General features: G+C 40.9%; 1 protein-coding gene across 6 annotated transcripts; it reads right to left on the bottom strand.

Moving 5' to 3' along the window:
- Positions 1 to 30,219: 30,219 nt before the first annotated feature.
- On the bottom strand, positions 30,220 to 57,360 carry VEZF1 (vascular endothelial zinc finger 1). Of its 6 annotated transcripts, none has more exons than XM_087956746.1 (9): positions 57,110 to 57,360; positions 45,432 to 46,150; positions 44,780 to 44,843; positions 41,380 to 41,563; positions 39,535 to 39,576; positions 37,219 to 37,356; positions 33,927 to 33,965; positions 33,168 to 33,212; positions 30,220 to 32,578 (listed from the first exon to the last, which is right to left on the bottom strand). In XM_087956746.1, the coding sequence occupies exons 1-9, from the start codon at positions 57,140 to 57,142 to the stop codon at positions 32,151 to 32,153; spliced, it is 1,692 nt and encodes a 563-aa protein (XP_087812872.1). In that variant the 5' UTR covers positions 57,143 to 57,360; the 3' UTR covers positions 30,220 to 32,150. The 6 variants fall into 6 exon arrangements, with proteins under 6 accessions (XP_087812872.1, XP_087812877.1, XP_087812885.1 ...); XM_087956751.1 differs by having other exon boundaries at positions 45,453 to 46,150; XM_087956759.1 differs by lacking the exon at positions 33,168 to 33,212.
- Positions 57,361 to 72,089: the final 14,729 nt, after the last annotated feature.

The following is a 72,089-nucleotide window of genomic DNA, read 5'->3' as shown; positions in this document are numbered from 1 at the left end:
GGGTAGAAAGCTCACCGGGCACGCTTTCATCAAAAAGATGGTTATGCTTATGCGCCTCCGTGAGCTTTTCCAGGTAGAAAGCTCACCGGGAAGCGTTTTCATCAAAAAAGATGCCGGCGCGCTGCGCGGTGAGCTTTTCCGGGCAGAAAGCCATTTCTACCCGAAAAGCTCACCAGAAGGGCATAGATGCCGCCATTTCATTTGATGAAAAAGTGCTTCCGTGAGGTCACCGGAAGCACTTTTTCATCAAAAAAGATGGCGGCGCCCAGCTGATGCCGTACCGGGCCGCGGCGCAAAAAGTTGGGGATCACTGCCTTATGACACCAGACTTGAAATTTTAGACCTAGACAACCTAGAACTACGCTGCCTTTGGTTCAATCTAAGTATAGTACATAAAATCATACATTGCAACCACTTACCTGTCAATGAATACTTCAGCTTCAACCATAACAATACAAGAGCACACAATAGATACAAACTCAAGGTTAATCGCACCAAACTTGATTGCAGGAAATACGACTTCAGCAACAGAGTGGTCAATGTCTGGAATACGCTACCTGACTCTGTAGTCTCTTCCCCAAACCCCAAAACTTTAACCTTAAGACTGTCTACTATTGACCTCACCCCTTTCCTAAGAGGCCTGTAGGGGGCGTGCATAAGCGCACCAACGTGCCTACCGTCCCTGTCCTATTGTTTCTTTTATATTGTTTATTTTTCTTATACATATCCATGTATTCATAACTATGTTCTTACTTATACCTGTTATCTAATAATCGCTTGACAAAATAAAATAAATAAAATAAATAGTTCCTCGGGAGTCTCACATGGCTACAATTCTGCTGTGCTTCTGAGGTTTCCCAAATGCTTTGCAGGAATCCATCTTGATGTTAAGACTCCTGTGTGCTGCCGGGATTTCCCTCCAAACCTGGGATTGCATAGCCCCTTCCCCATTTCTTAAATCTCCCCTAATTTGAAAGCCCCTTGTAATTGGCCTAGTAAGACATTAGCTCTAAACTACATATATACCAGATAACAGGCTTCCATACTTTTCATTAGCTGATTTGTAGGGAGACACTTTTCAAGAACAGACCCTGTAAAGTTTAATGAAACTGACATGAAGGGAAATTAAAACATGTTTGTCATGGAGTTGTATCAGCCTTCCCTCTCTTTTATTACCGAAACACCACTCAGAGCTACCCATCATTATCACCAAGAGCAGAAAACAAAAACCACTTCTCCAAATTGCAATGCAATAAAAACAAAAGCAAATACAACAGGTAAGATAGAGCAGGGGTCCCAAACCACGGTCCGCGGACCGGTACGGTCCGCGGAACAAGTCCTACCAGGCCGCTGGTTGCTGGGCGCCGCCATCTTTTTTGATGAAAAAGTGCTTCGGTGAGCTTTTCGGGTAGAAAGCCATTTCTACCGGAAAAGCTCACCGAGCATAACGCCCGCCATCTTTTTGATGAAAAAGTGCTTCCGTGAGGTCACCGGAAGTACTTTTTCATCAAAAAGATGGCGGCGCCAGCTGATGCCGGTACTGGGCCGCAGCGCCCAGCTGATGCCGGTGCCGGGCCGCAGCGCCCAGCTGATGCCGACCGGGCGCGGCATAAAAAGGTTGGGGATCACTGAGATAGAGAACAGGATGAAACCAATTAAATCAACAGGGTGAAACAAATGCCTGACCACAAAAATGTTTGCCATGAATAAAACACCATTCAAAATTTATGTAATTCCAATTACTGCCCCCTATGCCTTCATTGCTTGCTAGTGTAAGTAACTGAGTTCCCACAATGTATTTCAGCACGACTAACAGTTTAGCATGTTATGAGAATCCAGCTATTATTGTTCGAAAATCCTGATTTATGGATTAGTACAATAGGTAAACCCAGATATTTATAGCTTATTCAACAATTCTTGCTGAGGAAAAACATATCTTAATACAAATGGAACGGCATTTTTATCTTACTCCATACACCCTCAGTGCAATATATCCCCAACATTAAAAGATTTAGTCATGCATTCAATTCTCCTACCATTACTTTTCTCTGTTCTTATATCTCTGCTGATCTTTCTACTTAAAGTGGATGTTAAATCCCCTTTGTTGAAATTTAGATTGGAGTGGGATCCTCCCTCTTTGATTTGCAGTAAAGTAGAAAGGAGGGGAGGGAGGAGCTCTCTTAAAGTCAGTCAGAGGATATTTCCTTCTATTTGCCTACTCTAGGTACAGGAATGTAGAACTATTTTATCAGTCAATTTGCAAAATGTTCCCTGTAAATCAGCGCTCCCCCAATATTTTGGGCACCAGGGACCAGTTCTGTGGAGAGAGGTTTTGTGTGCTGCCTGCATCTTGCTGAAGGGATTTTGCTTGTTTGTGTGGCCCGGTTTCTGACATGCCGTGGCCCACTACTGGCCCGTGGTTGGGGACCCCTACTATAAATAGCATTGCTGGTAAATGAACTCAGAACTTTTGTAAGGTCCCTTAAGCTGCAGAGTCTACATTTTCAAAGATCAACAAAACAGCAGAGTAGAGGTTGCACCTACAAAGCTTTAAGCAATCATCTGGAAGTAGAGTCATGGCAATTGGACTTATTTTCTTTTTTGGTTTCTTTTTTTTATTTTAGAAGCTACCTGGATAAGCACCAGAGCATTTCAAACCAAAAGACGTCCAGTTTGCACGACTCACCTTCTAGACAACTTTACTTGGATGACTGAAATCTTCGTCGACTTAAGCAACCATCAATCTTCACACAAAAAAGATTAATCAGACAGAAGAGCCAGCTCAAAAGGTGATCAGGACTGGTCTCCTTCAGCAGTATTTTTCTCAATCGTGGCAGCTTGAAGATGCACGGACTTCAATTCCCAGAGTTCCTCAACCAGCATGGCTGGAAGCTGAAGTTAATACATCTTTAAGTTGCCAAGGTAGGGAATTCTGGGAGTTGAAGTCCAGTTTGAAGAACCCTTTTGAGACAAGTGGCTGTCTAGTTTCTTTAAAAACCTCCAGTGATGAAGCACCCACAAATTCTGGTGGCCAGCTGTTCCATTGGATAATTGTCTTCATTGTTAGGAAATTTCTCCTTAATTCCGGGTTGCTTCTTTCTTTGATTAGTTTCCATCCACTGCTTCTTGTCTTGCCTTCTGGTGCTTTGGAAAATAAGTTGACCCCCTCTTCTTTGTGGCAGCCTCTCAAAGGCTGGAACACTGCTATGCTGTCACCCCTAGTCTTTCTTTTCTCTAGTCTAACCATACCCAGTTTCTGCAACCATTCATTGTTTTTTAGTCTTCAGGCCTTTCATTTAAAAGCCTAGAACTTTTCTGCAGATGAAACTATACTGGTGGAATAAGAGAGAATTTAAAAGAGCATGTTTGGTCCATCTGACATTAATAAGGTCTCCTATAATAGGAACAGGCAAATAATAACAACTGTGCGGTTTGGGGAGAATGTAACTTTTAGGAATGTGTGGAATCTTCCATTCCTCCTCTGATCTGGTTATTTCAGCTAGAATGCCATATCCATAATACGGTTCAAGGATCCATTCCCAGAAATCCACAAGGCCACCACACCAGGCTGCCAAAGTCTAAAAGGAGGAATAGAAGCGTTTGCACATTTCTGATCATTATGTTTTGATATGATAGGGGGAAAGGACGCAATGGCTCAGAGCAGTGGCCCCCAACCTTTTTCAAACCAGGGACCGGTTTCACGATTATTTATTCTTCCACGGACCGGTACCTGAGTAATGTGAGACTCCACCACAGTAATGTGAGACTCCACCACCATCGGGACGGCTCTTCGTTCGAAACCGCCCCCCCCCCCTTCGACGAAACTGAGGCGCGAGCACCCAAACGCCGCTTTCCAACTGAAAAACCGGAAGCACTTTCCAACCCAAAACCCGGAAGCAACCGAAAACCCGGAAACGCTGTCAAAACAAGATAGTGGCGCCCAAGCTTTGCGGCCCGGTAAAAAATGATCCACGGACCGGTACCAGTCCGGGGACCGGTGGTTGGGGACCCCTGGCTCAGAGGATAAAGACGCTGAGCTTGTCAACCCGGGGTGTGATGCTGCCGGTATAACAACTGGTTCGGTGATCACGCGTGTTCGCACCTAACACACGCTGCGCACGCGTCAACACAATACAAAAGTCCTTACCTACTATGTTGCTTTGGGGGAGTAACACAGCTGAGGAGCAGCAATCTGCTCTTCCGTGCTAATCAGCTGGGACAATAGAGGTCAGTACTGCACAGTGGTGGGTTGGTTGGGCCCACACGATCGTCGCAGCGAACCGGTGAAGAGACAGCTGATCTTCGAAGCAAGGGGTTCGCCCGAACTGGTCCAAACTGGCAGAACCCCATCCCTATTGTCAACTAGAAAGCTGATGGCCCAGGTTGAAGACCCAAGTGCTGCGTGACGGGATGAGCTCCTGCTCACCTAGCAGTTCGAAAGCAGCAAATGGGAACAGATAAATAGGTAACACTTTGGTGGGAAGGATAATCCACAGTGGGATCAGTGGTGGTATTCTACCGGTTCAGCCCAGTTCTGCCAAGCCAGTAGCAGCGATGAGCAGTAGAGACCTCTCTGCTGCTCTGCTGTTGGGCCCACCTGCCCTCTTATACTCACCTTTATCCTCTATTTTGGAAGCGCAGCTGCTTTGCGCGGCACATCAGAGTGTTGCGCAGTAGCTCTGAAGCGGCTGGGAGAGTGCAGGCTTGCAGGAGGTGAGTTGGAACGCCTCTGCACCTGCGCAATGTGTGTTTGGTGCACACCCGCACACAAAGTGTGTGCATACGCGCAAAGCATGCCCACCAAGCCATGCCCACCGAACCGGTGTAACACATTTTGAATCCCACCCCTGAGTGGGATGGGAAGTTGGGAACGGTTAGGGCTCTGCAGCCTTAAGAGATCTGACCCTCAAGGATTCCAAAATCAAAATCAGAAGACAAAATCAGAATTCACATTGGCCCTGTTGCAAAGGAAATTGTGTAGACAGGACTGAAAGATTTGGAAATCTTTGGGTGCCACCAATGGGATGCCAATGTGGGAAGGTGATCCTCTAGATCAGGGGTCCCCAACCTGTGAGCCACAGCCCACTAGTGGGCCGGGAGGGATTTGCAACCGGGCCGTGGAAACAGCCGGTGAGTGCACACATGCTCATCCTGACTTGCGCAACCAGCAGGCGAGCATATGTGTACATGCTCTATTTACATGAGCGGCAGGCTTGCACGCATACTGCTTGCACCAATGGAGCTGCATGTGCACGCTTGCTGGCCACTGGCATGGAACTATCCCCTCCTCCCCTCCCCCTCCCTGGTTCACAAAGCCGGAAAAGTTGAGGAACTCTGCTCTAGATGCTATGGAAGGTGTTTCATGAGTAGCCAAACCAAAGCCAGAAGGAAGTCTGGTCACTTGATGGTGCTGGCATTGAAAGAGAAGGAAGTGTGAACCAAGGAGAATTTTAAAAGTATCAAAGCCCAAATAAAGCCCATTCGATTAGGTGTTTTAGGAATAAGAGATTTTAAGCGGACTAGAATGGGCCACTAAGTCAGCAATTCTAGAATAACACAGTTGGAAGGGTCCTTGGCAGTGATGGTATTCTACCGGTTTGGCCCAGTGGCTCCGAGGATCATATGTTGAGCGAACCAGTTTGCTCCAACAATCAGCTGCTTCCCAATCAGCTTCCCACCCACCCTGGCTCTAAACCGACCTTTATTTCCTGGTTTTGAAGCTCAGCTGCTTTGCATGGCATAACAGATTGCCACTTGTCAGCTGTTGAAGACACAGGGAGAGTGCAGGATTGCAGGAGAAGGTCAGTGTCAGGATTCCGGCGGTTACACTTCCGGTTTGTCGGCTTCGCGGCGGTAGGGATTCGCGGTTGTGTGATCCCCGCCGCTAGCCGTTTTGGGGCTCCGATCCGGACGGATACGGAGCTAGGCTGCCCTGCAGGGGCAGCTGAAGGTAGGGGGATCCGGAGAGGGGTTTGGGGTGTTGCAGACCCCTCCCGGCCGGCAGAACCCCTTTTCCCAGGACGGTGCAGCGGCGGTCCGTAATGGCCGCCACAAAGAAGCTGGCAGCCGGGTAAGAATGCGCAGGAGGAAGTGGAGAAAGTGTTTGGAAGGAGAAAGTTTTCTTGGTTCCTAGGACTCTAAGACATATTTAACAAAATTCCTGAAAAGTATGACTTTCTGAATGATACCTTCTAAAAGAGGAAAAAAGCGGCAGTTTGATGGTGCTGAAAGGAAAGCTTACCCTCTTTTCCTATGGAATAAAAAGTGAATATTAAGAAACCTTTTTTTTTTTTTTTTTTAGGTGAAAACTGGCTTTAAGCGATGCGTGGGAAGAGAGGATTAAAAAAAAAATATCTGTATGCTAAGACTTTGTTGGAGGAGATGCTTTAAGGATTGAAAGACTAAAATATATTGCAATAAGATTTTAAGAAACAGATTTGGACTTTCTTTTTTTCTGATTGACACTACCCTAGGAGGTGAAAGTGAGAACTCTGCCTTGGTTTGGACTGATTGATAACTTTGGGACTGTTTTATCTTTCCTTTGGAATATTTTGGTTGCTGTAAGAAGAAAGAAGGGGAAAAGAAAAGAAAAGATTTATAATGGCTCTTTCTATTGAGGAACTGAGAAAAGATTATGAACAAGCAAAAAAAAAATGGTAAAGCTGGTTTGAAAGAAGCCTTCCTTTTTTAGAAATGGCGCTATCAGCAAACATTACAACAGATGAAGACAGCAGAAGAAGGAGAGGCAGCCATCTTTAATAAATCTCAGAACTTGACCAAGAAAGAAGGAAGAGGGGAAGGAAGAGAAATAAAGGACTTAAGATTTAAAAAAACATTGAAGAAAGGGAAAAATAAGATGCAAAATCAATATAATGATAGTAAACAAAAGGGAAAAGGAATACGACAGAGAAGGGAAGCCAGTAAGGCAGAGGCTAGAAGAAGGGGGGGTAGAAAGGTTTGTTGGGAGAAGAAAGAAAGGGAAAAGGTAGAGAAAAGCTACAAAGTTTTGAAATTAAATGGGAAAAAAGGAATCTTTTTAGGGATAAAGGATAAAATATAATTTCTTCAAAGAGATTTTGCAAGGTACATAAGATGATATTGTAGTATTGTATTAGAAATAGAAAACTTAAATGGCTTAAGAGTTGATAAGAGATTAAAATGTTGAAATGTTTAATAATGATTGGTTTTAAAATTTAATAATATGAGGGGAGGTTTAGTATTGAGTATTAATTAAAGAGTTTAATAAGATTATGGTATTGATGTTATTATAAAATTTTTATTATACTATTTGTTTTTAATATTTAGATTTATTGTTTAACTATGTATTTAATTATTTTGGATGTATTATTCAGATAGAATGTACCAAGCAAAATCGGATTGGGTATTGGTGTTATTTTAAAGATTAACTTGATTAATTTAGTGGGGAAATAGAAAGGCATCATACTCTGATTAGTGATTTTAGGAGAAATTTCTTTTTTTTTAAGGAATGAGACAAAGGTACAATAAAGAATGGACAAAGAGATACAAATATAATGACTCAAATTAAGATGATTAATTAAGATAAAATTAAGAAGAGTGAAATATGTGGAGAAGTTAATATAGAAGACTTAGAATGGTAAATAAAATAAGTAATGATATGTAAGATGAGCATGAATACAGTTGAAGTCCATGAAGAGAGAGATACCTGGGTCCAAGTTACTTTCCAAAAAGATTTTTTTAATGTTTTGTGTGTTGTGGGTATATGTTTTTTTTTTTCTGGGAGAATTAATAAAACCTTGTAGAAATATAGAATGAGAATAATGGTAACTAAGTCAGAAAGAAATAGATGAAATAATAATAATAAAATTGAATAAGAGTAAAGAGAAATAAAGAGAAATTGGATAAGAGGTTTTGTATGTTTATATGGAAATGGTTTAAAACAGAATTATAGTTTATCTGACTTGTTAAGTTTATAATGGAAAAAGGTTTAAATATGTAATGGATAATGATGACTTGTGTGTTTTGAAAATTAATAAAACTTGTTTAAAAAAAAAAAAAAAAGGATTCCGGCAGTTACCCCAATTAAATCATGAGTCTTGAGCCAAACTTCCAAAACTTCAAAAGGATTTATTGGGAATTAACATGTCCGGCACTGCCTGGGTGTAGCCGACTCTGAGACACATCGTTCATTGTTACCCTTGACCCTGGTTTTCCCCACCCCTCTGGGTGTATCACAATTCATATTCTTCAATGAGGCACATCCATAACCAAGAGTCATCAATCATGTTCTCCGGTTGGCAGAAACTTCAGTTATCTAGTTACTATCTTTGAAAACTATTTACGGTCAGCTGGATTTAAAATTATGAGTTTGGTGGTCCCCGAGGTCCAAAAAGGTTGGCGACCCCTGGACTAGATGACCTAACAAGGTCCCTTCCAATCTGTGTATCTGACTGGTCTTCTCCTGCTGCCCTTCTCCACCATGCAGAAGGGGCTCCTCCCAGTGCCTGCCTCTTTCCTTTTAGGCCCTTTCCTTTGCTTCCCCAGATTTTGGCACACATGGATGTCTTCACCCTCCCTTCCTTCCCAGTATCTCCTCTGACATTTACAAGAGCTTTTCCCTCTCCTCCCCCTTTGATCTAATGCTGTTATAATCAAAGCAAAAAAAAAAAAAAAAAAAAGGAACAGGTTGTTCTTTCACTCCTAAGTAGATGATTGCTCTGTACATCCATGGAAACTTTCATGACACTGATCATTCAGCGTCATAAAGGAGCTGCGTTTCTTCCCAAGGTCGTTTAAAGCTGTTTTTAAAAAACATAAAGGGAAGAGAAGCTGTTGGAGGGCTGTGGGAAAGCAAGGGGAGGTTGCTTTCTCTCAGCTGGGGCAGAAGCTGCATCGGGAGAGGTAAGGGTTGAATGGGGGGGTTGAGCATCTAGAGTTGAGATGGCTCGTTGGGTTTCAGCTCAAATTATCCTTTTTTTTTTGGAAGAGATTATGCAAAGATCCAGCTTTCTGGAAAAGGCTTTAATGCTGGGAAAGGTAGAACAAAGGAGAAAAGGAGAAGGACCAGCAGCAAGGAGGATGGACTCAGTTAGGGTGGCAATGGATACATAATTGGGAGACTTGAAAGAACAGGTTATGGGCAAATCATAATGGAGAACATCTATCTGTCTGTCTGTCTGCATATCTCTCTCTCCCTACCTCTCTTTATCTCTCTTCCTCTTTCTCTCTCTCCCTCTCTCTCTCCATCTCTCTCTCCATCTTTCTTTCTCTCTCTCCTTATCTCTCCCCACTCTCTATCTCTATCTCCCTCCATCGCTATCTATCTATCTATCTATCTCCATCTCTCTCTCCCTACCTCCCTCTTTCACTTTCTCTCTCCATCTTTCTCTCTTTATCTTTTCTCTCTCTCCATCTTTTTTATCTCTCTCCCTACCTCTCTTTAACTCTCTCCCTCTCTAGCTCCATCTCTCTCTCTCTCTCTCCATCTTTCTTTATCTCTATCTCTATCTCCCTCTCTTTCTCTTTCTCTATCTATCTCTCTATCTATCTATTACTATCTCTCTATCTATCTATCACTATCTCTCTGTCTAGATGCATGAGGATGTGTTGGGCATCCCTACAGATGATGAAGTCAACCCCAAATTCTCATCAAGCTGCAAATGAGCCCAGAATTATCACCATAGCTCCAATTATCTCACTTCAGACCTGTGAAGTCCTAAACCTCTGGAGAAAGCTCTGATGTTGGGAAAGAAGAAAGGAAAGAGAAGAAGAGGATGACTAAGAGGAAGGTGGGTGAATTCAATTATGATAGTGATAAGTCCTGGTTAGGAAGATATCATCCTGGAGAAAATCTGCATGGTTGCTAAGAGTCAACAACAATTTGATGACACCTAAGTCAATCAGTAGTTAGTATCAGATGTTGTTTATTTTGTTTGAGGAATTTTTGTTTGATCATTATATGTCAGCCAGTGATGCATTGCTCAAGTTGGGCAGCCATATAAATGCAAAAAATAATAAAGCACGAAACAGGTTAGATTTTAGGAAGATCATTCTACATCTACATCCTCCAGAGGCCTCGCATGGCATGTTACAGGCCAAAATGGAGCTTCTGAGGGGTGGATCCACCCTCGGACATTCCATTCGGGTCTCCGTGAGCCTCCCCCTAGGTGGGGGAAAAAGTAATTGTGGGGAGCATGAAGTATTTCAGTGGGTCATGGAGGCCTTGGGTGGTTTTAGGCAGGTAGCCAGTTCCATCTCTAGGACCCCCATGGCCTTCCCCACCCTGAAATACCTCATGTTCTTTTAACGAGCCTCAAGTTTGATTCACAAATGTGTGGGGGAAAGGAGGGAGTGATCCAGTTAAAGGTACAAGATTCACTCCCATGGATCCTCGGGTTACGAATGGAATGGGCAAGCTCCATTATATTCATAACTGAAGGACTACCTGTACCACAGACAGCCAAGGAAACAAATAAATGGCCCATCAAAGAAATCTAGGGGTTTTCCTGGATCACGACTCCTGCTCGAAGAGCAGGTGGCAGTCATGGCCAGGAGGGCCTTTGCGCAACTGCGGGTTGTGTACCAGTTATAGCCTTTCCTGGACCAATGGTCCCTACTCATAGTCATTCATGCCCTAGTCACTTCCCGTCTTGATTATTGCAATGTGCTCCACATGGGGCTACCCTTGAAAAATATCCGGAAGCTCCAGTTGGTGCAAAATGCAGCAGCCCACATAGTTTTGTGCAGACCCCGGTGTGCACATGTTTTACCTCTCCTGCAGGAACTGCATTGGTTGCCAATTTGTTTCCAGGTTCAATTCAAGGTGCTGGTTGTCACCTTTAAAGCCCTTCGTGGCTTGGGACCAGGTTATCTGAGGGAACGTCTCTTGCCGGTCATATCTACCTGACCCATTAGCACGAGGAGGCAGGGAATGCTGCAGGTCCCATCCCTGAGAGAGATATATCTGGTGGGACCCAGAAGAAGGACCTTCTCTGTGGTGGCTCCTTCTCTCTGGAACATCATTCCCCAGAGATTAGAATGGCCCCCACTCTAGCACTCTTCTGGAAGGTGTTGAAGACCTGGTTCTGCCAGCGGGCCTGGGGAACCCAGAGCAGGATGGAGCCCATGAAATGGCTAGTGTGATCTGCTATCATCGGGGCAGGGGTGGGTGGGAGTTGGTGATTTTTTATTTATTTATTTTCCAGATTTTGTTCGATTGTACTTTATTAATGTATTTGATTCTTTTTGTTAGCTTTTATTGTTTTTTATTTTAAACAAGGTTTTACATTCTGTAAGCCGCCTCGAGTCGCCACGGGTGAATAGGCGGCAATATAAATTCAATTAATCAATCAATTTAGAGTTTTCATTCAATACGCAAATGACCAAGCTCACATTATCATATTTTGGAGACATTATGCAAGGATCCGGCTGTCTATAGAAAGCTGTAATGCTGGAAAGGAAAAGAAGTAGCAGACAATCAGAATCCAGGTGGATGAATTCAATTACAGCACCAATTAAGGGCACCGTCGGTAGATCATAAGGTCCAGATTAGGGACCAATTACCCTGGAACAGGTCTGCCTACGTGGTCACAAATGGATGGCACACAATCAATCAACATGGACCAGATGGCACATAATCAATTTAAGTTTAACATAAAAAGTTTTTAAAAAAGTATAAATGCCGGAAAGATTTGACCTGAAGGACATAGTCAGAACCTATGATCTGTGAAAGGAATAGAATAGATTCAGCATATTTGCAAAAGAGAACTTGATGACTTATGGCAGGAGATAAGAGATATTGGGAAAGCAGGAAAGCAGAAAAAAAATATTATAATTTCAAAGAAAAGTTTCAAGAAGCAGTCAAAATAAGACATTATGCTAATCAGCAAGAGACAGAGGATGAAAGGCTAGTGTTTCTCAAACTCAGCAACTTTAAAATGTATGGACTTCAGCTCCCAGAATTCCCCAGACAGCCTGAAAATAAACTTTCAATATCAAATAAGAAAGGACAAGGATATATCAATCAAGAATGGCACCAAATAAAATAAAATAATTTTAAAAGCCACCTGAGAAAGGTTTTCAAGAATATCAGAGAAATCACCGGAGGGGGGGGATACAACCAAAGTAATAGTATGAATGATCATGGAGAAAATCTAATAGACCCCAAAAGAGAAAACTTAAAGGAAGAAGGAAAATCTATTCTGAAATCCTTTACACTTACAACGAGGTTGCAAAACAGCAGAAACATTTGCAGAAAAAGAATCTATTCAGGAACTGAACTGCAAACTGAACTCCTGTTACACAGTGAGGGATGAGAGGGAATAAACCACCTTGCCAAATAGAAAATCACTGGGTGAAACCCCATTGAGCTGTTTAAAGCTGCAGAAGCAGAGGCAATTTACATGCTGTGAGTTCTGGGTCCATGTTCACAAGATTAACAGCTGCTGTCCAGATCGGGAATATTTATTTCAAGCAGGATCTTCCTAGGGAGAGATGCTGGCTTTTATTTTCCAAGTATAACACACACACACCCCACATGCACACACACTTCTGGAAATTGCAGGAGGGAGAGGAGAACAATTTGCAATGGCAAGAAGCAACAGAGATGTAACTCTGATTTCAGGAAGACATGTTATCTAAGTCAGGGGTCTCCAACTCCTGGTCTGTTGACTGACATTGGACCGTGGCATGCCAGAAACTGGGCCGCGCAAACAAGCAAAGCCCCATCCGCGGGATGCAGGCAGCATGTAAAACCACGCTTCTTCCAGTCCATGGAAAAACCTCTCTCCATGGAATCGTGCCCTGGTGCCCAAAAGATTGGAGGTCATACTGGTGGAGGGATAACTTCTATTTATTTAAAGGTAAAGGTAAAGGTTCCCCTCGCACATCCGTGCTAGTCGTTTCCGGCTCTAGGGGGCGGTGCTCATCTCCGTTACAAAGCCGAAGAGCCAGCGCTGTCTGAAGAAGTCTCCGTGGTAATGTAGCCAGCATGACTAAATGCTCGAAGGTGTACAGAAAATTGTTACCATCCCACCAAAGTGGTCCCTATTTTTCTACTTGCATTTTTACTTGCTTTCGAACTGCTAGGTTGGCAGAAGCTGGGACAAGGAACGGGAGCTCACTCCATTAGGCGGCGCTAGGGATTCGAACCACCGAACTGCTGGCCTTTCTGATCGACAAGCTCAACGTCTTAGCCATTGAACCAGATTATTTGATTGTATTCCTAAATAACTCAAGGTGGCGAACATATCCAAAACACTTTCCTCCTCCTATTTTTCCCACAACATCAACCTTGTGAGGTTGAGTTGGGTTAAGAGAGAATAACTGGCCCAAAGCCATCCGTCCAGCTTTCACACCTAAGGCAGAACTAGAAGTCACAGTCTCCTGGTTTGTATCCTGCGACCAAATCTCCCTTTTTCAGGCAATGGCAAACCACTTCTAAAATCTTACCAAGAAAACTGTAGGGACTAGTCCAAGCAGTCACTAGGAGTCAAAACACTGACTCAAAAGCAGACACACAGCTTACACAGGCTATGGCTGTCCTATCTCCTTCATCTCCCTCATGAAGACCATGGAAGATAAGTGGTGGCACAAGAACTACCAAAAATGAAGGATGAGACTGGGATGTTGAATTGCCTGTCTCATCTATTGGTTTAGGATTTCCTGGATCTCCCATCCAAGAACCAACAAAGTCTGATCCTGCTTAGCTTTTTAATTAACATTCTTTTCATACTATACTGATTTCTCATCTTATATCCTGTAAGGTATGCCTGGTTTTCTAAAAAGAAAAAAAAACAACCTCCTCCAATATTCAAAATCAGATATTAGAGCAGCTGTTCCCAAACTGAACCATTTTAAGATATGTGGACTTCAACTCCCAGAATTCCTCAGTGGGTAAGGGATTCTGGGAATTGAAGTCCACACATTTTAAAATAGTTAAGATTGGGAAACCTTGGAATCTGGTACCTCCTGATGTTTTTGACTAAAATTAACAGTTTCTTGCCACTTGCTACAAGGGTTATTGCCACATACTTAAAATCTAAAACACCTGCAAAGCTCCAGGTGATCTAATTATTGGTCTAGGATGATGACTCTCCAGGATTCAAGCAGGTCTCTACTCCAGCTGCACCTGAAAAACTGGAATTGAAACAAAGATTAAGGAGAGACATACCTCCCTTGACTGAACTTCCCCTTTCCTCTATTTCTGGTTGATACTATGGATGTATTCACACAACATGCTTTACCAGTTAAGTTAAAGAATTAGTAGTGTCACAATGTACATTATAATTCTGGTAAGGGTTAGGCTTGCTTTTTGTAACTCGGCATGATGGGGTTAGTTTTGGGTCAATGTCCTTTTTTTAAAGCCAGGAAATTGATTAAGTCAGAAAACAGCTCTACATCAGGGCAGTGTTTTGTCTTAATGTAATTTAATATAAGTTGTTGTTGCTTGTTGTTATCATTGCCAGGAATGATTAGAACAATATTTCTGAACCTTGGCAGTTTTAAACTGTGTGAACTTCAACTCCCAGAATTCCCTAGCATGAACCTGGTGGACCTAGAAAAAGGGCCTTTTTAACAATCTTTTTAAAGATTGACCCCCTTCCTTTTTGTTTTTCTACAAGGCGTTGAAGACATGGTTTTATCAATGAGCCTCAGATCCAATCAAGTAACTTGTTTGATTCTATTTGTCACAACCACAGATGGGATGGGGTTTAAATTGTGGATTTTTAAGGCTATACACCTTCCAGAGTCACTGTGTGGAACAGGGTCTTCAAACTTGGCGAGTTTAAGACTTGCGGACTTCAACTCCCAGAATTTCTGAGCCAACATGACTAGAAGAGGAATTCTGGGAGTTGAAGTCCAAAAGTCTTGAAGCTGTCAAGTTTGAAGACCCCTGTTCCAAAAGGAGGAGGGAGCCACCACAGAGAAGGCCCTTTTTCTAGGTTCACTAGATGCATGCTTGCTGGGGAAGTCTGGGAGTTGGAAGTCCACACATTTTAAAACTGCTAAGGTTGAGAAATACTGGGTCTAGATCGGGGATGTCAAACTGGTGGCCCACGGGCTGGATGCATCACTCACAGGCCATGTCCACCCCAGCTCCGCAAATGGGAAAAACATCACGTGACAGCAATGTGACATGGCGAGTTTGATACCCGTGGTCTAGATCACTAGTTCTCCACCCATGGTATAGAAGTTGGGCAGCTATATAAATGTAATAAAACAAGTTAGAAAGATCCTCTAGAGCAGGGATCTCCAATCTTGGCGACTTTAAGATTTGTGGACTTCAACTTCCAGAGTTTCTCAGCCAGCTTTGTTGAGAAACTCTGGGAGTTGGAAGTCCACAAATCTTAAAGTTGCCAAAGTTGGAGACCCCTGCTCTAGAGTCTAGACGAAGACAGTGGAACACAATTCAGTATTATTGCCAAGATGGCCACATAAGCAGGTTCACAGAGCTGAACTCAAGGGAGATTTTACCTCTACTAATATAATAAAGATTGCCTTTCTTTTAATGATAGATGTTATAGTGTAACCACCGTGTAGTATATTATTACGCTGCAATTATAGTAATTATCCAACCTGTTGATGACTCTCTTTTCTTGCTCTAAAAGGAACACCTTTTAGAAAACTGGCTCTTTCGAGATCTGAACGTGTCAGCTGGCTCACTATCTTGGATGGACTTCAAGTTGGCTGGGCTGAGGCCAAAAAAACCTAAGAACTTTTAACCATAGTTATCGTATATATAGCTTTCTTGGCTAGCAGTCAACAATCTCAACTTTCCTCAAATAGATCTGATGGCTTCTCAAATTACCTTCTAGGAGGAAGAGATGTTAGAACTGGGATCTCCAAACTTGGCAACTTTGAGATTTGTGGACTTCAACTCCCAGAATTCCACAAATCTCAAAGTTGCCAAGTTTGGAGACCTCGTGTGCAAGAAGCTTATCTAACAGTTTTCCTGCACTCCAATCAGAGATGAGTACAATGTGGCTGAGGAATTCTGGGAGTTGAAGTCCATATACATGTAGTCCTCAATTTACAACCATTTGTTCAAAGTTATAACGGTATTGGGAAAAAAAAGACTCATGACCATTTTTCACACTTATGACCGCGGCAGAATCCCCATGGTCACGTGATCAAAATTCAGACCCTTGGCAACTGGCAACCATGTTGCTAACAATAACTGCAATGGTTCACTTAACAACTGTGGCAAGAAAGGTCATGAAAATGAGGCAAATTTAACTTAATAACCATCTTGCTTAGCTCAGTTGGGCTCAATTGTCATAAGTTGAGGACTACCTGTATTTATAGGGTTGCAATTCCAAAGAACATGCACTGAATTTTACTTCAGAATTCATAAATCAGTCAGCATTATCAACTAGGGCCAGGCTATATGGCCTGCAAAAAGCTTAAATCCCATTATTAAAAACACAAAACAAGTGCACTGTTTAATTATTGTCCTGCAAAACAAAAATTATTTGGAAATATTTTTAAATTGCAACATACTCTCTTAAACATGCAGAAGTTTGGCAATATAATTTAGGGTTTCAATAAAAAACTTATTCCTAGAATAAAACATCAAAACTTGATGAGATTCTCCTCCCCCTCATATTAATTATTTATCTATACATTTGTTTCCTGCTTTCTATCATTAAAATTGACTTAAGATACACGCAGCAAAAACAGCTGTGCACAATCAGCTATAAAAAGGATAGAAAAATAGCTGACATCAAAGGTAAAGTATATTATAAAGTTATGTTATTATTCAAAGAACTAATCTAGTTTTTAGTCTTGGCTAAAATCATGCCAAGTTAATTAACAGATTAAGCATAGACTTAGGGTTGCACCTTCAAATAATTAGTTTTTTATTTAATTAATTGAAGTGAGGCATCCTTCAGGAGTAAAAAAAAAAAAACAAGATAATATCTAACCACACCACTGAAGTCCTGTCTCTCCCTTTTTTTACATACTTTGCATGTGTAAACTCCTGAATTAAATTCTTATTTCTCACTGAATTCATTTTTCCTGAAATAGTATCTTTATTCCAATTTATATTGCAGTTTCTGAAGGGGGATTAAGGATCTGTTGATCTATAATAATGACATTACCTCTACCAAGATATTAGAAGGAACAGGAAAACACATTGAATGTGCTTGGAATATGTGTGTGGGTGTGTTTGTGTGCTATATCACATGACGTGCTTCTTTTCTAAGTTTCACCAAACAAGCAGAAGGACTAGACCAGGGGTGTCCAACCTTGGCAACTTTAAGACTTGTGGACTTCAACTCCCAGAATTCCTCAGCCAGCTTTGCTGGCTGAGGAATTCTGGGAGTTGAAGTCCACAAGTCTTAAAGTTGCCAAGGTTGGACACCCTGGACTAGACAAAGAATGGATAAAGCAAATAATTGATCACTCAGGATTATGATTAAGTTAATCACACTTTAGTCTATTAACCTAGCTTTCACCTTCGCCTGACACACTGAACTAGCTACGCTGTTTAATCTCCACTAAAATCTCTTTGCTCAAGCTATGGCTGTGCAAAAAGAGCCAATAATTGGGGAACTCTTGTGGTCTTTGGCATAAGACTGACTGTTAAATCATAGCAAAGGATAATTCAGACAGTTGTTATGACCTACTCCAGTTGGTGGGTTTCAACTTTTTTTTACCACCGGTTCTGTGGGCGTGGCTTGGTGGGCGCACTTTGCGTGCGCGCAGAGGGTTTGCTACTAACCTCCTCCTGTAATCCTGCAACCCCTCCCCCGGTGTCATCAACAGCTGACGTGCGGCAATCCGCACTGGGCACAGCTGAGCTTCAAAACCAGGAAATAAAGTTGAGTATAGAGCTGCGACAGGTAGGAGGGCCGAGCAGCTGATAATCAGAGCTAACGGGTTCGCTCACAGATGATCCTTGGAACTACCGGTTCAGGCGAACCGGGCCAAACCGGTAGAATACCACCACTGACCTACTCTCCCTGAAGGCAGAAGCAGCAGCAACGGATGGAAACTAACCAAGGAGGGAAGCAACCTAGAACTAAGGAGGAATTTCCTAACAGTGAGATCAATTAATCAGTGCAATGACTTGCCTCCAGTTATGTGGGTGCTCCAACAGTAGAGATTTTTAAGAAGAGATTGGATAACTATTTGTCTGAAATGATACAGGTAGTCCCCAACTTACAACAGTTCATTTACAGTGCATTTCCCAAATGAAAACAGAAACCACTTGTAACTTAGATCTGTGATTGTTCCATATTATTATCCTTTAGAATTCAACTGTTCCAGATCACAATAAGCAAGATCCTTAGGCAAGATCCTAACAGAGAAGAAATATCTGAACGACAACAAAGATTGGAGTTGTGCAATAACTGTCATTCCAGTGATAGCTGGACATTGAGCAAGAGAGAAATAAAATAAAATAAATGCATTTGATTGTATAGGTGCCATGGATCGCATGAAGATATAGATGCCATGGCCTTTCTACATAAGTTCAGAACCAAATATTGATACTCCTCAACTTATAACTACCATGGGACCATTGCTCATTGACCATTTCATCATTAAGCGAGGCAGTTGTTAAGTGAGTAGTGCCTGATTGTATGACCTTATTTTTGCTATGGTAGTTAAATGAATTACTGCAGCTGTTCAGTAAATCACACTCTCGTTAAACAAATCCAGCTTTCCCCATTGACTTTGTTTGGCCCAGTGGTTAGAATGCAGTATTGCAGACTAACTCTGCCCACTGCTCGGAGTTCGATCCTGACCGGCTCAAGGTTGACTCAGCCTTCCATCCTTCCGAGGTGGGTAAAATGAGAACCCTTATTGTTGGGGACAATATGCTGACTCTGTAAACTGATTAGAGAGAGCTGTAAAGCATTATGACGTGGTACAGAAGTCTAAATAGCAATAGCACTTAGACTTATATGCCGCTTCTCAGTGTTTTACAGCCCTCTCAAAGCGGTTTACAGAGTCAGCCTCTCGCCCACAACAATCAAGGTCCTAATTTTACCCACCTGGGAAGGATGGAAAGCTGAGTCAACCTTGAGCCTGGTGGGATTTGATCTGCCAAATTGCAGTGGGAGTAGCTTGCAGTACTGCACTCTAACTACTGCCCCACTGAGGCTCCCATAAATAAATAACAAATAAATAGCATAAATAAATGCTATTGCTATTGCAGGCTAACTGTCCACTACCAGGAGTTTGATCTTGACTGGCTCAAGATTGACTCAGCCTTCCATCCTTTGTGTCAGCCTCGGAAGACATGTTCGTCTCTGAGTTTATTGGTTTAGAGTTGGTTAGTTGGAACGCTGACATTTTGAAGATTGGTCAGATGAGGACCTAGATTGTTGGGGGAAATAAGCTGATTTTTTTTAACTTCCTCAGAGAGGGCTGTAAAGCAGAAGTCCCCAATCTTCCAGGTTTTGTGGACCAGCAGTGGAGGAGGGGATGGTTTCAGGCCACGCAACTGGCAGGCATAGGCGCTCGCAGCTTCATTTGTGTGAGCGGGGGACGCTTGCATTTACACGTGCAGCTCCATTTGCACACCTGCCACTCACACAAGTGCAGCTGCATGGATGAGCACACTCGCCCTCCACTTGCACTGCCCGGTTCCAAATAGGGGGCAGCCCAATACCAGATTACAGTAAAGCACTCTGGAGCGGGTATATAAGTGCTATTGCTATCGTTGAAAGCTGGTTGAGAAGATTACATGACCCCAGGATGTTGCAACCATCATAAATACATGCTTGTCTTTGCCAAGTGCTGGATTTTGATCCTATGACCATGGGGATGTTGCAATAGTCATAAATGCGAGGATCAGTTGTAAATCATTTTTTTCCAGTGCTGTCAGAACTTCGAACAGCAGCTAAAAGGATGATTGAAAGTCAAGGACTACCTGTGGGACCTGATAGCGCCCTGTGTGATGACCCGGGGCATGGCACAAAGGCAACACAGCCAAATAAGCAATAAGAGTCTCTTTATTATCTCCAACTTTGCCCCCAATGTGCAGGTTACCTTCGGCTGGAGAAAAACTCTCCCTGGAACAGCCTTTGACTGTAGAAAATTCAGTCCAAAACAAGGTACACACAAACTGTAACTTAAAATCCAAACAAACCAAACTGAAGTAATTAGCTTGACAGGGCAGGAGAAGGAATTTCAGACTTCAAAGCACGCCAAAACTCACACAATTGGGAAGATGACAGGAACCCAGATAAGCCACAACAATACAAGATAAATTCATGTTTGCTCCCAACAGCTTGCTGCACACAGCTGGCCTTTTTTTATACATCGTGTTCCCAGCTACAGCTAATGAAGGGAATCAGGGCCCTTTCCTCCCCTCTAAGCCATGCAACCCATGTTGCTCTCTTCTCTGTTCCTCCCTGCGTGCCCTCGGATGAAGAGTGGGTGGGCCTGGGTCTTCCTCTGTCTTCCTCCCTTGTTCTACCTCTCCCCTGCTCTGCCCAGCTGGATTTTGCCCTTCCCCAGTTTCTTCCACAGCCAATGGAGCCACACTCCTACTCCCTGTCAGCTGTTCAGCTTCCTCCTCCGAGTCAGATTCCGACAGGAGCATGACACCCTGAGGCAATCAGCAGCAGAAGCTCATATAATTTGGGCTTGTGCTACAAGTGGATTCCGAATTTGAAAAAAACAACAACTGGGATTGCAGGATTTGGAAGGGGAGACAAACAGATCAGGTAGGCTGATTGGATTGAGAAGATCCCTGGAAAATCCTCAAAGAGCTGCTTAATATTACTAGTCCTGGGTGGGGATCCAGTTTGAAGGAGAAAAGTCAATCTGAAGCATGTATGGACATGCATATCCAACCCGTTGGCTTTCCACGTAACACGTTTTCCTTCAGGAGCTCACAAACAGCTGAGCTTCGATAACAGCAATGTTCCACGCACACCCACTAACACTGAATCACCTTTGAATCTGGATCTCAGCACAGGGCTACAAAAGGTTGCATTGACTTCAACAGACGTGAGGTGACGGTGACAGATCATTGTCAAGAAACAAAACCAAAACTTGTGAGCACTCCATTTGACAAATCTGAGATCTCAACCCCATTAGCTTTTTCCAGAAAGCCTTGAAAACTTGGCTCCTTTTTTCCTGGCACAAGGGCAGAATCTCATCTGTATGGTTTGATGGGATTCTGGTTTCCAGACCCCCTCAGCTTTGTTGTACAGGTAGATTTCAACTTGTATAACCATTTAGGAAAAGCATTCTGCTTATGGCAGAATTACTTGCACCAGCTTTACAAAGGGAGACCCGAGAGATCCTGCTAGAAATTGATGAGGCCTATAGAGTTCAAATGAGCTACGCTCGAGGTAACAGGTTACCTAGGGAAGTCCACAAGCGATTTGCCAGGAAACAAGTACGTGACATAACATACAAGATAACACGGGTCTATAAAGATAAAGAAGTGCAAACTCTGAAGCAGATTCCCAAAAAGATGTGCGAACAGAGAAAAGACTATAAGTTTTTAGCAACACAACTCATCCAGAAGAACATAAAGTTTCGATGGTTAATTCCAGAAGGTTTGTTGGTAACATGGCAGGAAAAGAGGATCAGGATAGATAACTTAGACAAGGCACAAGATTTCTATGAGCAGATTGGAGGAACAGAAGAAGAAAGCTGTGGTAGAGAGGAGCTAGAGACAGAAAGCCAAGAACAACAGCAAGATACAGGAGGCCTAGAACAAGAAGGAGAGAACAAGGAAGAGACTGAAGGAAGAAGATTAAGAACATGCCTGCAAAGAGAGACTAGAATTAACAGAAGACAAGATAATATCCCACAAGTAGAAAGACGGAAACGGAAATGAAGCTATTATCATTAAACATAAATGGTCTAAACTCACCCATTAAAAGGAAACAGATACTATCTAGATTAGCCAAACAGAAATTAGAAATAGTATGCCTGCAAGAAGTCCATATTAAAAAAAAAAATTCTGGAAATGTTTAGAATATCCTAAATTAGGAAGGTTATTTGTAGCTCTGGCAGATAAAAAAAAAAGGGACAGCAGTATATGTTAAAAAAGGACGGCATTAAAAATGTGCTTTATGATCAGTCCTCCCACTAACAATCATGGGAAAGTTCCTGTGGGTCACATCATCAAAATTAGAGCACTTGGCAACCACAGGTATTTATGATAGTTATACTGTTCTGGGGATCACTTGATCACCTGGTGATCTTCTCAGCTGGCTTCTGACAAGCAAAGTGAATGGGGAAGTTGGGTTTGCTTAATGACCATGCCAGTCATTTAACAATGGTGGTTCAAAAAAAGGTCATAAAATCGAGTGGAACTCACTTAACAGCCACCACACTTAGTAACAGAAGTTCTGATCCCACTTGTTGTAAGTTGAAGACTACCTGTAATGTTCTATTACAGAGGTCTCCAAACTTGGCAATTTTAAGACTTGTGGACTTCCAGCTCCCAGAAGTCCACAAGTCTTAAAGTTGCCAAGTTTGGGGACCCCCGTTCTATTATTTCACGTTTAAGTTTTGTCCTGTGAAATCACAAGATCAGAATGGGCAGCTATTCTATAAATAAAAACAAGCAAATATTGCCACCTGATTAACAAGCACTTGAACTGTTATTTACTGCCCTCAACTGAGCCTTCAGACATCTAGGAACAATCCCACAGGCCTACTTTGCAGGGGTGTCATATGGATTAGGTAACATTCAGCTGTTGAAAAGGATGATGATGATGTGGGACAGAGCATGAGAAAGATATAGTGGTTGCTGGATTTCTTCCACATCCTGCTGAACTCTACAGGGAGTCCCCAATTTACAACAGTTCATTTAGTGACCATTCGAAGTTAACTACGGCACTGAAAAAAGGGACTTATGACCTTTTTTCACACTTAAGACCATTGCAGTCACCTGATCAAAATTCAGACAGGTGGCAACTGACCCATTTTTGCAGTATCCCGGAGTCATGTGATCTGCTTTCGCGACCTTCTGACGAGCCAAAGCCAATGGGGAAGCCGTTGCACTTCACAAAACCCTGCCAGTAACTTGACCGCTGCAGTGATAGGTCGCAAAGGAGGGCGAAATCCACTTAACTGTCTCGCTTAGCAACAGAAATCTTCGGGCCTGAACCGTGGTCGCAAGTCAAGGACTACCTGTAACGAGGGGAAGCCCTGTCCCCTTCCCACGGACGCTTTCTGAGCCAGATGCCGACGAAGCCACCGACCGGGACTCCAGCCCATCTCCCGGTTCCCCGCTCGCAGCTTCCACCCACCCACCCACCCGCTCGGCCGCGCTTGCCGGCCTCGCTTGCTTTCCCCACTCTGCTCGAGCAGGGGGTTGGACTAGAAGATCTCCAAGGTCCCTCTCCAATTCGGTTCTTCTGTCCTTGTCCAGCAAAGCCCCCGGCGGCGCGCCAGGTGCGCTCGCCCACCCGGGTTTCCTCCCTTAAGCTTATAAGGCGCAGGAGCCAGCCGGGCGCCTTCCAGCGGATGCCGCTGCTGGCGCTCCCTATGGTCCGGGGGAAGCGGCCCCAACCCCCGCGCCCCACACCGCCTCCCGGCCCTTCCAAACCGCGGGGACCCGAATGGCCAGCGGTTGCTCCGGCCGAGCCCGGCTATAAGGGGATCTCTGGCTCCGAAAGGCCCGCTCCGGAGCCTCCGCGTGGGCTCGGCGGTGCGCAGCAGGCGAACGAAGGGGCGGGCGGGCGCGGCGCGATCGGCGGAGCCGGGAGCGCACAAAGCCGGGCGGCCGGGGGCTTCAGCCCGGTCCGGGGGAGGGCCCCGCTCGGCCAGGCGGCCGGCCGGAAGGAACAGCAGGCAGCGGGGATGGGACGAGCGATCACGGAGCTGCCAGGCTGGAGGAATCCTCTGCCCGCCCTGCCCCCCTCAGCCCTGTTAGTTTAACCTACGTTAGTTTCCTCAAGTTGGGCCCCTTCCTCCTGCTCTGTCCTCCGTCTGAAAGGCTCCCTGCCAGTGCCGGAGCCGATCCGTCCCTTCAAGCCGGGTTTAAGGCGAAGGAGGAGGCGGAGGTAGCTGCGCGCTCGGAGCCCCGTTGCAACCACACCGGAGCGGAACGTATAAGGCCGGGCTGGCTGGGTCTCCCCTTGCCTTTCCCCTCCCTTCTTTTTTTTTTTTTTTTTTCCCCTTTTCCCAGCCTAGCGGCCGAGGATTTGAAATGCAGCTCGAGCACACACAAACATACAACACACCCCGTGGGAAGGCTGGCCCGGTTTCGAGTGACACGGATTTAGGAGGAAGGGACGAGAGTGGGTGAGTTAGAGGCTGCCCAGGCGATCGGGAGAGGAAGGGGCGTGAGGGGGTGGGAGCTGAGGGAGAGGCCACCGCTCTTGGGCTGGACCCGGTCAGCTCATTCTGGTGGTGGTGGGAGTTGGGAGGGGCCGTAGAGGTCATCTAGTCCCACCCCTTTCCCAGTGCAAGATCCATGATCAGATTAGGTTTGGATTTGTGCACTTCAATTCCCAGCAGGGAATTCTGGAAGCTGAAGTCTGCAAGCCTTTGAAGAGATCATTTGGCCCGCTGAGAGCTAGGTAGGCAGCATCTACATTTCATAAATGAAAATCTGAGGAAACATAATGACGCTTATAGTATGAATATTTTCTCCTCCGGATCACAAAATGGTAGTGGAATAAACGGGTATATCCCTCAGATTTCTTTCAGGTAAATTGGGAGGCGTGATTGGATTTGTTTGATTTTTAACCCACCTTTATTACTTTTATAAGTAACTCACAGTGGCAAAGATATCTCATTCTCTTTCCTCGTTTCCCCACAACAACCCTGTGAGGTACATTGGGCTGAGAGTGACTGGCCCAAGATCACTCGGCCATTTTTCACGCCTAAGGTGAGATTGGGACTCACCGACTCCTGATTGGCCCAAAGTCACCTAGCTGGCTTTCAAGCCTAAAGTGGGAGTAAACACATAGTATCCTTGTTTCTAAGCCAGTATTTTAACCATCAAATCCCCCTTTTAATAACTTTTCAAGGTTTTTCTTTTCCTTTTATAAGGATGAGTGGGAAGAGGTGTCACTTTTTGAAGGTGTGAAATTTTTTGGAGATACAGCCCATATTATGGTGCTTCTGAATCTGTTTCTTTACCCCACTCCACCCCTCTTCTCTTCCCCACCCGCAGAATTGGCTGGGAATTACTGTGAAGTATTCATTTCTTACTCCAGTGTCTAAACTGTACTTCTGGGCAGTTCATAGATTAAAACAAATAACAAAAAAAAACCCACCACCACTACAATAAAAGCAGCTGCACTGAGACAAGATAAACTGTAAAATGCACATGTAATGAGTCTTTGCAGCACCCTGGCCCATACTTGTAGACAGAGCCAGATCTTTCTAGCCCTATCTTAAATATAAGCAGGGTGGGGCCATATGTATATAAAGGAGGCAGCCTCTTCATAGGAAAGGCACTGCAACAGCCCAAGACATCTTTTCTGGATCCTACTGTATGCTATTGTTTTATTCTTGAGGCCAGAATGACACCAAATTTGGTAGCGGGTGCATTATTACCTTCAAGGCAGGAGGCATCACCTGCTCCCTTTCATATCACCTGAATCCAACCATACAGCCCTATTTGCCCTCCCCACAAATAGCCAGCCATGATATGGATCTAGCCCACAAGTGGTAGGTTTCATATTGCCCAAAACATGATCCAGTTCCATGAGTTCCACCAACTCAAAAGAATCCCCAAATAAAATGCAGGGTCACCTCTGTTGGTTCTGCTCAAGTAGTATCTAAACCAGAGCAGACACAAACAACCATTTGCAAAGAAACCCACAAATCTGTCCAGTTGGTCTACAAGTTTCTTGTCCCTAACGTTATCACAGACAGAGACAGAGACAGAGACAGAGACAGACAGAGAGAGAGAGAGAGAGAGAGAGAGAGAGAAATTTCTCTAGTGTTATGGGGAAGACAATATGTCTTGCATGTCTGTTCTGAAGCAAATCCTAGGTGGGTTAGAAAACCTTGCTACAGATCTGTCTATGGAGATTCTCAGTCATCCAGGTCAGAGCTGAAGCAGCTTCCTGGATGAGAAGCGAAACGTCTTCAAAAACTAAACAAAAGTCCAGTTGCCTCTTGAAAAAAGCACCTTTGGGACCTCTACAGATCGTCCCTGACTTAAAACCATTCACTTAGCGACCATTCAAAATTACAACAACACTGAAAAAACTGTCCTCTCACAACCATCACAGCATCCCACAATTTGGGTGCTTGTCAAACGGCATGTAATTATGACTGTTTTTATTTATTTGTATCTCACCTTTATTATTATTTACAAATCACTCAAGGCACAAACATATCTAGCACTTTCCTCCTCCTACTTTCCCCACAACAACTCTGTGAGGTGGGTTGGGCTGAGTGTGACTGAACCAAAGTCACACTCACTGGCTGTTGGGAGTATTCCAGAGCCACCTGACCACCCTTGGCAACCTTCCCAGCTGACTTAATGACAAGCAAACTCAGGAAATCAAATTCACTTAACAACTACATGATTCGCCTAACTGCAATGATTCACTTAACCACCATAGTCAAAAGGTCGTAAAATGGGACATGACTCATTTAATAACCATCTCACTTAGCAATGGAAATTCTGGTCCCCCTCGTCATCATGAGGACTACCTGTATTTCTCAATGAAAGCTACCCTGAGTCTTGGCCACAAGCTAGAGACACTTTTTGCCCTCAGTATCGTTGTAAAATCTATATCCACCATCTCCTCAAAATAGCTTACAGAAACTAACAATACAAATGGAAGATCATTAGGATTAAAATGAAGGGCAACCTCAAGACTGAGGCAATTCAAAAATCAGTTCCAACTAAAGATGATTTGCCATTTTCTGACAAACTGAAGAAAAAAAGTCAAATATTACTTTTAGGATAGGTTTTTTACTGCCTGGAAACTGCACTAGGTTTGCTTCCATGCCAGACAGGAGAGAATCTGGTAGTACAATCATCAAAAGGCCTTGTTGATCTATATAACTTGCATTTTTTTAGTGGGAAGAGACCATTTCACAAACACAGTTTTTTAAAAAAATATTAAATATACATGCTGTCTGTCTTACTATCTAGTAATTGCTATAGTGTATTTGCATACCAAACCATAAATGTTTTTTTTTAAATCATCATTGTTGAACTTGGAAAAATTTTAAGTGTTCCTTGATTTGGAAATAAATTTATACTCGCTGCTATCAGGAAGATCAAAAACTTTGGGGAAGGTTTGCAGCCAAAGGATCCACATCCCACTTTTTCTTCTTGTGGGTAAGCAAGTGTGGCTTCACAACTACTGAGGAAGACTTGTTGGGTGGGGGTGGGGATTCCTTGAGTGATATTGATAGCAAAGCTCAAAAGACACCCAAGTTTTTTAACCACACAATGGCTTGTATAAAACACCAAGCCATAATTGCTTTACAAATTAGCTATTACACAATAGGTCACTCCATAACAGGTTGTGCAAACACATCCTACAAGCATTAAATAGCCACTCAGGGCAAGAATGTTTTCATCATATGCTTCATTAATAGTGCCTAGCTGTGTTCATACACAGACCGCAAATCAGCCACCCATTGCAGCATAGCATAGCCTATTTTATTTGGTTTTTATTTGTTGCCTTACAGGCCAAGGCCAAAGCAGTACTGTAGCTTTCCGTGTGAACTCGGTTTGTGAGGTTAATTTATGTTTCATTGTGTTGCAAGAATCCAGGAAATTGGGTTGGGATTTGCATCTGCAGGAATCCAAGGAAATCAGGATATAAATATGTTATTACGTTGTACCAAAAATTCATTTATCCCAATATTCTTAGGCCAGCTCTGCATTGGTTTACCACCTGCTCAATGAAAAATAATAAGAGTTAAGGAAAAAAAAGACTGGATTCATTTTGCATTTTGTAAACAGACAAGTAGCCTTGCTTAGTAACCATTGAAAGTTATGACAGACCTCAACAGAGCTACTTACGACCCAATTCCAGGGTCTCAATGGTGGCCCCTCCCTTGCAGTCAGTCACATGACTGCATCTGGGTGCTTGGCAACAAGTTCGCATTTACAATCCTTTGCAGTGTCCTGGGGTCACGTGCCCACAATTTTTGCTGGTTTTTTTTTTTGCCAGTTTTTGTTTCTAGTTTCCAGCAAAAAAACTCCCAGAGTAAAAAAGATGTTTTATAACCAATAATGCAAAACAGCCATAAAATCCAGCAGTCACAGTGACCCACTTAATGGTGATTGATGACTGTAACTCTCAGCCAAATTCCAGCCGTTAAGTCGAGAACCACAGGTACCTGTACTGATAATTCTCCCAATGGACAAGCCACTCTTGGCATGCAGAAAGTTCAGGATTCTAATCCTGAAATTAGGGTCTGGCACTCATGATTGATCTGCTCATCTTTATCAAGCAAATTCACTACATTTGGCATCTCAGATCTGCCATTTGATTCCTCAAGACCACTGTTGACAGGAAAGCAAGATTCCCATTTTGGAGTCTCTGCAGCATCCTTAGTTAACTGGAAAAGCAACAGCTATGGAGAAACGCTCTTCTCAATGACACACCGTCATTGTTTGAGCCATTCTGAAGAAGTATTTAGTTCTCTCTAGTTTCTTAACATGCATACCACATTATAAAGTCTGTTGTATAGATGCCTGACTTAATACGATTTACTCCCAAGTGTAACTGGAAGTTGTAGAGCTTGCTTAACCAGGGCAGTGGATGCCATTCAGTGAACATCTAAACGTGACCAGTGTCAAACCGGTCTATGAGGAAGGGGGCTGCTTAGCTTATTGTACAACCCTTCGTAGGTGTGAGCCTCCAAAATGGATTAATTCAGTAACTGTTTTTCACTTTGGACAGATGACAGAATAACAGAATTGGAAGGGACTTTGGAGGTCTTCTAGTCCAGAGGTCTCCAACCTTGGCAACTTTAAGACTTGTGGACTCCAACTCCCAGAATTCCTGAGCTAACATGACTAGAGGAAGAATTCTGGGAGTTGAAGTCCACAAGTCTTCAACTTGGCAAGGTTGGAGACCCCTGTTCTAGTCCAACCCGTAGCTCAAGCAGAGATTCTACTATTTCAGACAAATGGTGTCCAGTCTCTTCTTTAAAGCTTCCAGTGTTGGAGCACTCATAACTTCTGAAGGCAAGTCATTCCACTGGTTAACTGTTCTGTTAGGAAATTTCTCCTTTGTTCTAGGTCGCTTTTTTCCTTGTTTAGTTTCCATCCATTGTTTACAAATAGTTTTACAATTAATTTACAATTAGATCAATTTGTACTGTAAAGCCAGGCAATCTTAATGCTTGTGCAGATGTGTTGGTGCCTGCTGTCCTCAACACCCTTAACTTGATCACTCGGGCTGATAAGCAATGGGAACTGTAGTCCCAACACACTTGGAGTGTATTATTCAAGGATGATTGAGATACACTCCAAATAGCAATTTGCTCCATGTAGTAGCAATCTACTACAGGGAGGGCACGATCTTCCAGGAGTTTCTTACGTAAGACCCTGACATTTGCATAGGGAAGTCTTATTTACCTATGACTTCAAATGGAATTGTTTCATTCACATCATGAATTGCCATGCCTTGCATTACTCTTAATTCTTTTTTGCTAATTCTGCTAAGTCAGTCATTTCTCTTTTGCATCTGTATCCTCATAGTATCCCATTTGTTGAGTTTCAAACCTTCCCTTTTTGAGTTTTCATTCACTGTATTATTTAAAAGATGCATTAAAGCTCAGGCATTTCATGATTTGCTTAGTGCTAATTATTTTTATCATTTCAAATGGCTTTGAAGCAGACATAGTCCAGATTTGCTGGCATATTTATCGATCTTCCTTGGAAATAAGCTGTAGTAAAAAATAGATACAATCAATGTACAGTGATAAATGTTGAAAAAAGCATCCCAAAATATAAAAGCTAGGCTTGGTCATCACATAAAACTGTTTTAAAATTTGACCTGAAATGAATATTTAAATGTATTCTCACCAGCAGTACTTCGAGTACCTTAAGCTGTGGGTTTCTCAAACAGATCCATTATAGCACAGTCAATGTACATACTTACAAATTGTAGCTCCAAGTCCTTTGCATCCGTTTTCTCTATGGATTGGGATAAAAAGTGTACATATTTAACACAATAATTATGCCCTCTACCCACAAAACATATCCTTATGGTGTACTTCAGGAACACATTTCAAATGTAGGAAGCTTTAAGAGTCAACCAAGAAGCAGAGTAGCCATTTGCAGACTCTGCAGGGTAATGCACCAACTCAACTACAAAGTCTCTACATTTCTGTTTATTGAGACAAACTAATTAAAAGGCACAAACATGGGGCGTATGTTTACATGACATTATAACAAACATATACATTAAAAGTGTAGGAATGTGTTCTTTTTGCTACACAGGAAGTTCCTAAGCTTTTATATATACAAAAGTTGTACAATTTGATGTCCTAAGGTACAAAAGTTCATTTATAAAATTATTTTACACTAAATTCTATTATTTTCCCCCATTTTTACTATGTAGTCCAAGCCCCTAGAACCATTTTCACATAATCTGGACATCTGTCTACCTCAGACGTTTGCCTCAGAAATACGAAATGTTGCTTTTACACTGACACGATGGGTATAAACACAAAAACAGCAGACTTCCACCCTCTCAGGCTTGCCAGCATCCCATTTTTAAAAAAATGAAAATATTGATTGCTATTGGATTGGCATCCTTGCTCTGAGTTTCTCAGAAAGCCTCTCACTTTTTCCCTTCCAATTATTTTTTATACTGTCTTGGCTATAGGGTACGTCTTTAAAAACAAAGATTAAAAAGTGACTGTGACATGATAGCCTAAAAAAATTGCTTCCCTAGATTTTCCATCCTACTTTATGTACAGATAAAATAAAGGATGTATTCTTGGGTATTTTAATGGGACTGTTTGGCAGGGAGGGAGAGGATTTCCCTTCACTGGATAGGTCAGTTAATGGAAAACCTCCACAAATCAATAACTATTTGTTAACACAATTAACTAAAAGTACAAACGATGGTTGTTGCTTCTTCTGCAAATATTTACAAAGTCAAAGAAATCTGCACAACACTTGATTAAAGGGGGAACAAAAAAGGTAAAAAAATGAAACACAAAATAATAAGATGCACTCTCTTGGCTTGTCCTGAAGGGGCATCCTAACTAGTTAGTGGTTAGAATAAAAACTGTATACCATTTTATAATATAAGACAAAAAAAAACTTTCCGCGAACAACACCTGCTCTCTTGTCACATCAGCAGGTTCTGCTTGAGAGAGTGAGAGCAGACACATGTTCTACCCAGCACTTCCACAGTCTTCAAGCTTAAAGCCATTTTTCCATGTTTCAAAGCTCACTGTATGCTCTCCATAATAAAGAGTCCCAGCTGGATTTCGACTAGAGACGCATTCACGTAGATTTCAAATCCTATTCTACCAGCAACAGCTGTTCCTTGCCAAACATGAAACAGTTCTCTTTTTTTTAATATGCTGACTATTAGGTTATATTCCCTTAGGGTAATATGTCACTTACTATTTACATTTCCAAAATACCAGGTCATAATCCCTATTGTTATTTAGAAGTTAGAATGATAAAAGTTACCATATGCTTTGCATATCAGAGTTGGTATCACTTTTCCCATAGGGAATTCGGCCTGAAATCATCATATTCCCAAAAGGTAAAATGCATAATTACTTAAATGCATTTTTTAAAAAATAGGACCATGAAATGTATTTACTTAAAAAAAAAAAACCCGCTACAATACTTTCTCAATCAGAGAGTCACAGAGCTGGCCAGTTAGTGATTCATCTCCACATTGTACTTGTGGAAATCTCCATATATGGAGCCTTCTAGTGTTTAGATAAAGAGGTTTGTTTTTTTCATTTACAATTTCCTCAGTTATCAATAATGATAACTTTTCAAAACGTTTAGAAACTGGGCTCAGTTCTCATCTGATTTTCAAACATCATTGCCAGTTTAAAGGAAAGAAAAAGATCCAGAAATAAGTCAACAGCCAGCCAACCGAAGGATCTGATTATGGTGTTTTTCCCTTTAAACTGGAGCATGATTTTTTGTTGCATCAAATGAATTAGCCTGGTTTCATTACTATGAACTTAAAAAAGGTTAATTGCTCTTAAGGACTTGTTTTCTATTCTTCTTTTTAATACTGCATGAAGTTTTTGCTCTAGATTTTTTTTTTTTACCAGGGGGGAGAGGTTGGCAATGCCTGGGGAAGGAAAGGCATGCTTTCCACAGGTCTCATGGCTATATTTAAAGGGCCAGCTAAAGTCATTGGTGTTGGGAGATTCATTGGTGAGGTGATAGTGACTGGATGTGCGATGTTCACTGGAGCAGTGACTGAAGTTGGTAAATTGACAGGTGTGGTGAGTGTTAACGGAGAAGTCATGGACAAAGGGCTGGTTATGGTAACAGGGTGGCCTAAGCTCATTGGGCTGGAGATGTTAACCGCGCTCGAAACATTGGCTGGGCTTCTCATATTCATTGCAGCAGCCACAGTGACTGGGTTGGTGATCGTCCCAGATGCCACCGAGGAGGTTATGTTGAAGGGAGTAGAGAGAGTCACAGGCGTAGGGGCAGCAGTGGACGTTTGGCACAAGTTGGCAGCTTCTAGAAAACAAGAGAAGAGATGACACCAAAGTTGTGGCTTTACAAATGGACAGAGCAGAGAAGATTCTGAAACACCAACGGGACAGTCCTTAGAATAAATTTTGATGCAAGCTTTTTCAATGCCAGTCAGCCTTCTCTTATCTACAAACCCCTTTCCCACTGGGCATTTTAGACCTTTCCAACTCTAGCCCATTTTGCTGACAGCTTATGTCACAATAGCAAAAACATACAAATCACAATGCAAGATGTCTATCAGCAATTAAGGGCTTGCAGACAAGTTAATAAGCCTGTGTCTCATGTATTCTGGTAAACTGGCAAACTACTTTTTTAATAGCAATGAATATATTATGTGTTTTAATAGTTTCTTTCATTATACAATAACAAATATTCTCAAGCAGAATACTCAGAAATGCAATTATTAAACACTAATTCTACAACCTATAATATCTTCAGTCATGCAATTCATCTGTGTTCAAGACATCTGGCAATTTTTAGTAATAAAAAGAGGGGGATTTGTTCATTAAAGCAGCACAGTATTAGCAGAAAGTCCTCTGAAGAGGAATATTATAAGTAGAGAGAGTGTACATACCGAATGGTACGTACTCTATAGCCTTCTCAAAGTTGTACTGACATTCTGTGAAGGTTTTAAAAAGTCATTATTAGGGACCGATACACAAAGCTAATTTTCACTATTACCTGATTATTTCATTTTAAAATAAATTTAACCACAACTCGTGGAATCATTCAATCAGTGTAGTATTTTAGTTATTGTAAAACCCCAGTCAATAAGATGAGTGCATCAAACCCCACCAGTCAGGTAGTTTTCGCCTTAATGATTAAGAATGGATTCCCTGCTGTAACACCAAGGGCACTCTGCCACTATTGGAGCTAGAGAGAACTGGAAAAGTTAGCTACTTTTATATATCAGCACCACCTGCTGGCTATCAATAGAATACTTGTGTTCCCATGGAGTTGGAAAAAGAACTTCTGGTATTGGGAAAACCAGTGGCAACTGGGAATCTCAGCTTAAACCAATAAACAGACATAAAAGCCACTCATGTCAATTTGGGGTACACCAGATCGCATTTACTATGTGGCAACAACGTGGTTTTCGCGAGAGGCCTAGGCTACTGACTCCAGTGCATGTAAGAGAGCCAGACATATTTACAAAGACCAAGAGAATGCAGGTGGTGCAATGCAAGGGAAAGACCTGGGGTGCTTCTTTTTGTGCCGAGCAATTATTATGTTCAGTATGGAAACTGCAACCTTGTACCCCAAAATACTTCAAAGTGGGAGAGCTGAAAGTCCAGCCTTATAATACAAGCTATATAAATGTATCTGACCCTACCTTGCTTGACTGAAGTTGGCCTCAGAGTCTGTTGACTTTCTGTAATCAAAATTGGGAGGTGGAGGAAAGGTGTTGCAATTAAGCCATTCAATGATACATAAATTCTAGTTTTCCCTTTCCCATAACATCATACAGACTGTATTTGAGCATGTGCACGATTAAAAGGTCTCACTCTAAAATTCTGTCATGGTGTCAGGTGTTTATGTCTGGCGTGATTTAAAAGCTATATTCACAGTCAACTAAATCAAGTTACCAAATTAACCCATTTTCTAAATTGGCTCCATAATGAATGAGCAGCTAGGCAAACATATACACACACAAAACTTTTCAAAATAAACATTAACTGAGCTTAGCAAGTGTGCATGCAACCAAGATCTGACTTGGTTATGTATGCTACGAGACTGATTGTATGAGAAGATCAATGCCGCATAGTTCTTTCAAGCCTGACCTGCAGGTTCTCTCCAACGGTTGTTCCAAATCGAAATTATTTTTTGCTGTCACAATGCCAGAGCAGACTCTTTATTTTTCACTACCAAGTTCTGGGTTGTTATGCATGTGTGAGCCCAACTATATGAGCATATATAATGGTAATCTATATAGTAACTCAAAACCAGGACGCAAAATTCATTTCACATTACTGTACGTGAGGGGGAAAGGGTGCGCTGAAAGAATTTTATCTGAAAGCAAGATGGAAAGCAACAGGGTATATAAGCTTCAAGATGCCAAACATCTTCTTCGTGTGCCAGGAAGCAAAAGCAAGGAAAGCAATCAGATTTGCTGCTTTTGAGCAGTCTATGCTGCAACTGGTCTCCGCTTTAGCCATTAAGCTCTACTTTTAGAGGGAAGGCAATTGTTGCATTTTACCGTACAGCTATGTGGTGTAGCCATCAGGTTGCTGGATTGGACTTGTTCAAGTCACCCACAACTGTTAGTTCACTGGATGACTTTGTACCAGCTCTTAACTCTCGGGCTAATATACCCCACAGGTTGGGGGTTGGAGGAGAGAGCGCTATATATGCTGCCCTGATCTCCTTGTGAAAAGGTACGATATCAATTCAACAGGTAAGACTGCTGAGCCTTCCACTCAAGAGAATCAGAATCTACCAAAATAATGCCCCTTCTGCTTTCCAATATCCTTCTGCTCTCTTCGTGCACCCTCCATTAGGATTTCTTCGTCTCTCATTTTCAGAAATTACACAAATGCTTATTCTGCAACCACGTAAAAGAACATTTCTCATATGTGGCTGGGTTTTGATCTATCTTGAGGAATGATGACTGCCAATCACCTGCAGGATCCCAGGCTCTCTTCCACCACCAGCATTTTTCTCCTTAAAAAATATTTTTTTTTTGTAGCTCAGGGCTGAACTGTGGGATCCTTGGTGCTTTTCTGAGCTCTGTTACAGTCTAATATTGATGATGTTACCTAGTTTGGTAATTAAATGTCTGCAAGAAAGCAACCAAGCTCAGAGAGCACCAAAAAACCCACTTTTTTTCCTTTTTAAGTTGAAAGTATGGTCTGCTCCTCGGGAGCTTAGTATTCTGTAGGTCAGCTCTACCTCATGCTCCAATGCCAGCTTCCTGAAAATTGCTGTTTTGTGCATGCAGAGTTCTATATAAAAAAGGGACCAAGCTCCTGAAACTCATAATATGCATCAGCAATAGAATGAAAAAAACACATTTAGAGGAATTAAGATTTAAAGTTAATTTGAAAAATGAATGGAAACTCTTATAATTCAGCATGGTGCATCATATGTACTTAAGAAAACTGGATCTGAACTGCAAAAATCCAGGCCAGAGCACAACAGATGGCTGTGGTCCAGTTACATTCTCAGTTCAAATGTGCAACACAAATAAGCCATAAGAGCAGGGGTATATGTCTGTGGGTGCTCTAAAGATTGCCACATGGATGGGATTCATTAACTGATGCTGGATTCAGAAATCTCAACTTTTTTACAAAGCATTCAGGGGAGACTAAGCAAGGAATATATTCAAATCTATTCATGAAAGTTTATTATAGGCTTCTTCAAAACTCTAAATTTCAAGGGAAGGGGCGAGTTGTACAGGGAAGAAAAGCCAGACAGTTCATTCTGAATTCACATTTCCTCATCATATTTAACATAAACATATTGAGCTCAGTAATCCTTCCATATAACTCCTAAACCAGTATGGTTTAAGACTAGTAAAACAACAAGTCCATCGACTTGTAAAAAAGTAAAAATAAAAACAAGGCACCTAATTCAAAGGGTGGAAAATGCTACAGATCTCTAATCTGCATAGTAGACATTGGATATATACTACTATGCTTGCTTCGAGATTCGTTGCAATGAAAAGTATCAATTTAAAATAATATAATAAAGATAAATGCTATTTTAAACACTGAATTAGATACCTTTGTAAAAAATGGCTATAGCAACAAAAACTGCTTATTTTATGTAAGCCATCAAAACACATATAACTCTCCCCTTCCCTTGATATGGAGAGAACAAAAACACACACACGTTCACACACAATTCCATATGAAATTCTGGTTCTTTCAAATTCTAACTGCTATTGAACATCTTGTCTTACTAGTTTCCAGTTAAAAGCAAATGAGTCATAAAAAGGCAACAAAATGCCACAAACAGAAGTCATCAGGGCAAATGGGAACCCTAGCAAATTTTATTTGTAAAAACAAACAATAGTTAAAGCAACTTTATAAAACTGAAAGACAGATGCAACTGCAATTAAGACTGGCATCAAGGTCAAGAATCATGGAGGTTGGATGTCTTCTAGCCAAATTAAAATATTTTAGAAAAACTAAAATTATCCACCTTATGAAGAATTATAAATTATAAGTGATCAGGCTTTCTCCAAGCTATAGAGAATTTCCTCTATGGAAGTCTGAAAACCAGTGTGATAAAGTGGCCCTATCTGTATCATACTGAAGCACTAATGAAGCTGCTAGGATTTTGAGTATCTGTTATGCACAAGACTGATTAAGTAACAAGAAAAGCCAGATCCTCTCAGAAATCATGCCCTCAACTTGAAGATAGGGCCAGGGATCAAAATTTTGACATAAACAACAATAGGCAACCTTCACAACATTTCCTAGCCTGCTTTCATAAAGTAACTGCTTGACATAATCAGGAAGTAAAAATCTATGACAAGCAGGCTGATCACCACAATCACCAGAGATTATCAAGTAGCTCTTACCCCCTGCATATTTACAGAGCATGAATTTACTCCATGTTTCCTGCCTGGTATACCAGTCATTTATACATATGAACAACAGTCTGCTGCCATCAATTTTTACCTTTCTTTCTTGCTTTAACTGCTTCTTCCCATAGTCTCAAAGTCTCAACTTGTTTTCCAGGCCAGTTTGTGACATGTTGTTGCTGTGGTTGCTGTTGCTGCTGCTGCTTCTGGTTGTTGCTCTCTTCATTCATACAAGCTGTTCCAGCCACATTATTTTTTAAGAAAGATGCAAAAATACATACGGGTGCAAATTAGAATTTTCTCAATTAGAAAGAAACTTTAAGTTAAAAACCACATTTTACAGACTTTGAATACAGTATTAATTTTTCCCATAATAAACAACAAAATAAGTGATTTTGTTAGTTCAGCACAAGAACAATAAACTTTGGAGGCTTGTTTGCCATTCTGCTTTTGGAGGCTTGTTTGCCATCAGAAGGAAATTGTTAAGATATAATCCCTACTGAAGTTTCAACCAAATCTACAAAGTTTAAAGTTTGCCATGACTGAAAGACCTGATAATTAAATGAAGCTACAGAAATGTAATAAAACCTAGAATCTATCTTATTCATTTCAAGCTATAAAGAGCAGGTATTTTAAATATTCTAGTATTGATAGGAGGGAGTGGGAGTTTTAATATCTTTGTGTCTTATCTAAATTGTACAATTTTTAAGACAGAGTAGTTTTACCCTCTGCTGAGACATCTTAGTTTCAGCCACACAAGACCATTTTAAGCACATTTAACAAGAAAAATTGAATCCCTATCATGAAATCTACTGCTGGTATTTCTAGACAAATGTAGCTTAACCCTTTCAAACCATGAAGAATTTTAAGACGACTTCTATTAGAAGGGAGACATAGGTAGTCCTTGACTTATGGCCACGACTGGGACCAGAATGTCCACTGTTAAGCAAAGTAGTTGTTAAGTGAGATATGCCCAATTTTATTTTATTTTATATATATACATATATACATATATACATACATACATATATTTGCCATAACTGTTAAAGTGAATCACTGCAGTTGTTAAGTGAGTCATGTGGTTATTAATCAAATCCAACCTTCTCCACTGATTTTGCTTGTTGGAAACCAGTTGAGAAAATCACATGATCCCGAGATGCTGCAACCGTAATAAATACATGCCAATTGCCAAGCGCTGGAATTTAAATCATGGAACTGTAGAGATGATGCAATGGTCATAAATATGAGGACTGGTTGCAAGTTTTTTTCAGTGGCATTGTAATTTTGAATCGTTACTAAATGAACAGTTGTAAGTCGAGGACTACCTGTAACTGCTTTCCTTCATGTAAATGTATACTGGAACTACAAAATTTCTATAATGTGGATTTGCCAAAATGAAGCACATAGTTCTAAGAGACAATGTGTGTGTACACAGAGGACAAGAGGATGTAGTTGTTTCTTCCATAGTGATCGCAGTTGTTGCTACAACAAACAAATGGGAAGTAATAGGAAGTTTCCACCATAAAGGCTAATACAATATTTAACATCATTCAACAGAAAATGGAACGCAAACGATCTTTAAAGCAGTGGTTCCCAAACTTTTTCAGTCCACCGCCCCCTTGGTGCTACAAACTCATCCTCAATGGCCCCCACCCAGGGGCAGGATTCAAATTTCTGTGGACGTGGCCTAATTTGAGGGTGTGGTTTGCTGGTAACGTGACTGGGTGGGTGTGGCTTGCTGGTCACATGACTGGGTGGGCGTGGTTTGGTGACTGGCAAACCAAATACAAGTGGTCCTCACTTAATGGCCTGTTGCTTAGCAAGTGTTCTAATTTATGACTGGCCTTCCCAGAACTACTTGACCTGTTTTTCGAGTTTTGACAGCCATGCACACACATATGCACATACTCCCTTCCAACCCTGCTGGAGCAGGTCATTGGACTAGATTGCTCTCCTTTCGCAACGCTACATTCGGGCCAAAGCCCCGCCGCCCTGAACACGACAGCGGCGGGGGGGATGTTTGAAAAGGAGAGCAAAGCCACTCTGGCTTTTTGCTCACTCTGGCTTTGCTCTCCTTTCCCAACGCTGCGTTCGGGGTGAGGCCCCCAGGATCACCCCATTGAGCTCCTTGCACCAGAGCGTGCAAGTCAATGGGGTGATCCTGCGGAGCCTCGCCTCGAACGTGGCGGGATTTTTTCTCACCCCTGAATTGTGCCCTGCCGCTCACCTCCAGCACCCCCCTGCCGGCCCCCTTGCCTCTCAGCACCCCCCCAAGGCATCCCACCGCCCCCCAGGGGCGGTACCGCCCACTTTGGGAACCACTGCTTTAAAGTAAATACAAGTTATCAATCTTGCAAAAAGCATTTTTGATCAGCATACTAAAACATATCAAATTTAAACCATGGTTACTCACACGCAGGAAGATGTAGATTTTCTTGCTTGAAAAACCCAAATTCTGCAATGTAAATGAAACAGCCCTGTATAATTTATTGTACTGAGTTGGAATAATAGATACTTATATCTTAGATATGGAGAGCCTGAATGAAATTCTTGTCAAGCCACTAAGCTCATCAAATTGATTCAGCCTAACTTACCTTCCCTGGATTGCTGCAGGAACAAAAGTTATTCGGAACAAACCAAGATCTGAAAAACTTAGGAGAGGAATGGCAGTATTGGGAAGGGCTAGTCCAAAACCTTTCACACAAACTTTTGATTACATAGATTCCAGTTGCATTTTTCTTAAGCATAAATTTATATTATTTCATCTATGTTTGGGCAACCATGGAAATAGGGCCGAGATATGAGCCAAAAAGTATCCATTTACACAGATGCTTTCATCAAATGTGATCTGCATAAGCATTAAGAAGGGGGTGACACAGCTGGCAGACAAGTCTCGTAGGCAAGACCTAGGCAACAGGTGGCAGATGTCTTTTGACATGTTCTATAACTGGAAAAAAACTAGCACACAAGAAAGAATATTCTATTGTAGGTGGATTCCTGTGCCATAATTGTAGTTGCAGAACAGCTAAAAAAATCCATGTTCCTTTAGGTACACAGAGTATTGTACTGCCTCATTTTTTTACTGTCTTTCTATTGCATTCAGCAGCCAGAACTCATTATGATCCACAAAGAAATCTAACTTTCATAGAATTCCTTCCTATACATTATGCAAAATCCTTACACAACCTAGTTAACTGTTTACAAATATAGCTAGACTTCTGCAAATTTTGAATGTAACTTTAATCTACTCTTAGAGGAACCCATGGTAGATGCATTCATAGATCTTCCAGTTTTATTTGCCACCACAGGTGAGCTTGTTATTTTATTTGCTTATACAGGTAGTCCTCAACTTACGACCACAGTTGGGATGGGAACTTTGGTTGCTAATTGATATGGTCATTAAGCAAGTCATTACATGACTGGACCCAAATTTACAACCAAGTGGAGGTTGTTCAGCACATCATGTGGTCCTTAAGCAAATCTGGCTTTTCCGATTGATTTTTGTCAGAAGCCAGATGGGAAGGTTGCAAACTGTGATCACATGACCATAAAACACCGCAACCATCGTAAATATGAGCCAGTTACCAAGCACTCAAATGGTATTCAGGTGACTGTGCAACAGTCATAACTCAGAGGGCAGGTTGTAAATCACTTTTTTTCTGAGGCTGTTGTAACTTCAAATCATTGTTAAATAAATGGTTGTAAGTCAAGGACTATCTGTAGTATGATCACATTTGGGCTTCTAGCTTAGGAATTGAAAGAAATTGAAGGCTTCAGAAAGGAACCAAAGTGAATTATTGGGCTGACAAAGTCTCCAGTAAACTCTAGATTTTCCCTAATTGTACTTTTTACAAATGCTTGACATGACTAGACATTTTTGCTGAAACAGCGGAAGATATTACCTTCGGTAATAACTGCATCAGGATGAATACATGCTTTTTCCAAGAACTTGTTTAGCCGCCAGTCATAGCATGCCAAAAACATAGAGGCAGCAAAGACAGCTGAAACCAATCCTTGCAGATTCCAATCTCTTTGGAGAGACACTGCAGTCAAAGTTTTAAACCTGACCGTTTTCAGACTGTTTCTTCTAAGAAGAAAAAAGTTTCCAAAAACTCCCATCTTCGCAGATCTAATATGTAAGATACCAGTCCCATCTTATATGACCTAAATCATCAGGGTTGGTTTGTTTTTTCAACAATTGCATGCCACTACATTGGAGGGCAAAACAAGACATTTTCTTCAAGAAGCTACCACTTACTTTTATTGATGCCTTGTTTACAGGTATTACAATTGATGCTTTGGCTCTGCCCATGTGTCTTTAAGTGGCTGGTAATATATGCTGCACTCAGAAGTTTACCACAGATATTACATGACACTTTTCCTTCGTGGCGCACCATGTGAGTCCGCAGCCTGTCTTTGGTAGCAAAGGCAGCTGTGCAGGTCTATACAGAAAGAAATAGAAGGTCTAAAGCAGAATACTCATTTACTGAACACTAACTTTAATAGTTAACTGTTAAGTGCATGATAAAATACCTTGAATTCCTCACAAGAAATCTTTGCAGAGGAATGTAATGCAATTCAGTTCAAAACTCTGCATTTAATGCACCCCAATAAGTACATGAATATGATATAATTAAACAAATAGGTGTACTGTTCCCACAATAATAATGCGTCTTACTACATACGACTTTTACAAACAATAAACTAGCAAACCTAAATTTGGACTGTAGTAGTACACAGGAAAGATATTTTTCATAGGTATACAAGGTGAGGAAGAATCATGATTAAGTGCCCATAGCAGAATAAAGTTTTCAATCTGGAAGTACTGGACTATAACATTACATGAAGTTTACTGAATTAAAATAAATACCAAAATGCTTTAACTCTCACACTGCAAATAATAACTATTATAAATTGATGTATGTAAAGGTGATTTACAAATTGTTAAAAACATTTAAAAGTAAATAACAGTACAAGAAATAAAAAAACAAAGATAACAGAAAAAACAAACCCAGATGGGAAAAAAGGAGTGGGACGTCAACCGTCCTTACCTAAGGCCTGAATGAAGAGCCACTAGCAATACTATTTAAGCTACTCTTACTATCTTCAATGCACATATAGCCAGATAAAATTAAACTGACCATGCTAAGAGACAGCAGTATATTTATAGAGGATTAAATAAACTATGTGTAAGAGCTGAATATTCAGGTATAAAATACTCAGGTATAAAAAACCTTCATTCCTTAAAGCAAAGACAAGTACACTAATCAGGTTGACACAGTGTTTCTATATATCCTAGCAGATCAAGGTAATCTCTCATAACAATCTCCTGATAATGCCTGTGGACATTATTTTCTTTTCCATTATGCAGCTACATTTAAAAAAGCCAAAAACAGATTGAAAGTCATGAATCACTCTTTCTTTTAAATCAAATCATTTAATGGCCAAAATGAGTCATCAGGAACCAGCTTAGAGACACATTGGTAAAACTAAACAGAAGAGGAATATTTTTTTTAATGTACGTTATTAGCCCACTTTAAAAAATGCTAGCCTGCCTAAACAAGTGCAGAGTCTGACATTAGAGGCAAAATGACAACCTGGACAAAGGAACAGTAACAAACCAACAAAGATAGGCAATCTTTTGGTAACCAGAGAGCTCTACTTTTTAAAAGAGAAGCCACAGTGGATCAGGTGGCAAAGTAAGATGGGCAGAGCCATGCTATGCCATAAGGCGGCCCTGGATTCATCCTGTTCCCCCAGGTTTAGGAATTTGCTTTTTAAACTCAATATTGGGTTATTTTAAGGCTCATACTAAATATTTCCTTTGTGCATTTTCACCTTCAAAATTGCTGGAAAGTCCACTAGCCCTCAGGCATTGAAGGGGAAACTTCCAAGGGCCATTGGCTGCCTACCCATGCTGTATATCTGAAAACAATTCTGGCATCCAATCAATAGTTATGAGCCCTTCTTTAGGTCCTAGTAAGACTCCATAACTAAAACAGATTGTCACTATTAAGTCCAAAATTGTTTGGCTTAATGCAAAATCTACTAAAAGTGTATGGTAGCAGCCACAGTATGGTATCTAAAATGAAATTTCATTGAAAGCCTTTATATTTTTCTGAAACTTCTGCTATGGTCATTATTTTTAATTTTATTATATGTGGATTTACATATTATTTTCTAGGGGTTTGTTTTTAACTGGAGGCAATGTTTCTGATTGTTAGTTATTCAGAGGCTTTGGGAACGGGCAGCCTATTCTAAAGGTAAAATATATAAAAACAGAACCATGTTCAGGCTTTCACTGGATGGGTTTGAAACCATTAGGAACACAGAACGCCTTCCCCTACACATCCCTATATCCCAGCAGCTTTTCTCATCACAAGCTATGAAGAGAAACTATCTTCATCTTCTTTTATGTAAAGCTCTGAGGCCCTTCTCCTGGTACTTCACTGAATGAAGTTTAGTAGTGGCTGCAAGGAAGGCTGTATTTTAGATGTCATTACCATAGCTCATTATTCAAAAATACTCCATATACTGTAATGCAAAAACAGTGGAATTTAGATATTCTTTATTGTTGCATTTTACTTTATTTGTGTGTTAATCATTGTTGCGCTCCAGCTTTCCCCAATCTGGTGCCTTTCAAAATGTGCTGATAAAGACAACTCTCATTATTATAACCAAAATACATGCACATTGGATAGGATAAAAATAGTTTTGACATAATCACCTAGATGTTATATTTCCAAGAATAGGGAGTAATCAATTATCTGTTTATTTCTTTTTCTTGATGTATAGAATCAAGGGACCTTGGAGGTTTTCTAGTTCAACCTTTGCTCAAGTCAGGAGATCTTATACCATCCCAGACAAATGTCCAATCTTTTTTTTAAAAAAACCTCCAGGATGAAGCACCAATAACTGGGAAAATGCAGCCAAACTCCATCTCTGGCCTGATGTAACCCATTCTGCAAACTTTGGAGGCCCTTTCACTCCATTTTACTACGGAATCTGCCACATTCATAAATATTTTCTACCATCATTCTTTGGGGGCGGAGGTTGGATTTTAACGAACTTACTAATGAAGAGTTTGAAAACTGTAAAACGTAATTATTTTGTAAACCTTCAGTTGGCCCAGTAAACATCAGTCCAAGTTAGTTTTTTCTCATGACTAATTTTTGGCTGTTGTTGCTCACGTGTGACTTTCTTTGGTCTCATAATTTTTTCAATCTATTTCCAATAAGCCTTCTAACTCTTTCTGATTCTTACTTAATCTAGTTCATGGGGATAATGCCCAGGCTCAGTCTTTTATTAACTTCCAATGTACTTTTTTTAAAGATAGTCTTCTGAACCAGGCTCACTTACTGTAATTTCCCTATTAACAAAAGCATTTGACACTGTCTTTATTTTGCAACTTTTATTGGCTTTCCAGAGTTGCCTATGATTTTGGCACTTCCTGCGGGTGTCTGTCCATATTAATCAGGCCCAACCCTCTTTACCATTTAGAGATTAGCTATGTGCTGTCCAAGGGTCATAATGGGGGCTAATGTTAATACTTGGCTCTGAACCTTCCATTTCATCTAATGTCTAACTTCAGAGTTTACTAGAGTCCATTTGGGTGTCTTAATAAGCTAAGCAATACAGATCAATAAAAAAAATCTTACTTGGCATTTGAAAGGTCTCTCTGTGGAATGGACATGTTTGACATGACAACTTAAGTGATCAGGTCTGTGGAAAAAGAAGAAAAGTAAACACAAGAAAGCAAATTGTTACACAAACACAGAATTAATTAATTATTCAATCTCCAACATCCTGCACAAGAGGAATTTCTCAGATACACAGACCTATGATCTCAACTCTTCTGAGAAAATCTTCATAATATCACAAAACTTCAGCTACACATGCGAGTTTCCTGTAATTATTGTAAATCTTCCTTGGAAAATCTAAATTGATAAAAATTATCTTAAGGGCTATTAGCCATTTAAAATGGAAGGTTATCCAAGCAAAATGGAGGTTGTGTGACCTCACAATACTGCTAAATTAATGCCTTACATAGTAATGCTTACAAAAGTGCCTTAAAAATCCCTATACCTTCATCACAGGCCAAAGGCAAGCTAATTTAATTTTGAATTTTAAACAAGCAGTTATTTCCCACCATTAGCAAAGGCTGACTGCAGATTTAAATGCAAAGATACTGCTCCCGGTGCCCTCGTCCCCATCTCCACCCCCCCTCCCCATTTCTTACTTTCCTATCACAATTCCTCCCACCTCCCACCCATCGCGAACACGGAATGAAAATCCAATACTTGAGCTCGCCTGGGATTTTCTACATGGTACCTCGAAAAGCCTTTTCCACAAACACCACAGGTGTAAGGTTTGGTGATGCCACCCTCATGAGACCTCACGTGATAGGTCATGCGGTCCTTCCTTTTGAAGCGCTGATTGCAAATTGGGCACTCAAAAGGCTTCTCATCCGAGTGGGACAGCTTGTGTCTGTTTAGGTGATAGACATCCCGGAATGCCTTGCCACACATCTCACAGGCGTGGTTCTTTTTGACGGGCTTGCTGGGCTTCTTCACAGTCTGTGTGCCTGGCATGGCTGTGGCTCCGGCACTACTGCTTGGGTTGGTAGCGGAGGAAGACGTTGTGACTGTTGATAAGATGCCTGCAATGGTGGAAACCAGCGATGTCCGGCTGTTGTCCCCTGCAATGGTGGAGATTAGGGGCACCATTGTGGCAGGGGCTTTCTTTGGCCGTGACACCAGCTTTATCCCAGTATGGCAGGATTCGTGGCGCCGCAAATGGTAGCTGTCCCTGAAGGCCTTGCTGCAGTATGTACACACAAAGGAGGTTTTCGGCTTCTCCTTTTTAATCCCAACAATGGCATCTTTTAGTGTTTCAGGTGGGGGTTGAGGTTTCTGTGTTATCGGCAAGGGCAAAATGGGCTTCTGGTCGGGAGGTTCGACAGCTGAGCTCAGGAGAGGCAGCAAACTATTTTGTGCTGCTTGCTGCTGGTGATGAGATGCTTCATGTGCCTAAAACCAAATATCCATACTTTCAGAAGTGAGAGATGCAACGTGCAGTTGATCAGCAGAAAAACACACAACTTAGCAATCTATAAACACAGATTCAACATATAACTCTGACTTAAAAAGAAACTGAAGCCACTTAACTGCCAAAATTCTTACATTCAAATGTTTACCATACAAATTACACCTTCATTTTTTTTTAAAAAAGGTTCTAACTCAAAAACTATGAAAGTAAACTTTTGCAGATACTGCATTAGCGCTCCATCCATCCATCAACTACCCATCATAATCAAACAATTTTCAGTAGCCTACAGGCTACATGAACCAAAGTTAAAATATTCATGGTGAGGTTAAATGCAATCAAAATAATGATAGCAATAACAAGATCAGAAACATGACACAAAAATAATAACAAAGAATAACACAAAAAGCAAGATGGCATCAGATAAAGACTTCTGAAAAAACTCAGTTAAGTTTCCAGAAAGCCAACAAAGGGGTGGCCTGCCTGTCCCCCCCTGGGATGCTGTTCCAAAGTTCTAGTGCTGCCACAGAAAAGCAGTGTCACTCCTGTCAACCCCACAAATCTCTTGGAATGGTTGAATTATAAAATGTTTCTTCCCAGCTTTCTCTGGAGCTGAATCAGATGCTAAGCCATAAACACTTTATAGAACAATATCAGCAGCTTCTATTGTACCTAGAAATCTATTCCGTAGTTAATGCAGGACTCAGAAAATCATTGCTAATAGTAGTGAGCACCAGTAAGCATGAGGACTGCTGCATTCTGGGCAAGTTGAAGTTTCCAAGTGCTCTTTAAAGGCAGCCCCATGAAAAGTGCATTGTAACAGTCAAGATGGGTGGTGATGAAAGTGTGAGTTATTGTGGCCAGGTCCTCTTACCCAGTGGCAATTGCAATTGGTGCACCCGCTGAACCTAGATATAGGCCTCTCTGGCAACAACTCCACTTGATGAATTAGGAACCATAAATCCAAAAGGACTCATGAATTGCAGCAACACAGAATCCCAATGGATAAACAACCCTATCTTACCCAAATTCAGATTCAACCTTTTCTTTCCCAACTGAAAACTTACAGAAGGGATCTTCAAACTTGACAGCTTAAAAACTTGTGGACTTCAACTACCAGAATTCCTCCTCCAGTCATATTCTCCAGATTCTAAAATATCAAAAATACAGGTAGTCCTCAACTTACAACAGTTCATTTAGTGACTATTCAAAGTTACAACCACAATGAAAAAAATGACATATGACCATTTTCAGTTATGGCCTTTGCAGTATCTCCATGATCATGTGATCAAATTTCAGATGCTTGGCAACTGGTTCATACTTATGACCGTTGCTGTGTCCCAAGATGTGATCCCCTTTTGCGACCTTCTGACAAGCCAAGTCAATGGGGAAGCCAGATTCACTTAACTTATCAACTGCAGTGATTCACTTAACAACTGTTGCAAGAAATGGGGCAAAGCTCACTTAACAAATAAATATCTCAATTGTGGCTCAATTGTGGTCATAAGTTGTGGACTACCTGTAAATAAAAATAGTGCTCAGCAAAATCATCAAGCAATTCTTTAAATGCCACATTTTACCAGAGCTACATTTGCTGAAAATTATACAAATATCTTCAAGCTTAGCTAATGTACTTTCAGATTTCAGTTATTATGAATACTGTTTTAACAAATGAAACTTGTTCTAATATACACAACCTTTAATACAGACAGCCAACAGTTTGTGCACAGCTTTTTATAAAATTATCTCCCTTGAAGTCCAGCAGAATCCAACCTTTTCTATTTTTAGAAAAAATGTGAATATAACTTTTCAGAACCCCGTCTTCCACTGATTTAATGAAGACTAATTGCTTTATAGCCAGCAGAACTATCTATGTTCTGTAGTGAATATAGATTACAGGGAAATATAAAGCAAAGGTTTTTTTAAATATATGACATTTGCTAAACATTATGAATGTCAAGATATTCTGGTGTTCCACAACTCCTACACTCAAAACACTTAGAACTCATTGTTGACCATCAACAATGTAGTAGGCCAAGAATATCAAAACCCAAGAGGAAAGGTCCCATGATCTTATTTCTTCTCACAAAATATTGAAGAAAGAAAAAAATATGACTCATTTGCTAATGTTTTCATTTTAAATGAAAATTGATAAAATGTTTGAAGATATTTATACCAAAATTAATGCATGAAATGATACAACTCATCAATTTGCAGGAGTCCATAATAAAGTAGAAACTGCTTGCAATGATTGTACTTCAGATTCAGAAAATGAGACCGATTAGACAAATCTGTATCCTGAATTTTGACTCCTGAATTTTTTTCTCATTTTCTGAAATATCAGTGCTTTTTGTACTTCTTGGAGATACAAAGTTTAGAGTACACAGCATACTTTGTTTTACCACAGCTGTTTTGTTTTGTCTTCAATATTAACTTTTTTTGACGATCTGCTTCTCCTTAGCAAGCAAAAATAAAAATCTGTTGCTAGAGTTCAGCAGCTGTAGTTTATTTATAATTAAATTACTTTAAAGCAAGTTCAGTCAATAACATTTATAATTATTGTATTTCAACACCAAACATATGTTTATGAACCATCAAGTTATGGGTAGAACTACTGCACATGTTTTAATTCCCCCCAAATATTTTTCCCATTAAATTCAGAACTTTTTTTGCTTCATTAAAATTTGAAGAGATTTTAAGTGGACAATTTTTGATATGAGGGCAACATAATGTTTTTGAGAAGGTTGAAGATGGCAGATGGGGTGATAATAAACTGGAAAAAAAACCTTGCTACACATATAGAGGCAGAACTAGATTTTTAATCTTTTTCTCTAGATTTTGGAAAAATATGTTTTTTAAAACATTATAATAAACCTATTTTGAGGATTACGCTACAGTATTTGTTACCTGATGTGAAGCCATACCACAATTTTTAAATGGGCTTAAAAGCTAATCTGAAGGCCATGGAAAGTAATTTGGTGGTCATACACAGTCCAGGGACCTCAAAACTGAACATCACTGTCTTTTATTATTCTTATCTTATTCCCATCTTATGTCTTAATCCAAGTATACATACCCTAGTTCATTTTTTCTAGTTAGTTTGCAACAATGAGTTGTGGTACAAATCTGCACCTTGTGTGGAAAGGCATAGACATTCTTAATAAGCTTATTTCATACCTATCATATACTAAACTTCTGACTGGGAAAACTAATAACTCTAGTGTTTTCAATAAGACGGTCTGAAAACTATTACACCTTACATCTGCTGTCTACATGAGAGCATTTATAAATTATAGTCTTGGCAACTCAAAAATTAACAATTTTCACTTATAAACAAAACCATGTAGGAATCTTTTTTTTCCCTATATAAAATAAAAACCAATCCTTAGCCAAAGAACCCTAGATGATACTACAGTTACATAATTTTACCCGCAGTGATTTCCCCAATAAGCCATTTATTTTCTAAACACAGGCACTCATCACAAAGGGATGTGGTAAGGTGCTCATTACAGCAACCCATCTTTTGATTCCCCGAGGGGAGCAATTTTTGAGTTAATGACTGGGTGTATTTCATGATATTCAACATATTACATGATCTCTATCTTAATGAGAGACTATTTGGTTAACTGCAAGTTACGAATATAATTATAAGTACCCAGTTTACTTTATTAGATTATGAATACATAACAAAGAATAGCACAATGATAGGCTTTAGCTTCTGTAGCAAATCCATGAAACAGCCTGGTTGTATCCACAGTTAGAGAAACAAAGAACTAGTTGATTCAGTTACTTGCAAATGGATTGTCTCAGCTAGAAAGTAATCTACGGAATATGAATTTGAAATTCATACCTTCTGAAACAATACAGTATAATAGAATGACTATGGCATTCCAAGCAATTGAAAACAGGAGAAAATAATTATTCTTTTTTGTCAGCTACTGCTTGGAAAAAAAGCATTTAGAAGGAAATTAGAGGTCATAATTCCAAAATATTGATTTCTAAAACTATTCTCAGTTTGAAGCCTGGAGATCTATTACTATTAACCCTCCCATCCTTCCTTTCACCCATCTCCTCCCACTTATGACTGTAACCTTGTTGCTTGTATCCTAACTATTTTTATTGACTGTTTCCTAGTATGATTTGATTGCTTATTGTACCTCATGGCTATTATTAAGTGTTGTACCTTATGATTCTTGACTCTTGACAAATGTATTTTTTCTTTTATGTACACTGAGAACATATGCACCAAGACAAATTCCTTGTGTGTCCAATCAAACTTGGCCAATAAAGAATTCTATTCTATTTCATTCTATTATATCCTATTTTATTCATTTTATCACTATGCATGGGAACAGAAACAAATAAGTTACAGAATGAGATATGGTTCAAGTAACTTATTTTACAGAGGGTCCTACCACCTGAGAGATAAAGCAGATATAATGTATTTTTAATGTTTCTATTACCATGTTAAAAATATAGAGTGTAAGCTGAGAGAATAGGAAGAGGAACAATTTTCACTGTAATTGTTAAGTTAATAAAATAATTAAGTGAATCTGGTTTCCCCATTGACTTTGCTTGGCAGAAGGTCACAAAAGGGAATCACATGACCCTGGAACATTGCAACCATCATAAATATGAGTCAGTTGCCAGGCATCTGAATTTTGATCACATGACCATGAGGATGCAATGGTTGTGTGAAAAATGGTCATGTCACTTTTTTCAGTGCTGTTGTAACTTTGAACAGTCACTAAATGAACTGTTGTAAGTTAAGGACTATTTGTACAATATTAGCCTTAGATCCTATAACTTTCCTCAAGTCTTTAGATACTCCAAATGAACTGCTACCTAAAGAAATGAACTAAGTTTGATCTATTAATTCACTTGTCATTATCAAATTGTCTTTACTATTTTATAAGTTAGTCCCTGAAAAATTAGGATAAAAATATTAAAAAATACTGGTTTTCCTTACTTAGGCTTAAACAGAATTAATCATAGGCAGGATTGTTCTTATTCTGAATCAGAATTTATTCTCCCATTACAATAGTGGTTGAAATAGATTTGACTTGATGACACTGAACACACTTTGGTAGAAAAGTTCTTTTAAAACAACCACATTTTGGAAGAAGCATTCTTTGTATACCACCACTACCAACAGCTACATAACTTTCTTTTCTATTCTATAAGTTCACATCTAAGAGAAGCAATAATGATAGCAACAAAAACAAAAAGATTTTCAGAAATGTTTACAGCTAGAAATAGTTTTCTTAAAAGTTAAAAGGTTGCAGTACTGTATGCTTAATGCAGAAAATCAGGCTAAAGACTTTCTAAAGCTCTCCCAAAATCTTGCACTATATGCATCATCACAAGTTAGTTTTGAAACACTCCATTTCAAAAGCAGTTTATCATGAAACACAGAAGGCTTTTGTCTGACAAAAGCTGATTGAATGCCCCACCCCCAAGCTACTTAAGAGTTCTTTGGATCCCAGCCCCAGCCTACAACATGCAACACTCTCATGAGTTGCATTTCAACAGGATTTTTTCCACTTGAATAGTCTGATCTAAGTCAAATAGCTCATACTTTTAGGCACGAAAAGACCAGCTGGTGATCCATAACATGATTTGCCAAGCTTCCACAATCTATTACCCACACTATAAGACAGGAAATGGCAATTGAGTGATTTTGCTCTTCAGCTTTTCTGACTAGTCTTCTGTCTTTGTCTACTACATTTGTGCATGAGAACAGAGATGTGGAAATGAGAAAGCATTTCTAGCCAGGACCTGAGACAGCTGAAAACAGGTTTGTCTATGCAAAGATATTTCCCTGTATTCCAATCTGAAGAATTGGGATAAAAATATGACCAGATGTTCTTAATTTGGCTATTGTTGCTATATACTAGTTAATTTTAATTCCGTCAACACCAGTACTGTAAAAATTAATCACTTACTGGAGATGGGAGCAATGCCTGCAGCTGTTTTATCCTTTAAGTGCAAGTAGCTTTCAGAATAGGCTCTATGCTGTGTCCCCAAAAATCTATTTTAGCTGCACAAATCATTGTTGCCTAAGAAAAATATCAAGATCTGCAAGCATAGCCTGCATTTCAAAAAACAAGCGTATTTGATAGCATGGAGAATGGTAACCAGAGAATGACCTCAACACAAGATTCCACTTTCCATGAGGACTTCACCTAAATGATTCTGCAACCAGCTTTTTGAGCAATGAAACAATACAACCAAACACAATGCTGAAAAGTAAACTAGGACTGTATGCCTCTTTATTTTCTATATATATTGCAAGCTGAAGACCACACATCTTAAGAAAATTTAGGGAATATAAAGTGGCAGGGCAGAATCCATTCCACTTTCTTTCAGCAATGCCCAATGCTGAACAGTACTAGACAGCAAAAACCCAGTTTTGTTTCTCTGTGCAATTGAAAAATAATTTGAGATACAGTTCTAGCCCAAGTTCTCCAGCAACAGATTCCTGACCTAAGAGCACAAAATACAGAATCTGAAGATGGAAAAGTGCAATTCTTTAAAAGACCATATCCTCTAGGCAAGGTTCAAGCAGCTACAATTTGTAAGCTCTTATATGTGTTTGCCTCAAATCTTTACTAATGTCATAACTCATTTTGATACCTTCCATTACAAAGGTTATATGCACATTGACCCCAACCCCAAATTAACCCAGTTATTGACTAGTTTGTTTGAGTCACAGTCAAAGATGCCACCCTTTTACTCCAATGCATTCAGTATGCTAAGAACTGGATAAATTATTTTGCACATGAAACTGAAAACATTACAATAAAAGTCAAGTTGGTGCCATTCATGTACTACAATTCTACTTGCCTGAAGTTGCCAGCTTATTTTGTCTAATGGTAGGCAGGCATTATTTGGACAGCTCTTACTTCCTAAAACAGAAAAGTGTTAACCAATTCTAAAAATCTTGTTGCTGTTTATGTTATACCCTATAAAGTGGTCTTAAGAATTTGTAAATAAAAACATGTACAACAAAAGCATTTAATAATATTTTTAAAGATATATTCCTTTGAGTCCTGCCTTCTCCTGTAAAGCCAAACCAAGGATCTAAATTAAAAGCATGGTTTATTTGGTGTATCTTATACATATTCTATACTTTTTGGATTTCTATTTTATGAATGGGATTTTTATAATAAAACAAAATTATGATTCATTATACAAACCTAGAGTGGAAAAATTTGGCACTACAAAGTTCTGTTGCTAGAGGCAAAGTTTTTTTGCATTGTATCTTGATGTCAGAGTAGCTAATTAGCATCAGTGAATCATAACTTGAATGAGCTATTAGATGCATGATGTCTTATTAACATGCAGCCTGAACTTTCTAGGCAACTTAAAGACTGTTTTAAAACACGTTAATTCTGATATAAGCCAGAAATATATTTAGCTACCAAAAACTATACTTAGTAGAAGGAGGCATAACAATCAACACCATTTTTAATTTTAAACCCAATGATTTGAAGATGACTTTTAAGCACTGATTCTAACATTTTACCTATTTACTGTAGTGAATGAAAAAATGCAAATTTCCATCTATTACAGCTTTTCAAAACAAGGTTTGTCAATATTTTCTAGAAAAGCACCATTGTAACCCACCACAATCCACATTCTATCAATTAGGTGGTTATTTAAAAAAAATATTCCACAAGGATTCAGAGAGGATAGCCATTACTTCCTAATTCATGCAATATTCGCTATACAGATTAACAGAATTCAGAACTTACCGAATTACACTTTTAACTGAACTATACATATTTCATAAATGTTAATAATAAATCACTTTATGCCTACTGTATGTAATTAAGAACACAAACTTTGGTATGAATTATAAGATCAAATAAATTCCAATATCATGTTCTAAGCCTGTTTCCAGAGACTGGGCACCTAAGCAAGTGACTCATCTTATACTTGGAAGACTTTTGCTTTTAGAAAAGAAAGACTGCAGTGCATTCACCTCAGATTTATTCCTACAATTCATGTTTTCAAACTGGAGTCATGCTTTGCATTTTAAAAAGAACAGAAAACTAAGTGGGCAAATGACGCAAACTCATAATTTGTAGGGTATTATTTTACCTTCAGGAAAGAGAAGAGGTATTGTAATTAGTATATACAGTTTCAAGCTAAAAAAGGGAAATGTATTATAACCTAGGTTCTCATCTGGCTTGTAGATTTAAAGACAAAGTAATCTGGTATGCAGCATTCCTTAGAGAAGACTGATGCTTTCAAATAACTCAACTTGCAAGATACGTACCATCATTTTTATTTTATTTTCTAGAATCCTTAACAGTTCTTAGCAGTCCTTTTTGTAAAGAAATCACAGCTTGACTTGAAGACATGCTTTATACTACTTAGTCCAAATTTGATGAGAACAATCTCTGGAATTTTCTCTTGAGCAAGGTTTTTTTTTAGCTCAAGCAAAAAAAGCTGAACGTTTTCTTTCAAACTACCCTATCCATCATCACCACCATCATGAAATCACTTCTGTCCCAATGTTAATTTTAATTCAGTGTCAGTAAACAGCGTCATTCCTCTGAATTGTCAAAACAGACTAAAGCATAACCTGTATCTAAGGGATAACTTAAGCTATATTTCCTAAAATGACTGCCTCTGAATATTAATATATTATTAATTAAGTTGAAGATGTTATCAAGTTATCAAGCAAACAATCACATAAAATAATTTAAAATAGACATGTAGCATTTCCCAGAGTTGCAGCAAAAAGAATCAGGAAAACAAATGCTTTAATGTGGCAGATTAGCAGAGAGGAAAAATAGGTTAAAGGCTAAAGAGCAGAGCAGAACAAAAGACAACTGAGTAGATAAACTGACTGTTTTTTAAAAGAAAGGATAAGATACAATGAAGCATCTTGATACATGTTTATAAAAAGGAGAAAGGAAGACAAAGTCATAAAGCTAGAACTGCAAAGCAGAAAGTGGTAAAAGAGGATCTTACTTTAAGAGATGACAATGAAAGAAAAAATAGCAAAATTAAAAGGCAGATGGAATGAAAGACAACACTGGGGAGCAAAAGAAAGTAATGGTGACAATGACTTCTTAGGAAGAGCTGGATAAATAAAAGCGGGGAGCAAAGTACAAAAGCAGACAACATAGCAGAAAAAAATTGGAGGACCAAGTTATACGCCGCCGTGGAAGAGTCTAAATTTGTCATGCATAAAGATAAGTAGCGCACTTCAAAAATGGAAGACAACAGGAGGTAGTAGCAATGGAGACAGAAGTAGAATACTGCATACAAAATAAAAGAACCCATCATTCCCATGAACAAAGATGGTGAAAAGAAAATAGAATAAACAACCAAGAATATGTTTAAAAAGTGACCATCAAGGATAACATTATGTGCAGAAGGCAGAAAATGTAACAGCCAGAAATTAATTCCAGGGTGACTAAGTCTAATACAGCACAGATCACCACCTACATGCTCATGTGGCATCTTAAAAGCTAATGGGAATGCCAATGATAGCAATATGATGGGAAACAACTGCAATTACAAAATAAGGAAGCATGCAAAGTAAACAGTAAAAGTGAGCATAAGAAATAAACAAGAGGGGAATGATGCTTTAATATGAAGTAACAGAAGAAAATAATTCAAAGCAAACATTACTGGAGACTGAAGTAAAATGTATGGAGAATCGCATATCCGCAAGGGAGGGAGTCAGGAATCCCAGAGAAACAAGAAAAGACAATGATAAAGCTGCCGAAGTACTGGAGGAGAGAGAAAATAGGCTGCTTGAAAACACAAGATGGAGAGAGATTCAAGCAAGCCAGGGAAGCGTGTACAGAATCCCATTTTGTAGTAGTACATGGGATAAGAAAATAATTTTGAGTATCTCTCTGAAACGTTGAGAGGGAAGAAGAAAACAGAGAGTGGATGTAGGAGCAGGAGAGTAATACTGCAATCTATTCAAGAAACAAGGAATGCAGCAAAAATTTTGAGCCAAGGAAAAGAGTACGAAGAAAACCTCCCACAGTGAGAATTTGATGAAATCGCTCTAAATAACCGGAGGGAAGAAAAAATAAATAAATAAATTAAATGCAGCAAGGGGGGAAGCAGTAGGGGATGGAGAGCAGGGTGTAATAAGCCCCATAAATAAATTAGTTGCAAAATTAAAGCACGGGAGAGAGGCGAATCTTTTTTTCCCCTCGTTAAAAAAACAACAAAAAACCGCAACCAGGACAGGACTGTGGTCCAAAGCGAGAAGTCCCCAAAACCAAAAACACCCCCTGATCCCAATCACAGTAAGAGCATTATTATCCTTTTTTGGTGAACACGAAACAGAAAGAAAAGAAGAAAAAAAACCCGGGGAAATAAGTTTGGCGGGGAACGGCCAACGCTATTGGGAACAAAGCTTTAAAAAGTAAAAAAAATAATCCCCCCCTCACACACACACACAGCCCCGTCCCAGACCACACGGCTTAACCCTCCCCTCTTTTCTTCTGCGCCCCCAAAAGGGGGAAAGAAGGTCGCTTTTAGTTTTGCGTGCGTGCGAAGGTTGTGCGGGGGGCGCCTGAGGAGGAAAAGCAGCTATTTATGGGGGGGAAGCGGGAGAAAACGCGCTCCCGTTGGCCTCCCACGGCGCTGGCGAGCGCAACCAGATTCTCCTCCTCTTCCTCCTCCCGCTATTTCTCTCCCCCCGACGTCTGCGCTGCGCTGCGGGGGGAGTGGGCGGCAGAGAAAAGAGAGGGCGCCCGCTGCTGACAGAGCCAGCCAGCCGGCCGGATTCTTCCTCCGGCGAAGAGGCCTAAGCGGGGAAGGGGGGCACGCTGGCCGCCTTTTTGGGGGAAGAGGTTGGATGGTCGGTTGGTGTTGATGTTGTTCTAAGGAGCCGAAAATAAAACCGAAAAAAAAAAATTAAAATAAAATATTTAACGGTCGGGCGTTGTTCTCCCCCTCACCTGAAAAAGGAACGCGGTCCAATTGGCCTCCATGGTTTTGCGGCCGGGAGAAAGGAAGGGGAGGGGGAAGAAGAGGAGGAGGAGGAGCCGTTCGCAGGAGAGAGAGAGGGGGGTAAAAATAAATGTCTTCTCGTCGCTCTCTATATAAATGGTTTCTCCTCAGGCCCAGCGGCCTGGTCCTGGCGGCGGCGGCGGCTCCTCGCCGCGCTCGCTCTTCCTGCCTGCTTGGCTGGCTCGCCTGGGCCGCGCTCTCCCCCGCCCGCCCCCCTCCCCGCCTCCCTCCCCCGGGCCCCCAGCTACATGGAGCCGACAACAAAGCACAAGCGGCGGCGGCTGCCTCTGCTGCTGCTGCGGCGGCGGCGGCGGCGAAGGAGGCGGAGGCGGCTCAACATGGCAGCGCCTGAGCGGCCGCGCTTCCGCTAACCCCGGGCCGTACCATCGCCGCCAACGGGGGGTGGGAGAAAGGAGAGAAGCGGGAGAACCAGACAAGGCGAGCCGGAGTGGGGGGAAAGGGGCGGGCGCGCGCCCGGCTCTCCACTGCTTCCTGGCGGTGCGAGGCGGGGGCGTGCGCGGGTGCAGCGTCGGGCGTGGGGGCGCGAGGCGGGCGCCCCTGCCGAGGCTGAGAATGGGACGGCCCGCTCTCAAGCGACTGAAGGGGATTATAAAAAAAAATGGGGTGGGGGGGGAAAAACCGCGCTGGAGCCTCTTTTGAGCGCTGGGAAGATGGAGGAGAGGGTGAAGGCCGGGGCTGGTCCCTCAAACTCACTCCCCCCCCTCCGCCCCTCGCTGTCGCTTTGAAACGGAGCGTGCTCTCTGGCGGGGGAAAGGGCAGAAAGGCCTCTCCAGGCAGCTCGAGGAGCGGGAATTCCCTAACTGCCCCACTATTGTAATCGGCTTCTTTTTTTAAAAAAATGTCCAATTTTGGACACTCGGATTTGTTTCAAAGTAGGAGAAGCCCATTCTCAAATCACAGCTTTCCTCATGGCGGGGAAGGGGGGAATCGCCTCAGGAAACCTCAAGAGGTTTTCACAAGGGCACATTTTCCCTCAGACTTTGGCCTTTTCCTCAGTGGTTTCGAGTTAGTGATGAGCCAATAATGGAGACCCTCGGGTGGATATAATATCAACTCCCCAAAGGCTGGCAGAGGTTATAAATCAACCCAGGGGACATGGCCTTGGGAGCATTTACTCAGGAGTAAGTCACCAGGAGAGCCAAATCCCAAGCTCGGCAGACCCCAAAAGGGCTGGAGAAGTTGAATGCTTTTCTCCTTCCAGGGTTTCCTGGAGGCAAAGGCAAAACCTTATCCATTTCACTGGGAAGCAAGTTGCATTTAGTAGTTAAAGATTATATATCTGATCCTTTGCACTGTAGCCCTGAAGAGAATAGAAATAACCATTAAAAGCCTACTCCCTGGCGTGCAAAAGACAGTCCAATCCTAATTGAACCTGGAAGTAATTCCAATTAACATTAAACAGGCTTACTGCAGACTCTAAGCTCTATTTTTAGGACAGGACTATATTAGAAAGTTATTCAAGATGGATGGCATTCAGTTACAACAATTTTCTATCTGGCAACATTGCACATTTCAAAATAAAATATTAAGTTGTTAAAATTATACTACCCAATACCTATTTTCCAACTGAATCAAAGAATGGGTGCTTTTATATTGTTGGTATCTCTCTCTAGTTCAATTTTGATTGAATCTTATTTCCATATTCATTGCAATTCATAAAACCCAACCCATTGCCAACCAAATATTACAACACATTGCAGCTTTAATAATTTTAGCACAATAGGATGAATTCAGAGCTCACTTAACTAATATGCCAATTGTCCTTTTAACATGTTGCATGAACCTAGATAACATGGTCTGTAAATCACAATTTATGACTTGAGATGTAAATCCAGCCATTATAGCTCCTTGAACAACATGATTAAAACATATTTTGATCTGTGAACCTAGCTTTAATGTCTAATAAATATTTCTCTCCCCCATTTTCATTTCTGGAACTCACAGTTTGTCAATTTAAAATAGTGATGGCCTTTTTCTCAAAGAAGTTGTTTCTGATCACATAATTAAGCTCAACTTTACTAGCATTGATACAGTGGTCCAGAAATAAAGGTAAGTCCAGTGACAACACTGGATTTCTTTGGCATTAACCCACAAATTTTACACTGTGTTTGCTCAACTGTATAATAGGGCTAACTCCTTTGATTTAATTACCTAGCTCAAAGACAGAGATTACCTCTTCCTTATCCAATCCTAAAATCATAGGTAATGCTGCTAAAGGGGTTAAAATCCTATTGCATTTGTAGCCTCCCACCCAAGTGGTTTGTGGATTGAACAATTAAAGAGTCCAAGCATCAAATGAACTGAGCACTTACAAAAAACACTTGACCCTCCTCTTGGAAGTGGTCCATGCACACCTGCTTCCTTGCCACTAACCTGAATTTCATTTATATCTAGCCCCTTCAATCCCACAGTCTTTTGGCAGGTTACATATAATTCTTGTCCTCCTGGAAGGCTTCATGCAAGACTTCATATAAGTCTACAGACAGCAAAGGCAAAGAAATGGAATTTAACAACTAATGCCAGGATTACTAAAAAAATACAGCATTTAATGCAACAGGTTTGGAGGGTTTTAAGTGCTTCAAAACACTTTATATTTATATAATCCCTATAGCCACTTTGTGAGCATTATCTATCCCATATTACAGAGTGAAAGGTGGGGGACTCAAAGCTGAGAATGTACAGGTAGTTTTCTTTAAACAACTTGGGAAACATTCAAACAGAAGATCTCAGCTGCCAGATCAGCATCTTGGTATCTTAGATATAGTAGTGAGGGAAAAATTCAAATCCACTTGAGTTATTCAATACCAACTTGCTTCTTCATGCTAAATATATTTTTTTTAATTTGATTTTAACCCATTAAGATATGGTAGTAAATGATCCTATCTCTTCCTGCCGCAGTAGAGTTGGTTGTCATCCCAGAAAATTTTAAGTGATTTTATTAAACAGTATCTGAATAACTGCCCCTTTAGAGATAAAAGCAAATCATATATTCAATATCCACACAAGAGTAAAAGAACCACTTTGTTAGATACTTTCCTTGACATCTCTAGGCCTCTCCCCCCACTACACCTCCACCTCCACATATACATCATTTAACAATTTGGAACAGTGGCATGCTGCAAAAGAAAGCACTCTCCAATATCAAGATGATCCTGGGCCCCAGAAGTTTTCTTAAAAAACAGGGTAGGCTGCAGGCCAACAATTTGCTTGCAAGAAAAGCAGCAAATATAATCATAGAACATAAAATAATGTGGTTGGAAGGGATCTTGGATATCTTCTAGTCAGGGAATAGGCAGCTTTCTGTATGTATGTTAGAGAGCAGAGAGCTAGAGAAGATACTTATAAATTGTTTTTTTGAAAGATGGCCAATAGCCATCATTCTGTAAAATGCAATACAGGTAATCCTCAACTTACAACAACAATTCGAACCAGAATTTCTGTTGCTGAGCAAGGCAGTTAAGTGAGTCATGTTCAATTTTATGATTTTTTTTTGCCATGGTTATTAAGCAAATTACTGCAGTTAAGTGAATCACAGGATCATTGAGTGAATCCAGCAAATCGCCACTGACTTTGCCAATGAGAAAATCTGGCTGGAAAAGTTACAAAGGATGATCACATGACCCCAGAATTCTGCAATTATCATAAATGCATACCAGTTGCCAAATGCCCAAATTTTGATCACATGACACAGTGCTGCAATGGTTGCAAGTATGTGGATCAGTCATAAGTCACCTTTTTCAGTGCTATCATAACTTTGAATGGTTACTAAACAGATGATTGTTAAGTCGAAGATTACCTGTACTTCACCATGTTCTATTTTGTGATAGTATCTCCCACATGTTTTTGACATCTCCAATGTGACCAGCAATCCTGAAAGGTCTCTAATTTTAATTAGTTTTGTTAAATAAATGGGAGCTGCCAAAAAGTACTGTCATGCATCATTTTTTTCTGTACTGCTCTATTCATATTTACAGAATCTACTGAACCAAAAGCTGACCCACATTTTAGCCTACAGTAGTGTTGTGTAAGCCCAGCATGCATGTGGTTAGTTTCTAGTTCGGTGTGTTATGTGAACCCAGAAAATTGAGTTGAGTAACCACAGGTAAATGTGTTGTTAAACAAAAGTACTTTTGTGTCTACAAAAGTAGAGGGAGCGACTAATAGTAAAACCAAGTCTTGTGTGTACTTACCGTTTCATTAAATTTAGTCAATTATTTTACCACTAGAAACAGGATGGGCAAGGAGACCATTCTATTACACTAAAATGTAAAAAGATACCTTTTAAAATACCTTCTTTTGAATAACTGTATACTCCAAAATCTCCCATTCAAAGTCCAAACATTAGTTTTTAAGTAATGATTAGTTATCCAAGTATAATACATACCCAGGAACATAAATAGGATGTGGGTAGTTTTTCCATTAAAGCCAACTACAAACAAAATTGTAAAAAGTTCAATAGTAATCCAAATTGAACTTGGATTACTAAATATGAATGGACCCTCAATTTATTCTTACAATTACATACTACCACTTGGGCAAAATATTACTAGTCCAATATTTACTACTTTCTTGGCCATATATAGTATAGCTTACCCTAACATTCTCTGGACAGTTGAAACAGTAAATTCAATCCCTAAATGTGTACAGTTAATTTGCTTTATCTGGCACCATCAAGACTGAGTTTATGATAGCTAAAATAGTACATAGTTTTCTTCAACTATAGTTTCCACTATGGCTGGATTCCACACAGTTACGTTAGGCTTATAAAGTCAAAATTAAACAAATTAAGATTTAGCATATCTGTTCAAACTTAAGCTGCCTCTCACATTGCTCCAAGTAAAAAAGTTATCAACTATTTAAGCATATTCTTCTATAGCCGGTAAAGAATGTCAGCATTAAACATTTATGTGCATTTTTTAAAAAAAGCTGATGAAATTAAAACAGTAAGTTTTAAAACATTTTGCATCTACCCACAGTTGGCAGAATAGATTATGCAAAAATTGTAGCAAAAATATAGCAGTTTTAACAAGAGAATCCTGCAAAATCACACATAAAATAATCCATGTAAGCATTTTGCTTCCCAGAATAGTTAACCAGATTATTTGAAGAAGCAAATACCGTGTTTCTCACAAAATAAGGCCGGGCCTTATTTTTTTTTTGACCCCCCCCAAAAACGGCTAGGCCGTCTTTTCAGGGGTGACTTAATTCCCCCCCCCCTTACATCCTCGGGTGGGCGGGCAGCGACAGCTTGGATGTTGACCTCGGCGTTGCTGGGGCACTTCGTATCGGGAGACCTTCCGCCACCGTTGCTTTCCCTTCTCACTTGCTGCTGCAGCGTTTAGAGCAACGCCGTGGCGTTTGGCGCAGCCACGTGCGGCCAGCCAGGGCTCCTCCCTGCAACCGGAGCCCAGCGGAGACACTCAGCTTCAGGCGCTCCTGTCGCCGCCTTCCCTTTGCCTTCGAAGGTAAAGCCAATTATTTTAAAAACGACGCCCTTCTACAACAAAGCCTCCCCTGCCCGAGAGGGCAGCCCAGCCCCACGTGGGGAGGCGAATCTCCTGTGGCCGCAGCGCAGGATCAGCCCACCTCGGGAGAAGCGCCCAGCCGCCATCCCTGCCTGGCGCCGGGCTGAGTGCGAAGAGCTTCGCCTGGGGCGGCCAGCGCAGCTGACAGGCGGGCCCTCCTTCCCGGCAGCAGAGCTCTCACCAAGGCAGCGAGTGCCTCCCCGCCGGACCATCCGCTCATCCCGCCAGGGCCGCGCCAGAGCCGTGTGGGCTGGGCAGAGCCAGGAAAGCGAGCCACGGGTGCGCGCCCGCCTGCCAAGTAAAAGAGCCAGGCCGACCTGAGCTTGGCTTCCTTCCCAAGTCCCTTCGGCATGAACCCAAAGGAGCCACTGGGAGAGGCTGCCCGAAGCAGTGATAGCACCCACCCATCTCCGGACAGGGAGGCCAGGTGATGGCAGCGCTGCTTCCCTGGCCGGCAGAGAGAGCCCGAAGACGCCCGTCCTTTCCACCCCTCGCCCAGCCCGTCCCCTCACATCTCCAAATGCACCAGCAGCTCCAAACGCTGCAGCGGAATGGGCATCAGGCAGAGGCGCTGACTCGGCGGGGCTCAGCTCGGAGGAGGACGCGGCGCAGGCCGTCGCCTTGCCTCCCTGTCCATGGATGGGTGGGTGCTATCACTGCCTCGGGCGGCCTCTCCTGGTGGCCCCTTCAGGTTCGGGCTGGAGGGACTTGGGAAGGAAGGCAAGCTTGGGTCGGCTGTAGAGTTGTAATTGCAGGAATGTTCCAATCTCGGATGGCAAACCTCAGATAAAGAATGTTTCCAAGCAAATACAACTCAGGTAAACAAAGTCACTAATCTAAAGGAGGATTAGAGAGAGGAAGTAAACATATGTTAGACTTTAACTAGAGATAATTAATTGTATGGATTACTGTGCTAAACAGTAACGAAAGTTAAGCAGTAACCAAAGTTAACCAGTGATGGAGGATAACTAAAAATGTGTATAAATGCAAGACGAGACTCCAGTAAAGATCATCATGATTCAGTTGTTCATGATCAAACAACTCGACTGCCTCGTCATTACAACAGTTGGCCCGGCTCTTTCGCTTGGCAGGCGGGGAAGCACCCGCGGCTTGCTTTCCCGGCTCTGCCCAGCCCGCACGGCTCTGGCGCGGCCCTGACGGGATGAGCAGAGGGTCCAGCGGGAAGGCACTCGCTGCCTTGGTGAGAGCTCCGCCGCCGGGTAGGAGGGCCCGCCTGTCAACTGCGCTGGGCACCCCAGGCGAAGCTCTTCGCACTCTGCTATTGTCAATTAAATCCCGGATTTTGATATTGTCATATTTCCAATTTCCACAGTTCTGCTTAGCACAGAACATTTAAACTTATAACTACATTTGAACTTGTTTACTATTTTTCCAAATTGTAATATTTCCATTGGTACTTGCATTATCAATTCAATGCTTTTAGCTACTGATCCAATTTTGTAACTCAGCTGACTGGTAATGAACAGGAGGCAGTGAGTAGGGCTGGGCAGTAAATAAAGCCTAATTAACTACTTAGTATTGGTTAGTACTTGGATGGGAGACCAAAAAGGAATTTCAAATTCTGGAAGATACAATGGCAATTCTTGTAAAATGGTGAGAGGGAGGGGGGGGGAGGAATTGTATGGATCGGTCATCAAGAGTCATGTTTGACGTGCCAATATCTTTATTGATTAAAAAAATACAGGAGCAGAGAAACACAGAAAGCATTCTAACTTTGAAAACCACCCTACCCTTTAGGAACTCTTCAGTCTGGAAGACCTTTCCAAAGGAGAGAGATAGAGGGGGGGAAAGACTGCCACAGATCTGCAGAATTGGTTAAGCGCATTGCCTATGCTTTCCCCCACCTTGAAAATTGTACTTTCAACAACCCTCATTTTGAAGGATTTTCTTCTGGACAAACCTGGGATTTTTCATACATTGTAATGAAGGTAAAAGGGAAAATGTATTTTAAAAAAAAAAGCTAATCAATGCATCGTTTGTGAAGCTGCAGAGCCAAAGTTTTGCAATCTGTCCTTGCAGTCCAGTTTGTTGTTTGGAAAATATCTTTCTCCTCTCCCCCCCTCCCCCCCTCACCTGCCATACCACGCAGATGTATTCTCCTTTACCTCTGGAAAAGAAGGAAAAGAGGATGGAAGATGCTGATACAGCTGCTTGGATAAAGAGATGCCCTATTAAGCTGCAATCTGTAACCCACTAAGGATATACTACTTTTTCTATTGGAAAAATAAGGAGGGAGGGAGGGAGGGAATTGACTGCAGTGATGATAAGCTGAAATTGAAGGTTGCACACTGCAGCTTGCAGAATGCCAAACAGGAGGGATGAGGGTTATCGATTCCCTGGACTGCCTTTTTCTGCTTCAAAGTCACACCCCAGCCCCCTGCTTCTACAATTTCACAGCCAGATATACTTTCTGGTGTACTCATATGTGCACACAGCAGTGGGGTTGGCATTTTGCATCCTATTCCAGACTTTCCACACATGCTATAGCTAATAAATAAAAACAATCCTCCAAAAATCCTAGGCGAGAAAGTAAAGTAGTTGTTAAAAAAAATATCCATGACACCACCTGGTTGAAATTCAGAAACTGAGCTGCAATTGAAGCTACATACGCGGTGGGAAAGAAAAGGCTGTTTATGAGACAAGCCAGCTTGTTCTAAAAGGGAATGTTTTAATTATACACTCGGTAAAATTCTCACATTCTCCAGCAAATTAAGAACACTTTGGTGCTCCCACAGAAGTGCGGAATATGAAAGAACCGCGCTTTGATCAACTGGGTGTTTTTTTAACAGGGCATCTCTGTGACTTTCTTATCATTATGCTTTCCTTGGGTTTCTTAAATCCTTTTCCATCTTGTCAAAAATCTGGGTTTGTTTTCCCTCGGGGAGAAAAAGCTGATGGTGTGAAAGTGGAATTGGCATGAAGAAAGTAAAGTTTTGGCAGCGGAAATAGAGACAACATAGAGGCAGGCATCTAATTCTTATTTCAAATGAATGAAATTGCAAAGCATTGTAGATAATGATTCAATTAACAGAAACTGGTACTGCATATAAAGGCAGACAAATGTATCCTGCTTGGAACAAAAATGGATATTATGTTAAGGGAAGCTATTTAAAATAAGATTTTAGAAAGTACAGAACATTTACATTTGCGGTTAAAAGGGTAAACAGTCTTTGTGAATCAGAAAAAAACAGGTTTATCGAGAATTAGAAGTCTTACTTGTCAATTTACAATTGTTCCTTTTTTTTTCTCGTTTTTCTTACCATCCTACCATTGCTCAACAAAATGTCTGTTTTTCCAGGCTGCTCGTAAAAGCAAGGGAGTGAAAATCAACCACCCTATTAAAAGTTTTCCATTAGGTTAGCTTCAGAAGAAAGCTCTTACAATGTACTTTGAAGTATTCTCGACATTTTAAAGTTTCTAAATTAACCAGACTTGATTACCCATGAGAACTTTAGGTTTAGGCCAGGGAGATGTAGGCTCAAAGGCTGCAGTCAGGCCTGCCTATGGGGTGGGGATGGCACTCCAAAAAGCAAAGATGGTGACCGTGGCATGTGAGAAGGATAAGGCTTGAGTCACATAACTGTGGCTACCATGTTGACTTTTTTGAACTTTCCCCTTGTGAATGTCCTGATCGTTCATTTTTCACATTGTCCTGCCAAAGAAGGTTTTCCCTTCTTTCCGTTGGAAGTTAAAACCCACCCTTCTCCTAGGAAAATAAAATATTTTAGGATATACTAAAAAGGCAGAATATTTCCCCTAAAAGAGAAGTAGCAACTCAGCACACACACACCCAACCTTGGTTAATGGGCCATTAAGGCCTGGGGCAGTCTATTCTACATAACAAAGATCTACCTCCTTCAGGCAGACCCATAATAGGAATCGTCCAAAGCCCCTTCATTGCATCACCCACCAAGTTTCAGCCAAACTTAGCACACAGACAACCTACAAAGCTAGCTATGACCCCTGAAAGCAACCAGTCGGGATATTCTTCCTGTGCCCCAGGAACTTCAAAGCCCAACCGAGGGCATAAAACCCAGGCACTCTCAGCATCTCTTCCTTTTTCTTCACCCAAGAGTTCCAAAGCATGTGATCCTGTCCACCATTAAACCATCTTTCCAAACAGCCTCCATGTTTCCAGTGTCTTTTTCCCCACTTGGAACTGAACCCAGAAGGATATTTCTTCAAACACTTACTTACTTACTTACTTACTTACTTACTTACTTACTCTCTCTCAACATCAATGACACAAAAATCAAAACCCTAATAATAAAGTAAATCAGAACAATGTGAACACCAAAGAAATTATTACAAAACCCAAATATAAATTCTCAATAACAGGGACTATAGCAGTCAGCTGGAACCAAAACCATGTTAAAACAATGTTAACCTCCAAGAAGTGCAGAATGGTAGATGTTGTAGAAACTTCTGGGGAGGGAGAACATTCTGTAAGTATTCCATTAGTAAACTTTACTTAGCTAATGTATTTCTTAACTTTGCTACGAAGTCCTTTAATCCTCCCAGCTAATACCAAGAATCCTTTTTGTGGGTTTTTCATAGTTGGTTTATCTATAGCTTATTAAGTAAATTATCTGAGAATGCTCAACTTGTTAAACCATAGATTATAACTAATAAATTACAGTAGCTGGATTGGTACTGCAAGCTAAACCAGATGCTAACAAATTACTCTGACTGCATTGTTTCCCAAATCTTTAAGCAGAAGTTCCACAGATGACATTTTCCATAGTATTCAGGCAGAGTGATTAGTTATTCCAGGACTTCAAAGCAAAGGGAACTGGGTTTCTTTGAGGCTTACACAAGTATATAAAAACTATCATCTATCACGATTCCTCCCTTTCTGGTGGTTTGGTCTCTTTCAGCTTTGCTGCTCTGTTTGGAATCAAGAAATTTGTGGGAGCGCCATCACTTGAAACTTTCAAGAAGAGATTGGACTGCCATTTGTCAGAAATGGTGTAGGGTCTCCCGCTTGAGCGGGGGGGGGGGGTCGACTAGATGACCTACAAGGTCCCTTCCAACTCTGATTATCTGTTATCTGTTAAATGGGGCTGCTGAACCAGGGCTGAGGAAGCCCTAAGACAATCCCTGAGGCACTTTAAACAGCTTGTATTTCTCAAGTAACCAACTTCACACATAGGTTGCTCTGAGGAGAAAAGATAGCTTAAAAATATGTACACCATTCTGAACCTCTAGAGCAGGGATGTCAAACTCACATTGTCATGGCGGTGTCACGTGATGTATCGGGATCCCCCCCCCTTCACTAAACCAGGTACGGACATGGCCAGTTCATGACACATCTGGACCGTGGACTGGGAATTTGACAGCCCTGCTCTATAGCAACTTGTGGGTCCCATTCTGCCTTGTAATCTCTGCCTCCCCCAAATTCAGACCACACCACACCACCAACATTTGGTAGAAAATGTCTAATTTTATTGGCATCCTATTTAGATTTTATTATCATCGTTGTTGATCATTTTAATAGTGAAAATGTCGCCTTCGCCCCTCTCTAAAGGATTAGAAATATTCATTTCCACCCACTTGGCAACATCGTCCAATCATCCAATCCCCATGAATGTTGTTAGGCTGAGTACATTTCACTGTGAAATATTTCTTGTAAATATGCTTTGTGTTCAATTAAGCTAAGCTACAATTTTTTTTAACCAAGCTTAGTGTGTTGTGTAAATAGAACCATTGGGCTTTTAGCTGACCGGATGAGCTCCTTGAGTGAATTTATCTTAACAGGTAAAAATATTTCCTTAAAAGCCTTGGCCTCAGGCCAATAAAGGTTTGCTTGTTGCTGTCTTAGAGGGAAAGCAGGTTACCAGTCAGATCAATGAATTTCTATTATTATCTTGATCACCTTGCCTGGGGTGTTTTGGAGGTAGGGAAGGGGTGATGGTGGAAGTAATTTTGGAAAATGTATCCTTTCACACACCTTTAATTTTCCTGCAACCCTTGGAAACCCAATATCCTGCATGAAAACTAGATTTACTTACCTGATCTTGTTTTCCGACCCAGTGTGGGTATTCACAGGGGCCTCTTTTTAATACCACAAATAGTCACATTTAGTCTATCCAGCTGTCATGCCCAGCCCTTTGGAGTGTTAGAGGATGTTTTCAAATCCTATATGGCTGTGTTTCTCAACCTTGGCATTTTTAAGATGCGTGGACTTCAACTTTACTGGCTGGGGAATTCTGGGAATGGAAGTCCACGCATCTTAAAAATGCCAAGGTATGGAAATACTGAAGACTGAATTGGGGATCTTGGGTTGGGATTTTGCACCTCTTCAGGCACTACTGTTTGATTCCAAGTTTTGATGTCAAGTGAAAATCATTTTTTTAGCCCTCAGGCGGGAATAGAATTAAATATTACTTAAATAATATTTTTGGCAAATGTTTCAGGTTACTCATCCAAGTTAATAGAATTAGGTGCTGCAATATACTGTCTGGAATTGGCTCTCAATATTGTCCTCTCTATACGCACACACGCTCAATATGGAATTCTGTCTGTAAATATTGGGGGTTGAACTTGAGGTTATTGCATACATGCCCTTTGAGAAATGATAGCAGTGTTTCAATATTTGAAGGGCTGTCCCAAAGAAGAGGGGGTCAACCTATTTTCCAAAGCACCTGAAAGCAGAACAAGAAACAATGGATGGAAACTAATCAAGGAGAGGAGCAACCTGAAATTAAGGAGAAATTTCCTTACAGTGAGAACAATTAACCAGTGGAATGGCTTGCTTCCAGAAGTTCGGGATGCTTCATCACTTGAGGCTGTAGGAAGTTAGCACCCACCCCTCTCCTAGAAAAATGAAATATCCTAGGAAATATTAAAAAGGCAGAATATTTCCCCTAAAAAGAGTAGAAACTCAGATGCAGAAACTCACCTCAGAAGCAAAAGCTCACCCCCACCTTTGTTAATGGGTGGGCCATTAAGGCCTGGGCCAGAATATTTTACATAACAAAGATCTCCAGGTAGAGCTATAGGAATTGCCTAAAGCCCTTTCATTACATCATCATCCATCAAAGCTCAACCAAGCCTGGAACTCGGGTGAAGCCATGTGGTCCAGAGAAAGCCTACAAAGTTAGCTAAGACCCCCGCCCCTGGGAGTCTGACAGCCAATGGGATACATTTCTTGCACAGGAACAGGAAACACTAAGGTGGGGCCCAACAGAGGGTCCCACCTATAAGGGTCTCTCGGCATCTTGGTCCTCCCTTCTTTTCCTTTATCTTGAAGCATGTGATCGTTCTTTTCACTATGGAGCTCCAAGCCATGTGGTCCTGTCCACCATTAAACCATCTTTCCAAACAACCTCCATGTTTCCAGTGTCTTTTTCCCCCCTTGGAACTGAACCCAGGACGATATTTCTTCCAACAAGGCTTTTAAGAGTCTAGACAGCCACTTGTCTGGAATGGTATAGAATCTCGGGCTTGAGCAGGGAGCTGGACTAGAAGACCTCCAAGGTCCCTTCCGACTCTGTTAGTCTGTTAAATTCAGCTAGGTAGAATCACAGATTTGCATGACCTAGAAAAAATGCACTTCCCCCTAATGTATGCTGCTTTCCTTCACTCCAAACTTAACCAATGCCATTCAACTTTGACAATAAATTTCAGGCTTTTTGCCTTTGGTTCATCATGTTGTGCTTTCCTCCACGAAGTCCTTAGGGACGGAAAGAGACAGGAAATATTAGTAAGTGAACCAGAGGTGTGAGACTGTGTTGAAAAGGCGGAAATAAAGTGAAATGTTAATCTGATTTATGATTCAGCGCCCAAGACTTCCCTGGTGTGCATTTCTTTCTCCTACCAGCATGACTCAGCAGAATATGTTTGTTTCGTAAGTCACATTTTGAACATTTGCAATTGAAGAGGTGGTACTTTGCTCTCTGACAAGTTGAGGCTTAGACATGTTTTCTTTGAAACTTCTTTTGCAGGCATGCCTACGTAAGGTTGCCACCTGCTCCCTATTGTAAAGAATGGCTTTTATTTACAGTTTGTTTTTTTTTAAAAAAAAAAATACAGCTCCATTTAGGTTAATCAGGCACACAGTATGGCTTTCTTTTCTTTCCTAAAAATCACTGTTTTTCTTTCTTTCGTTGGCCTTGGGGAAATGCCCCAAGCGAAAAATGTGATTTGATTTTCGTCCACCACCTGCTTCAGATGGTTGAATGCTGTTTTGTTTTAATCCCATCTTTCAAAACTGGTATTTCTTGTGAGATTGATATATGAGAAGCGCCACTGAAATCAGTTAGTAATAGTGATCTATTTAAGGCCAATTAAATACGGTAATTTATTTTTGATTAACTAGGTTTGACTGAATCCTATGAACAGCTTACTAAGAAAGATAGTGTGAACAGTAGCTGTATTAAATTTTTATTAAACATATGTAGGATTTTATTCAAAAGTACAGCTTCTTTCTTTCTTTCTTTCTTTCTTTTTTTTTTTTTTTTTGCAGCTTTTCACACGGCAAACCTATGTCTAAATTCAAATAACTTGCTAAACTCCAGGATTAACAAAGGACAAGTAATGTTTACATACACCCAGGGAAATAAACCATATTGCCGTAACATTATTACAGCTTAATACGAGGCTTTCAAACTTGCAGCCTGCAGGCCACATGTGCTCTCCAAATAATTTCCTGCAACCCATAACAGTAGTTAGGAAAGTGAATGCAGTGTGCACATCTCCCAGCCAGCCGGAGTAACTCTAGAAGAAAGGAGAAGTAAAGAGATAGCCTTTAATTAATTTATATGCCTCCCAGCAACTCTGGACAATTTAGAAATTGTTAAAACATTAAAACAAAATAAAGATGACCAAGATAACAAACCCAAATGGGAACGAAGAAAGGGGGGCTTCAATTATGCTGGCCAAAGGACTGGGCCAGGAGCTTTTGAAATAGCAGAACGTGGGGGCCTAGGAAAATGCGAAATTTCTACCCAGAAAATGGAAGAAACTTTAAGATTGCATTGCCTTGACCCTCTTTAGTATGAGATAAATCTGTCAGGCTTTCAAATTCTGCTACTAGTGATTTTCAAAGTGTCCTCAGAGGGGGTAGGTAGGTAGGTAGGTAGGTAATAGATAGATAGATAGATAGATAGATAGATAGATAGATAGATGATAGATAGATAGATAGATAGATAGATAGATAGATAGATAGATAGATAGATAGATAGATAGATGATGGATGGATGCATATGTGTATATTTTTTAAAACTTAGTTTTAATTTCTACTACAGTAAATTTCAAAAGATACACCAAACATAAACAAAAGCTATTTGAGGTCGTCAGTCATTTTTAAGAACATAAAGGAGTCCTGAGCCCAAAACATTTCAGAATTGGTGTATTACAG

Source organism: Notechis scutatus, chromosome 1 (genome assembly GCF_049901735.1).
Source record: "Notechis scutatus isolate UNSWTSFEM ecotype Mainland chromosome 1, rNotScu1.2, whole genome shotgun sequence".
Classification (NCBI taxonomy): Eukaryota; Metazoa; Chordata; class Lepidosauria; order Squamata; family Elapidae; genus Notechis; species Notechis scutatus.
The sequence above is the reverse complement of the archived record's forward strand: the minus strand, read 5'-3'. Positions and strand labels throughout refer to the sequence as shown.

What these genes read in the sequence shown, in the direction of transcription:
- VEZF1 (XM_087956746.1), bottom strand. Translation starts at nt 57,142, where the DNA reads ATGGAGGCCAATTGGACCGCGTTCCTTTTTCAG. An exon ending in TAAACAAGGCATCAATAAAA is followed by an intron (nt 39,577 to 41,379) that starts GTAAGTGGTAGC and finishes TTTACATTGCAG; the next exon opens with AATTTGGGTTTTTCAAGCAA. An exon ending in AAATCTACATCTTCCTGCGT is followed by an intron (nt 37,357 to 39,534) that starts GTGAGTAACCAT and finishes TGGCTGGAACAG; the next exon opens with CTTGTATGAATGAAGAGAGC.